Source organism: Lactuca virosa, chromosome 4 (genome assembly GCF_052849685.1).
Source record: "Lactuca virosa cultivar CGN04683 chromosome 4, Lactuca_virosa_CGN04683_v6, whole genome shotgun sequence".
In the NCBI taxonomy this organism is placed as follows: domain Eukaryota; kingdom Viridiplantae; phylum Streptophyta; class Magnoliopsida; order Asterales; family Asteraceae; genus Lactuca; species Lactuca virosa.
In genome coordinates this window covers 427,216,631-427,288,719 of record NC_136429.1, presented here as the reverse complement: position 1 = coordinate 427,288,719, position 72,089 = coordinate 427,216,631, and the positions used below count along the sequence as shown (strand labels likewise).

The 72,089-nt window shown below is 38.9% G+C and overlaps 3 protein-coding genes and 1 non-coding gene across 5 annotated transcripts; all 4 read right to left on the bottom strand.

The window, feature by feature from the left end:
* Positions 1-17,046: 17,046 nt before the first annotated feature.
* LOC145109019 (protease Do-like 7) lies at positions 17,047-23,405 on the bottom strand. Of its 2 annotated transcripts, none has more exons than XM_079046119.1 (22): positions 22,844-23,405; positions 22,493-22,563; positions 22,228-22,362; positions 22,037-22,095; positions 21,626-21,662; positions 21,397-21,522; positions 21,217-21,306; positions 21,030-21,095; positions 20,877-20,933; positions 20,723-20,788; positions 20,529-20,636; positions 20,300-20,430; positions 19,786-20,218; positions 19,523-19,705; positions 19,340-19,445; positions 19,099-19,269; positions 18,897-19,018; positions 18,575-18,814; positions 18,265-18,480; positions 18,017-18,174; positions 17,614-17,725; positions 17,047-17,427 (listed from the first exon to the last, which is right to left on the bottom strand). In XM_079046119.1, the coding sequence occupies exons 1-22, from the start codon at positions 23,115-23,117 to the stop codon at positions 17,230-17,232; spliced, it is 3,159 nt and encodes a 1,052-aa protein (XP_078902245.1). In that variant the 5' UTR covers positions 23,118-23,405; the 3' UTR covers positions 17,047-17,229. The 2 variants fall into 2 exon arrangements, with proteins under 2 accessions (XP_078902245.1, XP_078902246.1); XM_079046120.1 differs by having other exon boundaries at positions 18,939-19,018; positions 22,844-23,404.
* A 9,200-nt stretch (positions 23,406-32,605) lies between these two features.
* On the bottom strand, positions 32,606-32,689 carry TRNAL-CAA (transfer RNA leucine (anticodon CAA)). The gene has a single exon. It is a non-coding gene; the product is annotated as a tRNA-Leu (tRNA).
* Positions 32,690-35,056: 2,367 nt separating this feature from the next.
* On the bottom strand, positions 35,057-35,674 carry LOC145106603 (uncharacterized). Its single transcript, XM_079043564.1, has one exon. The coding sequence runs from the start codon at positions 35,672-35,674 to the stop codon at positions 35,057-35,059; it is 618 nt and encodes a 205-aa protein (XP_078899690.1).
* A 48-nt stretch (positions 35,675-35,722) lies between these two features.
* LOC145106602 (uncharacterized) lies at positions 35,723-36,906 on the bottom strand. Its single transcript, XM_079043563.1, has 4 exons — positions 36,481-36,906; positions 36,327-36,378; positions 35,934-36,194; positions 35,723-35,844 (listed from the first exon to the last, which is right to left on the bottom strand). The coding sequence occupies exons 1-4, from the start codon at positions 36,904-36,906 to the stop codon at positions 35,723-35,725; spliced, it is 861 nt and encodes a 286-aa protein (XP_078899689.1).
* Between the last annotated feature and the right edge of the window lie 35,183 nt (positions 36,907-72,089).

Sequence of the window (72,089 nt, the reverse complement as noted above, 5' to 3'; positions counted from 1 at the left end):
CTTACATACTGCATGTTTCCTTTCAAACTTTATTACAATTGGTTTCAAATAAAGGTTTCCTTATACTTAAAACTGTGCTTATCAATCAAACTGCCTTCAAATCGTTTTACAAACTGACATCAAGTCATCATTTTCTTAGTTATTAAACTCTTCAAAGGTTTTACAAAACTTCTTTTATACTTTTATATTGTCAATTGCATGCCTATATGTGTATAGTTATATAAGTAATGTTTAAAGGACTTAGGACGGCTAGCTCGCTTTATTTCCTTTTCCTCGTTGGGATGTGGCCTTAGGGCATCGGTTATTCGTCTGAATGTCGTCTAAATATTAGTTATATATCATGTATACATATATAGACATAAAAGTTCCATCAGTTAGTTCAGTACCTTTGGGTAGCAAAGGCATACTTCGGTTATACACGTACATTACTAGTAACTATTATAGGTATAGTTAGGAGATACTACTTACTATTCCAAGTACAAGGAATCACACAGGAGTCAGTTCTTTCATGAGTCTATACGAATACATTTACATAGATACGCTTACATGAATACATTTACATAGATACGCTTACATGAATATGCTTACATGAATACGTTTACATTAATACGTTTAATAGATACTATTACATAGAATCTGTTACAAACGTTTAGGGACTTACCATTCCACACCCAAGGCTGTTAGCTACAGTAGGGAAAATGCACATCGACGGGTGTCTACGGTTGTACTGTTCGGCGAGTTACCCCGCCGTGATTATCCTAGTACAAAAGGATACAATTTTTAGTTATTATATTATGTTCCTTCCTTTACTTTGTGACACATTCACATAAGCGACGAGGTAGGATATATTTGATATAGATAGACTATTTTCCTTACCACCTTTATATTGTGACTCTTACGCATAAACGATGAGGTAAACTATAGTTTTATAACAATAGTTAAACAGGGAAAAACCGTCACATTTACAGTGATGCTTACTTACAAAACAGTCGGGTCTTGGTAGAAGACTACTTTCAAAACAATCGGGTCTTGGTAGAAGACTACTTTCAAAACAGTCGAGTCTTGGTAGAAGACTACTTTTTATACTAGTAGGAAATATGGGATTTTCTAGGGTTTTCAAACATTTACAAGTCTTTCTTTACAGTTTTACAAATCAAAGACACATTAATACTTATGAATTCACCAGCATTATTGCTGATACTCGCTTTCAAAATAACTTGTATTCTCAGGTCACAAATAGACAGGTACGACGACTAGGTTTTGTGAAGACGGAGCAGTCAAGACTCGTCTTTTATTTTGAACATTCATTATGTTGTTTTATACTATGAAAGAGCACACATGTATTTAAAATTATACTATTAATGCAATGGATGATGTTGTTGCTTGTTTACTACTTTGCATTGTTGTGATACATTACATGACGTCCTCCGCCCCAGAACGTTTCCGCCGTTCTCGGTTTTGGGGTGTGACAGGTATCACCATACTTAACCATGGAATGAATAACATACGTAGGATAATCCTCCAGATACTGATCAAACGAATCCCAAAATAAACCTGAATTCCTGATGAAGACCTCTGAATTTTTCCAAATTACAACTAATTAATAAGCATAAGCAACTGCTGATTTCGATCCAAACATACCTTCCTTAGTTGCAATCCAACTACAACCTAATACCTAGATTCCCCACCTCACAAGGATGCAGGCCGTTGTTCGCATCGCTAATGTACCCATGCCACATCAATCCACATGCACACTCTGGCGCTGACATACTGTCGCTAACCACCGCGACCAACTCCTTAAATCCTTTAGGTTGGTGACTAAGACCATAACCCTTACCCTGAACTGGCGAATATTTACTCTAAATTCTCATCCTCAAATGAATCTCTGACCCCTACTGCCTATAGTCCCTTGTGATAATAAAATTTCCCCAACACTCTCAATGACCCAACGACCCTTGTGTAAGGCACATGAAGATTCACAATACATAGATCAGGCAATCCACGCCGATGATAACGTCGAAACTTTTTATTGAGACTGGCATAAGATTGACTTGAAAAGAATAGGTGTTTAGTGTGAGGGTGCAGTCTATGTATATGTCATTAGCGTTTTCCGTCTTTCCGTTTTCCATTTCGACGGTGAATGTTTCGTTTAATGATTTTGGTGTTTGTTTGAGTAAATGTTTAAACTTGTGGCTCACGAAACTCCTCTCCGCTCCACTATCAAACAATATGCATGCAAAAGAGTCATTGAGGAGAAACGTACCCGTGACCACAGTAGGATCTGCTATTGCCTCTTCCTGTCCCATTGCCATTACTCTTCCCACTCCCCCATCATTCCTTGATTTCGGGCAATCCCTCTTGATATGCCCTGTTTCTCCGCATCTGTAGCAAGTACGGCTCACTCCTATATTCGCGGTTGGGGCGGCTTGTTGAGCTGGTTCCTTGCAGAATCGGACAGTGTGTCCTTTCTTGTTGCACTTAGTGCAATACATTTCCCGACATGCACCAACATGGTGGTAGTTACACTTATTGCATTTCGGTAGATTCCCAGCATATTGTTTTGTTGGTGTTGGGATGGTCGGAATAGTGACAGTGTGAGTTGCCACTATTTGTTGTCTTTTGGGGGTTTCCTCTGTTGTTTTGCTCTTCCTCTTGTTCCAAGATCTTTTTCTGTTATCACTTTCCTTCGGTTGTTCAGGAACGGCTGTTATTATGACCTGGCGGACTCCATGATCAATGATTCGTTGTGCCAAGCGTTTTGCGCTGTTGGATCTGGGGTGACAATACCCATGTGTATCTTTCCACCTTCTTTGCTTCGAGGGTGACCATCCCGGGACACAATACAGATAGATCACTGAATCTGGCCGTGTAGGCAGCGAGGTCAGATCCAGTCATTTTAAGATTCCACAACTCATGTTCCAATTTTTCCACTTCGCCCCTTGGGAAATACTCCTCTAGCATTAAGATCTTCAGGTCTTCCCAGCTCATGGAATTTGCCACTGGGAGGGTTAATGCCTTGACATGGCCCTTCCACCAAGTAAGAGGTCTGTCAGAGAAGGTGCAAACTGCATATTTGACTTTACTTGTTTCCGGACACACACATATTTCGAAGACTAATTCAGTCTTCTCGAACCATTACATTAGTGCGATTACGCCTCCACTTCCGTTGAAGGTTTTAGGTTTTCCGTTGGTGAAGTCTTTGTATGAACACCCCCTGGGGTGTCCGTGACTTTCTCCATGGTTTGAGTGGTTAGTACCATTCCACTGGCGTCTCTTGCGTTTATCTGCGTTATGGCGGCTGCTACGGGAGCAGTTACCGCAGCTTGGAACATAGCGCCGTCACATTGTGGAGGGGGTGGCGGTGGTGGAGTTGGTGGTGCGTTGTTTTTGTTTCTGTTTGACTTCTTTGGCAGCATCTTTCTGCCATAGAGTTAAAAGTGAAAGGACGGTAAGTCTTCGAAATATGCACCATGTTCCGACTTGTAATTTGTTTTGTATTCAACTCATAATAGAAATTTATGTAAAAATAAACTTATGAATTTCCGATAGTAATACTCTAAATGAAATTTCGTGATTTGATCCATACCAGGTCTCTCTAAAATTTCAATAAGTAATCATAGATTACCATGAGTAAATAAATTGTAATGACGAAGTTATGAGATGGATGTTAACTCCCAATGAAGTAAAATGCTTGTCAATTTCTTTGATATATTGATACATAATGTTTTGGAAAATTTGACCTTGATACCGCTCTATAATACATCAAAGTTTAAACGACAATCTTGACAGCATTACGATTCCCTGAATAGTGTAAACACCTAGTCATAGGGTTACGTTTATATGTAGATGAGAGTAATATTTAACGCATATCCGCGGTCCTAGTCTATATAAAAAATGTGAGTAGTGTAAACACTACTCGTAGCGGGCATTGCCCTGAGTACTGGGCTCTGCCACATGGCGCTCTGTTTCCATCAAACGCCTTTCTAATGTAACCTGATGCTCCCGAAGTGCTCTTATTTCGGCACGATCAGCAATCATCTCTTCTTGAAGAGCCTCGGTGTGGTTCTTGGTCTGATCATGGTCTTCGTCCAGGCGACGAAAGTTAACTGCGGTGATCTAGGCGGTAGCGGTAACTTTCATGATTTGGTTGACCGATGCTCGTGCTTGTTCCCCGTTACGAGCGATGAAGCATACTATGACAGGAAGAGCCCTGTCTGCTGAACCTCCTGTGGAGAGGTTATAGTAGCATCTTTCCATTATGTAAGGAGGACGTTGGCCTTGCTCTTGGCTCCATCTTCGTAAGTCTACGACCCATCTTGGTATCGGTCCTTGAAAATTTTGTCTGGCTGCGGGGTATCGGACCGCTTGCGGTGGATTGTAGACCTTAGGATCCGAGTCGATGCTTTCTGAATCCTCTTCATCTTCTACTTCCATTGGTTCTTCCTCTTCTGATTCCTCTTCGGAATTTTCTTCTGGTTCCTCTCCCATTATTTCTTCAGGATCCTCCTCCGGATCCTCTTCAATCCAACCACCGTTGCCTTGATTTGGGAAATAGGGGTCTCCATGTGGGTGAAATCCTGCCATGGCGTCTGTGCGAGAATAGGGATATGAGAAATATATGAAAAACTTAAGTGTATAAATGTCAAAGCCTTAATATTGTAGTTACGGTTCTTATAGTATCATAAAATACTCATATAGTATTTTAAATTTTATGTTTGGTTCTAGAGTTTATGGGGTTGGTAAGTTTTTAGATTTGCTGCTCGCTACGACTATTCCCAAGCGTATGCTAGTCACCTCTAGAATAAATATAGTTGATCAGACTATATTCATTCCAGACTTGATTACATACTCCAAGGTGTACTCGTAGTGCTCAACGTATCTTTAATACTTTTGTTTTGTTTTTATTACGACACTGTTCTAGTACATATGTATGCATGTATACTTTTTATAAAAATATTATTATATTTTAAAAAGTATAACTCTTGGTCAGAGTGTTTTAGTCCCATTGTATTTATAGTTGTATATCATATGGTCTGATATACTTAGTTCACTATAAACAATGCTCTGATACCAATCTGTCACACCCCCAAACCTGAACGGCGGAAACGTTAGGGGGTGGAGGACATCATGTGCGGTATCATAACAATTGAATAGTAAAGAAAGCAAACCCAACCATCATATACATAATTGAAAAAGTTACATCATTGTAAGCGTTACATGTTTTCAAAAGTCAATTACGATATGATGTCAAAAGTTTTGTTTAACACCTTAGCGTCAAATCTTCAAAAGCTGTTGATAACCTGTTTTACTAGTTTCCTGAGAATACAAGTTATTTGAAAAAGTGTCAACATTTAAGTTGGTGAGTTAATAAGCAGTTGTATGAATAATAGTATGCCATTCATTGAGATGAAATCACGTTTGTTTCCAGAAAATCCGATATTTTCTATAAAACTGAACTGTAGTCTTAAATGTTCCAAGACCGAAAAGTACAAGTATATATGCCATACTTATGTTAGTAATATGTACTTTTATTCATAAATAAAACCATTTGAAGAGGTATGTTTTTACGGAAAATAAGTGTCTTGTCGATTTCAAGTAAGGTAATGTATTGTCGTTTATCATGTGAGTTTTCATAACCGTGCTGTAATGAATTGCCTGTCTCGACGTTCTTCAGGAGTCGAAATGTTATGACATTTGTCACCCATAACCTGCCGGTCTGACTATAGCTTGTAGTCAGGGTGTAGGATCATCAGTCCCATATAGATCTGTACACAAGTATCATGCTCTCCGAGAGGAGACTCTGGTTATAAAACAGGACTTCCATGTATACCTTTGGTAGGTACGATGAAGATGAATGACTCACAAATTTCCAATGAGATACGTGTTTTGTAATGAAAATGTTCGTACATGAAGTTTTTACTCCTTTCGTTATGTTTATAATATATATAAAAATACTCGTATTTTTATATAATCGTTTCATTGCCCCGAAAGGGTAAAATAATGTGAATGTTTCCTAAACTATACCTATTATAGTTTAAAATGCATGTTTCGTCGAAAATGATAACCGTTTCATTTTAACATGTTTTGCATGTAAATGTTTGCCAATTTGATAATAACGTTGTTTCGCATAATTGATGTTTTCACGTAATAGATACATAAAATATAGAAAACATAAACAATGATTTGTACAAAAACTCACCTGGAGTGTGATAGCGGTTTAGATAACGGGATAGAAACGATGACTTCGAGCTAGAATACGGGAAGGAAGTCGTGATCATAATGGTTTTAAACACATCATAATATGTGATTAAAATGATACTATTAATATAAGTGTTGTATAACACTAGTTTTATGAGTAAAACTTACCAAAGTTTATAACTAATTTGAAGTGAAGATCTCCTGGAGGTTGCTTGCTCTTAATTATGAAGGAATTGGGTTTGATATTTGAGAGAGAAATGAGAGTGATTTTCGTTTACTGGAAGTGGAAATGAAGAATGATCTCAAGTGTGACTTATATATGAAGTAATTTATGAGGAGGCGATGTGATCTTTACGTTGGTAAATGGGATTATCACATTAGGAAAATAAATAAGGATAAGATAACAAGATATTTAAGGAGTTTACTGCCTAATTGAAAGGGGTTTGCAGCCAAAAGAAAGTGTTTACTGCCAAGTATGGCCGAAATCTCACATATGTACTCTCAAAAGAGAGTTTTCGGCCATAATGTCTAAGAGTAAAGGGTTTTCGGCCAATATATCCCAAGAGTAAAGGGTCTTCGGCCATAAGGTTCAAAGAGTAAAGTGATTTCGGCCATGGCATCCCAAAAGCAAGAGTTTTCGGTCCTAGGTGGTGGGGTACATTCCATGCTTTTGATTTAATTCTTTGACTTGCATTGACTTATAATCATTAAATCTAACATGGTTTTCACACATATACTTATATATATAACCCATATAAGTATAGTTTTCAAAATGTAAGTATGTATAATTTATATAAGTATGGTTTTCAAAGTATGTTCATACAATAACTTATATAAACATGCCCTTATGGCATTCCAAGTTCTTATTGTATAACTGTTATGATGTGAATTTACTTGCAAATGGTTGCAATTTAAACTTTTTATTTGAACATGTTTGACTTACATTGATTTGAAATAACAGGTTGTTACACAACTGGCCGACTCACCCGCACAGCTCACCCTACCTCTAACTGCCACACGAACCTCCATTGGTGCCAGATAACTATTGCATGAATACAATCACATGCCGCACCGCTTAAATAATCTTACACTAAAAGATTTAACCCTACAACGGTTGGACTCAGACAAGAGCTGCGCAGCAGGACCAAATCCCTTATCCCAAGATCATTTAACCCATGTAGCATGTGACTTAGCGTATTCACGCAATAGTCAGTTCACACACGAAAGAGTCATACAACAATCAATCAAGCGCTCTACAAGTGATAAGGCATCACATAATCAGGCCATTCTATCATGTAATTCCTGAAGATCCCTAGCCCATCACTAACATACTGTTCTAAAATATCCCAATATCAAATAATAAATGCATGGTATTTTGGGGTCTACTTACTGGCTCCGGCTGATCGTACACTTCACATCCTCCTTTTTCTATTTTGAAAACCGTTTGAAAATCATTTTGAAAATCCTTTTTCCTTAGTTTGAGATTGGATTCACACGAATGTTCCTCCAATTCACTCAAACCAAGGCTCTGATACCAACTTGTAACATCCATGAAAATTCACAAAAAAAAAAAATTAAAACTTTTTCCAACATCCAAAACCACCATGTAATAGAAAATTATTTTCAAAATAGTTAAAACATCAGAGTATCCCAAAAATCAAAATCATAACATGTGAGGAAGTGTATGGTCACGCCTTTGCCTTCCCGTGATCATCTGAGGTACCTGAAACAATATTCCATAAATGTAAGCTCGAAGGCTTAGCGAGTTACCCCCAAAGTACCAACACCATACAAACCAGAACAAGATTATATAAATAGTATGCATACAGAGTCTTCAGTATGACTGGACCGCCCGCACCGCGCCTTCAGTCTATCTGGCCCTCTCTCAGAACCTTCAGCATGTCTGGTCCGCCCTTACCGGGCCTACAGCCTGTCTGGACCGTTCTCTGGGCCTTCGGCCTGACTGGACTGCCCGCACCGGGCCTTCAGTCTATTCGGGCCGTCTTGGCTCTGTTGGCCTTCAGCACAAAGCAGGACCTCCTCAACTCACCCGCAATAACACAATCACATATAAATATCAAACACAAGCTAGCATGCATAGACAGTCATACAGATCTAACAGATCACTAATCATAGTATCATCCTATCTACCAGGATGCAGATCTAACAGATCACTAATCATATCATCATGCGATAACCAGGATACAAATCCAAAAAGGGTCGGCCTTGGTGTCGTAGACCCTGTCAATGTAGTGAGAGGAACTCACATCGCAAGTAGAACCGGATGATAATGTCAATCTCCCAGAACACAGCTCCAAACTCAAACACCTACAACCACCATAGGACCAGTTCTATCAAGACCCAAATTACCAAAATACCCCCAGAAGTCAAACTTGGTCAACCCTGGTCAAAGTCAGAGTCAACAGTCAAGGTCGACAGTCCATGTTGACCCAACTCGTCGAGTGCATCTAGCAACCCGTCGAGTTCCTTCAGAACTAAGAAAAATCGTGAAAACTCGAGTTAACTCGCCGAGTTGCCAAAACAACTTGTCGAGTCCATACAATGTCCAGAAGATTGGGATAAGCCCTAACAACTCGTCGAGTTATCTCACCAACTCGCCGAGTTCACTCAGAATCTAGAAAGCGGGAAAACCCTTATCCAACTCGATGATTTGGCTAAGCAACTCGTCGAGTTCCTTCAACCCTTTTCTCATTCAGACGCTTTTAAGCGAAACCAAGGCTCCAAACTGTAGATCTAGCCCCCTAGATGTAGTTACAACGTAAAGTTGCCAACTTTATGTGCATGCAAGGCCTCAAGAGGTTAAAATGATAAAAACTAAGCTTAATAAGATGTTTAGGGCATGGAGAAGGGCCAAGACTAGATAAAGTCGATAACTTTATGTCCATGGAGACCTAGAGGAGTCCAGATTTGAAGCCATGTCCTCATGACAAGCTCAAATCCGAGAATGACTCTCATATACACCAAAATGACCATATTCTTTCATAAAGGGGAGATCTAAGCAATGAGAGGTCAAGGTAACAACTTTGTACCTCAAGATAGCTGCTACAACAATGCAAAAGCCGGATCTACAAACCCTTCCTTCAGTTATGCACTCACCACTTCAACTTCTTCAATAAATGCATCAAACACACACTCTTTAGCCTTACACACACTCAAAATGGAAGTTTAGCTCAATTAGGGTTTGTTTCTGGACGTTAAGGTGGTAAATTAAATGAGGCTGGAGAGAGGACTTAAGGTCCTTTAAATAGGGTGCAAAACCCTGAAAATTAGGGTTTCACTTTCAGCCACCAACTTGTCGAGTTGGTTTCTTCCAACTCGTCGAGTAGGTCCAAAAAGATTCGCGGCCTTCTTGACTTCTACACGACGAGTTGAAGCCATCAAATCGCCGAGTAGAACTTATAAAATGCATGAATTTCCTAGAATTTCCATACCTGGGAATCGGGATGTTACAATTTTCGTTCAAGTTAATGAAATGTAAGTTCTTATTAAAATAAATTGTTTATATTGAAACCCTTTCAAATATGAAAACCGGAAGGTGGTCACATATACACCACTTCATCCAAGTCCCCGTGTAGAAAAGCGTTATGAACATCCATTTGGGGAAGCTCCCATGACCGAGCTACAACGACTGCTAGAAAGGTTTGAACAGTAGCTATCTTTGCAACATGAGCGAAGGTTTCGTTGTAGTCGATCCCTTCAGTTTGACGATTGCCTAATATAACCAAACGAGCCTTGTAGCGTTCAATAGTTCCATCAGAGTTGTACTTGATGCGAAATACCCATTTGCACCCTATAGGTTTGACATGTGAAGGCAATGGTTCCAATGTCCAAGTACGATTAGCTTCAAGTGCATTTAACTCGAGACGCATAGCAGCTCGCCAACAAACATGTTTAACAGCTTTAGAGTAACTTTGTGGTTCAATATGTGAAGCAATGGATCCAATAAAGTTCATGTGTTTTAAGGAAAAACGACTTGAACTAACATGATTAGTAATAGGGTAAGGTTTACCTGAGGCATGCGTTGTTGAAGGGGTTGAATCGAGAACGGGACTTGTCTCTGTAACTTTATTGACCACAAAGTCACGTAAAAGAACTGATGGTTGTTTAGTGTGTTGTCCGCGGCCCATGCACTCTTGTTGTGATTCAGTGGTGTCCACGTTAGATAATGGTGGAGATGTATCTAATACCTCAGGAGATGTTGTTTTAGGTGGTGATATATGTGAGGATGGAGTATCATCAACGACAGTTAGATTTTCTTGTGTATGAGATACATTAGTTTGCATAGGTGAAGGTGAAGGTGGGGTGTTTTCAAAAACACCCCCTAGCTGGAATAGTGGGCGATTCAGGTGTTTCTACCACATAGGTATTATCGGGTTCATGTAGTGGTGTGGAGCCGAATAACGGTGATGATACGGAAGTAGGGAGTGATGATATTTGAAGAGGAAACACACTTTCAGAAAATATGACATCTCTAGAAACAAAGAAAGAATTTTGTTCTAGGTCATATAAATACCATCCCTTTTTGCCAAGAGGATAACCAACAAACAAGCACCGACAAGATCGAGGAGCAAACTTGTCCCCTTTGCGTTGTTGGTTATGCGCATAACACAAACATCCAAATGTACGCAGGTGGTCATAAGTTGGAGGTTTACCATATAAAATTTCATATGGCGTTTTCCCTTTCAAGACAGGAGTGGGCGTGAGATTAATCAAATAACAGGTAGTGAGGACACTCTCTCCCCAGAACATGATTGGTAAATTTCCTTGAAATAGCAAAGCCCTAGCTACATTCAATATATGTTGGTGTTTGCGTTCTACACGACCATTTTGTTGTGGAGAATTCCCTACGAATGAGGTTTCAAACACAATACCATTTGCTGAAAAATAAGGTTTGAGAGCATTGAATTCTGTCCCGTTATCACTATGCACAACCTTAACATTCTTGTCAAATTGTCGTTTGACAAAGGCAAAAAAATTGATCATAGTTTGCGAAACAGTAGCTTTATCTTTGAGCAAAAATACCCATACGGCTCTTGAACAATCATCCACAATTGTTAGAAAACAAGTAGCTTTATTAGAAGAAGGAGTTCGGTACTGGCCCCATAAATCACGGTGCAAAAGTTCAAAAATCTGAGTTGCATTATTGTTATTTGGTGAAAAACTAGATCTAGATTGTTTTTCTCTTACACAAACATCACAAATACTAGAAGATAAAGAACACGAAAATGAAACACCAACGTTTGATAGAAGTTACATCCGAGCATGCCATAAATCAAAACCATCTACTTTCTTGTCTTTAAGAGCGTTCACCGTAGGAAAGTTACAGAGATAATAAAGTCCGTCTCGATACTTACCTGATCCAATCTGCATCCTCGAGGTGCGGCCCTGTATTACACAAAGCATGTCGTTAAATAGCAGAACACACTTATTTTGGCGAGCTAATTGTGAAACAGAGATAAGATTGCAGGTAAGATTTGGAACACATAGAACATCTTGGAGAGTTAGGAATGAGTTAAGACAAACGATCCTTTTATTTGTAACTAAAACTTGTTTTCCATCAGGTAATTTAACTGGAAAACATATGTGTAACTAAAACTTGTTTCGAGTCTACGATCAAATGCCTTTGCAAGATCACAAGTACATCGACCACAATGACAAGAAGGAGGCGTGTCATAATCAGCCAAATCTTCCCATAACTTCTTCATCCTGCCATAGTAATCAGCAATAGAAGAATTACCTTGTTTACAGTCAGCAATTTCACTCTTAATCAGATGAACACGAGGACCATTTGTAACGTGAAACCTTTCAGTAATATCTTGCCACAGTACATAGGGACTGTCTTTGTATGAGATTGTTGATCGCAGAGCAGGATCGATGGTGTTGAAGATCCAAGAAACCAACATAGAATTAACAGTGTACCAATCATCCAGCTCATCAGAGTCGTCATTGGGACGATGTATTTTACCATCCAAGAACCCAAATTTCTTTTTGGAACGAAGGGCACATCAGACTGCTTTTGCCCATTCATCATATTTTGTGCCTGTGAGTTTGACATGTGTAATAAGATTTCCGAGGTTATCATTTGGATTTAGGTCATAAGGTGAGGTAGATTTCTTAATAGAAGAGGAGGAACCATCATTTTTTGGGTTGTCTCCTGCCATGGAGCTATCAGAATGATGAGAAAAGTAGAAAAGAGGAAAAACAAAAACAAAAAGAGAGTCAATGCTCTGATACCATGACAACTTAGAGAAACGGTGGAATCAATTTTTCTGTCCTTGTGTGATGGCTTAAACCATCAATTTATAATGATACAGAGAAGAAGCCCTATCAATAAGGGATATACATGGAAATTACAATATATCCTAATAATAAAAGATAAAATTACAGGAGTAAATATATATTGACAGCTAACAAAGTGAAATTGAAAAAACTTTATTCTCTAATTTATAGAGGATGATATTGTTATGTAGAATTTCTGATAAATTCAAACTAGTGTGAGGATAACCAAAAATTTAAACAAAATCAAGCTTTTGGTTGGAACCAATTGTAAAGGCTAGGAATTGACATATCCGTAGGATTGGTTCATACAACAACATGTGGAAGGGAATAATATGGAAGGTAGTAACTTTATACTATATCTTTCGAGTTTTTCTTTATGTGGAAGAGATGATGTTTCTAGTTTGTATTTTGAAGAATGGGATGTTTATAAAATATGGAACAGTGAACACAATGTTTTTCAATATATTCATCACACGAGAATATTAATTTGATCTAATCAAATGTTGAATCTTAAAAAAAAAAAAAACCTCAAAATATAATGATAGCAATGAACAGATTGTTGCAAATCATAACTATCAACAATGTTACTAAACATTGCTATCAACATAAAGTTCATGTCTCAAATATTCTAATAACGAATCATTAAATTTAAAATATTATCAATTTTGGTCATAAATTAATGACAAAACTTCATAAATGGTTCCTGTGGTATCCCGAAATCTAAAGTTTAGACTCTAAGTTTAAAAACCCTCACAGATGGTCTATGTTGTTTCAAAACGTTTATTGTTTACTCTTTATTACTCACTCCGTTAGTATTTGTTTGTTAACTGAATGACATTTTTGTCATTTCACTATCACATATACCATTTATGAAATTTTGCTTTATTTAAAAAAAAAGAAAAAAATATATAATTATTTAATATAAAAGGGTCATACTCTCTCTCTCTCTCTATATATATATATATATATATATATATATATATATATATATATATATATATATATATATATATATATATAGAGAGAGAGAGAGAGAGAGAGGTAGGTTCAAATGTTTCTTATATCTATTGTGTGCTAGAATGCACCAATAGGAATTTAGTATTAATTATATGTATATTAAATGTTATCGATACTTATAACTCATTTTTATGGAAACTAATTAAATTCGTTATTAATGTCGACAATAATATTCTTTCAGAATGAATTCATATCTAGAAGAATGAGAGTGTATTCCAACAGAATGAGAGTGTATTCTAGTAGAATACACTATCGTTCTTTATATTTCATGCAACTTTATTGTATTTTAAGTGAGTGAGTCATTAAACAAAATACGAACTCATATAAAAACCTAGATGCGAATCCATTCTAAAAGAATGTTATTGTTAACATTGATGACGAATTTAATTAGTTTCCATAAAAAAAGAATTATAATTATGGATATCATTTAATATTTATATTTATTTAATTAAATAATTATTTAATTTTACTAAATTCCTATTGGTGCATTCTAGCACACAATAAATGTAAGAAACAAAATAACCTAGCCATATATATATATATATATATATATATATATATATATATATATATATATATATATATATATATATATATATATATATATTGTGTTCTTCCTAAACACACACACACTAAAATTACTCCTGGGGGTTTGATGTTTTCTTGGTTGAACAATGAACTCATTCCAGTTTCCTTCACTTTTCTTGTTTGTTACGTGTTTTATATTTCGAAAGTATTTCATTTCCAGAACCTCGGTGAATGTACTTTTTTTCATATATTGCAATATATTAAGGTACTTTTCTTGTTTAATACGTGCATTGTTCACCTCCTTTATTTTCTGATTTATTTATTCAGAATTATCACCATTGGAAGCATACGATTCAAATTTTCTTTCCAAGACATCCAATTCAACAAATAGACGAAGATGTATAGAGATAGGCAATGTTCTAAAAGACGTGAGGCGTGGTGTGGCGTCAAAGTCAAGCCTCAAGCTTAACGAGCAATGGCGAACCATGACGTTTTTCAAGGCATAATGTATGACGGCGATTTTGTATTAATTTATAATTATAATACCACGTAAATATAGATTTATATCAAATATAACTAGTTTTTTGAAGTGTTATATCAACAACTAATAACAAAAAGTTAACAAAAAACACAATTTTTATATGTACGATTAGAAAAGACATTAAAAAAGAGCAAAAAAACGTGTCTCAAACGAAAAACACGTGTCATAACACGTTATGGCACGCCATATTACGTCTTGCCACACGTCACAACTAACAACAACTTTATGAGGTCTTTCGTAACGACGAAATCGCGCCTCATGCCATGGCACGCCTTTTAGAACACTGGAGATAGGAATACAAAATTAAGGAGTTGAAACTAAAATAAGGGAAAATTGTAAGAGAATTGGATCCATCAATTGCGATCCTAGCAATTTAGATGCAGCAGCTCCTCGATCTCTTGTGGAGCTTTGGGCTTAGCTGAATGCTCTTAGGGTAAGGGAGAGAGGGTGATCGGGTCTAGCCACTATGAATGTCTTAAAAAATGAGGCTGGTGGAGAAGCGGCCACAAGTTTCATCCCATCCTTGAGACATTGGAATATGTTTTTTTTGCTACCCTTAATCTTAGCTGGAATATGTTTTGTGATATCAGGTTGGGCACGGTGGTTGTAGGATAAGAGGTGGCTTTATTGGTGCCAACGGCAACATGAACATGGTTCACCGGAGCTGTAACCACTGCGTCTGTCTTAGATGTCGTGGGCTTTGGCTCCACGCTTCCAAAAAGGTAGTCGAGTGAAAAATAATGGAGGATTCTTCAAATCCAAATTATTCAAAACCAACAGCAATAAGTTTTGATTATGAGTATTTTTTTTGTTTTTTTGTTTCAGATTCTTCTTGAGATAGGTTCTTTTTGGAGAGAGAGAACAAAACTTCACAAATAATCCCTGTGGTATTGAAATGACGAAAATGTCATTTAGTTAACGGACAGAGTGAGTTAAAAAATAAAAGTTTTGAAATCACAAGGAACTTATGGACTAAACTTTAGATTGCAAGATACCTTAGGAACATTTATGAAGTTTTGTCTAAATTAATTTTGTTGTATGGCGAATTTACACATGATGTTGTATGAAATCTCTACGCAAGTCCTTAATTGAACAAAACTTATGAAATATGAGGGGCTAATTAATACTTATTTATATCTTCCATTCTTCCTCACCCAATCTCTCACAAACAGATGTGATATTCTCACACATCCTTCCCCCTATTTTGGCTCCTCCTCCAACTCCGGCCAACGAATCCGTAAAATCCCCCGAGTTTTCCGATCAATTGTCGGTAGAAGATCAATGAAGCGCAAGAAGTGGTCGGAGCTCGAAGAACAAACGCTTCTGACCAAGTACTCCGACCTCCACACCTCCGGCGCCTTAGCGAAGCTAAAAACCAGAGAAAAGAAATTCAAGCCAATCGCCGAACATGTCAACTCCGTCCACCACCTCCGTGACCCGAGCAGCTTCCCGTTCAAGTGGTCATGGCGTGACGTATCAATAAAAGTCCAAAACATGCGTCATCAGTACTTAGGAGTGAAGCAAAAAATTAGGGTTTCGGATAGCGAATACAACTGGAAAGACGGGGAGAATCACTGGGAGAATTTCATGAAGTATAAGGAAGTTTTCGGCGACATCGAGCTCGAATCTAGAGACAACAAGCGGTTTAGCGACGTCGGCGGCGATCTATTTGCCGATTCCGGTTTTGCGTATTCACGTAACGGTGGAGATGAGTTTTTCGGATTAGGTTTTGACGAATTGCAGAACGATGAAGATGACGATAACGATGGCGATGGTGATAGTGAGAAAGAGGAAACCGATGATTCTGGTTCAGTTCACGTGAAGAAGCTTCGGAAAGGAGTAGGTGGGAGGATGTTAGGGTTAGTCGGAGCTCAAATGTTGGAGCTGAGAGATGTTGTGTTGAGGAGAGAAGAGAAGAGGAGGAGGAGAGAGGAAATTGGTTTAGAGAGAGAAGAAAGGAAGAACATGAACATCAATGGAAAAGAAAAGGATGACGATGAAGAAGAAGAAGAAGAAGAAGAAGAAGAGTTGTTAATGGTGATGGGGAGAAGGGAAGTGGAGAGCAGGGTGAAGTTAGAAATGGAATTTGAGGAGGAGAGGAGGCGACGGATGGCAGTGGAGGAGCGGTGGGAGGAGGAGGAAATGAAATGGAGGGAGAAGATGGTGAGTATGCAAATGGAACATGAGAAACAGATGATGCAATTGCATGCTAATGCTTGCCAGAATCAAATGCAGATTCTTGGAGTGATGGCTAGGGTTTTTTGTCAGTTTTTTGGATCTGGTAATGATGGATTGGGGAATTTGGGTCCACAGGTTTTGCAGAATTTGCAGCATCCAGGTGTTTTGGATGACAATGGAAAGCCAGATGCAAATTCACCTTCAGAATTTTTGTAATGTAATTCATAACCTTTTTCTTATATATATAATCTTTTTAAATCTGATATGTATATAACCAAAGAGGCTAAGAAACAAAAACCATGATTCCAAAATGCAAATTAAATTACACTGTTATAATTATTTGACATGAAATGTACATGAAGTAATGTATATAAGTTATAATATGTATATCTGGAAGTTGAATTAAGACAACTCCAGAAACAAATATATAAGATAGGACTTAGGATTTAGGAGTATGTACACGGTTTTCAAAGGCTATTGTTATTTTTATTATTATCTCCAGTTGCTAATGACTTAATAGTCTTTCTTTGCCACATTGAAGTTTCTGGATCAAATCTTAGCTCCCATGTAGGCCAGTAGTGTAGATCTTGTTTCAGTGTCAACACTCGTGGCTTCCCATTTAAGTGGATTGTTCTTACACGAACAAATTCTCCATCTTCAATTTCCTGTAATAAGATAGAATTCAATAAATACTTTCATTTTACCAGTTTCTTGGTATAGTAGAATGACTTAATGTGTTAAGCCAAAAAAACCAACTCCTCTCACGTTAAGTAAGATGAATATTTAAAAAAAAAAAAAAATCTTTGGAATGTAAGGGTAAAATGGTCATTACTTATTCAGATGGTTTGTACCTTTGTGACATTAACAAAAGCATCCAAGTCAGGAGTTGGTTTCCCATTAACTTCCACTATCCATTGAAGAGCATATAAACCATATCTATGCACAGGACTCCCATGAGACCACCTGCAAATTTTATTTAGTACAAATTAAATTCTTTTTTAAAACATAAAACTGATGAAACACATGCTGTTGAAAATTTTTTAAGTAAATTACATCTTTGGTCCCTGAGTATAGCTGATTTTTTCAGTTTTGGTCCCAAAAGTTTCCTCTTGTAGTTTTGTTCTTATTTGAGGTTTTTGTAACATTTCTGGTTCCCAAGAAAAATGACTATATTTGGGGACTGAAATTGCAAAAACCAACTATACTCAGGGACTAAAAATGTAATTTTGTTAAAAGATATGAGAAAAATGATACCTGGTGACATATACACCATGGCCTTCTTCAGGAAGAAAGCCAAGGGCACGCACTGCTGGGTGAGGTTCCTGTACAAAGCATCCACACCAATTTATAACACGTTTTGTACCATTTCCATCTCTTATATCTGTTCCCACAACAACTTCAATTTCACATCCCTGAGAAAATCCACAAATAAGAATCATCAATTTCAACAGAATTAAAATAATCTAAAAAAATAAGAACCATATATATTTGATTAAACGAACCTGACGAAATATGGTCAATTCAAGTTTCTGTTCAATGTTATCAGAAAGATCCAATACATGACATGCATCCTCAACATCTTGAAAACATGTAACTGGCTTTTTATTAATAGCCAACACCATATCCCCTTGTTCTAATAAATTCTCAGCTTTAGATCCTGCCAAACAGCCTTTCACCCGTAAAACTTGACGTCTCACAGGATCCTTTTTCGCAAGAGCCTGACAACAAATTTATAAAAAAATAAATATAAATTTATACATATCATTTGACGATAAGAAAAAAAAAAAAAAAAAAAAAGAAAACGAAACATACTTGGATCCAATTATTGTTGAGGCCAAAACTTCTAGCCTTAGAAAGCAAAGTAGGATAAAGCTCAACTTCCAAAATCCTAACTAAAGGCATGGGTCTTGTTATACCATTTATAAGAAGGGAGGGACCTTTTGCTTTTGCTTTTGCGCCTGATATGATTTTATCAAGGACTTGGCTTATGGAATGTATAGGAATGCCTCTAACAAATTGATGATCTTCAGATGAATTCACCCCGTATTTTATCTGAAATTAGGATTTAAATATTAGAGCATTAGTTTGACCTATTAGTGATTCGAATAAAACTAAAGAAAACCAACCAACCAACCTTCCTTTTCTTTTTGTTTTTTGATCGATGATTAGTACAAACCTGAGTTGAGAAGCTTCCCCATATAGCTTTAACCCTTCCTTCCTCATCCGTAAGCACCCCCGAAAAACTGCTACCAAAATCTGCATAAATTTTATAAAACAATAAAAGATCCATCTCTTTAAAATTATTGAATGCGTATATAGATTAGTAAAGTAAGTACCTGTGTCAAGCTCAATCACTTCCATGTTGGTTGCTCTATAACGTGGAGAATCAGCTGAGCTTATGTTTAAAGCTGCACATGGGTTTGTCACAACAGATTTTCTAGATGTTGTTTGTAAGCTTCTACTTAACCCCACAAGGTATACACTCTCTCCACGACGCAACCCAGGTTCTATTTTTTTAAAATTAAAAAAAAAATCAGTATCAACTAAAATGGATAAAAATAACAAAAATTTGCCTACCAGGAAGAAGTTGAGCAGCTCGTACTAATGAAGCACCAGTAGCTCCAAGGGCAGAAGGGTCATATGCAATAATAGCATAATTATGCACAGGGTGAAGAAATACCACCTGAAAAAGTACGTAAGATTTAGTATTAACAGTTAAAAAGTTAAAAGTTAATTACTCTGTTTCATAATTGTATTTACCTCTCCTGGGATTTCTATAGGAAAAGCAGCAAAAGAAAGCATGACATCAGATGCTGATATGGCAACAGTATTCTTGTCAACTGCAACCAATCCCATGTCTTGAGAATGATATATAATCACACCAGTTCCAACAAAATGCTGTGAGTGGACCCCATCAAGCATACATGATGATGGCACATAAACCTGCCATGTCATCTCACATCATACATCAACATCAATCCAATCAAATGTAAAAAAATTTCAGACTCAATGTTGTAATTTACCTCAAACATGACAAGAGTGGGTTCTATAACACGTTCAGCAACAGAAGCATTTCCATTACCATTATCAGATGATGAATCTTCCATATTTGTAACATTATTACCATTAGCCACTTGTTCACCAACATCAACATCAACACCTTTAATAACTTCGAAAGTGGGACCCACAACCAGAGCTTGTTTTCCTACCCAAATACCAGAATTATCATCACGAGTGTAGATCTGAGGTGGAGCATACCACTCATGGCGATCAACTGTAACAAGAACAGACTTCCTCCTATGGCGATCTGTATAACTTATGTATTCTAAAGGAACCCTAGCTCCTTTACTTAAATTAGAAAGAACATTGATCAAGTCTTGAAGATTTGAAATGTCTTTACTTGCTAATTTCTTGATAATTGCATGTCGTGGGACCCCTGCTCTATACAACATGTAACTGCATATATAGATATGACAAAAGTTAAGTTATCATATCATAGTAAAGAAATTTTAAACAACTTAACTTAAATTAACTTACCCAGGTTCTGATACGTATACAAGACCACAGTGAAAACGAAAATTCCTAGCCTGTTGATAGGAGAGAGGGTGTATAACAGCACCACTAACTTCAAGAAAATGATTTGGAGTTATGGAGTGTAAATCTTCCACCTGAAGATAACAATCAATAACATATGGAGAATTTTTAGTATCGTTGACTAGTATTTTGACTTTTACAAATTACAAAATCTTGGCATATAGTTACTTACATTTAACTGAACTGTTAAAGGTGTGCCACCTCTTTCAAACTGTAACTCAACATTTTGGCCAACACTATCATCAAGTAAAGTCTCCATTTTCAGAAACTGAGTAGTCACCTGTACACACAATTGTTTAATTCATAATAATTCATAAATTGGTATTTGTTATATTTTATATTTTATATTTTATATTTTATACATACCTCACCATTCATGCGAACAAGTACATCACCTGGCTCTAAATGGTTATAAGCTGGGCCACCTGGCACCTACATCATATGTCCACGTAGGCATCACCCATAAAACATACTGCTAAAATTATAGATATCAAGTAATGGAAGGAGACTTATCACTTACCACAGAATCAACAACAAGCATTCCTGTTTCAGTTAGTGGAGATGCGTGGCGTACAAGCTAACAAAATAATCCACAAATAAAATTCAAGTTTTTTTTTTTTTTTTAATAAAAAGAAAAAAGAATAAAGATGAATAAAAGTATAAAACCACATACCTGCTCTGTTTCGGTTTGCAGGCCTAGCCTACGGGTTTCATCAAATCCTTTGTGGACAAAAGTTGTCTGAATAAAAGCAGTGGCATAAATGTAAATACGAATCATTTTGAAAAAGGGTAATCAAAATCAAAATCAAGATTGAAGAACTCTCATTTAATGATTTAATTAAAAGTTAAATCAAACAAACCTGGAGGGTACCACGAGGTATTGAGACAGCCTCCCACTTATCTTGACCAGAATCTCTCCCCTTTTGTAAGAAATTTAACGCCCTCACCACCTGCAACGATATTATTTATATAAGTTGTCACTTTTTTTTTTCTTTATAAATATAAATAATAAGAATAAAGTTTGATAATTGTTAACTAACGCGTTCTAGAGGGAAGAAAAATGCTGAAGCACTAGAAGTCTTGCTACCAGCATTCAGTGCAATTGCCCTTCCTTGCCAATCAATCACTGGGGAACCACTTGAACCACCTTTAGTACCTGAAGCAGCCTAGTGTGTGTGTGTGTGTGGAAAAATACAAATACAAAATTAAAAATTAAAAAGATTGGAAGAAAATCATAAAATTTAAGCTTAATAATTACAGGAAGCTCACCTGCATGTAGAAAGTATTGAAATCGTTGTATCCATCCCTGCAGTAAGGAAAGAAATATCTTTTTAGTTAAAACATGAATTTTAAGCTAATATTGCATACATAATCATAAATTTCTTACCTTTTTGCCCTTGCTTATTTCTATGACTACATCCAGATATCTAGTTGTCTACAGACTACACATTATTACTACATTAAGTCAAGTTTGAAAATTTCTTACCATTTTGCCCTTGCTTATTTTTCTGACTACATCCAGATATCTAGTTGTCTATACATTACCACATTAAGTCAAGTTTGAAATTTTCTTTACCTTTTTGCCCTTCCTTATTTTTGATTTTAACATTAGTTAGGTTTGGGATCGAGTGATATAAATAAAGGTAAAAAAGTATTAAAAAAAATAGTGAAGTAGCATACTTTTTATAATGTGGAGCATCCCTATCCAGACGAGCAAGGGTACCAGCCAAAATAGAGATCTGTCAGTTTCACCCAAAGATATAATCAAGAAAATTGACAAAAAGTATGTGTAGTGTTCAATTTTATACCCCTGTGTGACCAAAAATCATGTACACAATTACACATTACACCCACAAAAGTAAATTTATTACCTTCTCTCCACTATCATTACCAACAACCCTAATTTCCAGTCCAACACAAGCAGCTTCAGGGGCAAGAGGGATCTCTTCATAGCTCAGGAACTGAATTGCAGCAGGATCATAACGAAAGAATCCAAAATCATGAACCTAAAATTGCAAAAACATAATATTGTTATCATTCACAAAATGCCTCTTTGAATTAGTAAATTCAACATTTGAAAACCAAGGTACTGAAGTAAGTCTCTTAAGATATCTATGATCCATTAAAATGACTCACAGGGTCTCTGTATATGGGATAGACTGGAGTCTCTTCACGATTTACAAATGTAGCTTCTGCTACTACAGGACCTACAAAAGATATAACCAAATCAGCCATAAATAACACCTTAATGAAGCTGATCATTATATATTATATATCCAGAAACATTGAAGAGGTAACTTTTTTGCTTCCGTATTAAGATCATGATTACTAATTTCTACAATTCTACTCCCTTGTTGCACAATCACAGTCTTTTCAGAACTGATCCAATGTTCTTAAGTTTCTCAATCTGAGATCATGTATGTCGTTAAGATTTTCCCTAAATTTGAAAAGTGGTGGCTAATGATGAAAAGAAGTAACTCAGCTTACCTGGTTTAACCACATGGCGATTAGTTAGTATAATTCCCCGACGTTTGTCGACAACAAACCCGGTAGCATAGCTAGCACCCGCAGATTCGGTGTCAAAAGCTCGGCAAGCAGTCGTACGAAGCACCACCACCGCCGGAACCACGTTATGCAGCGCTTTCCTCCAATCCTCAGCGGTCGCATGGTTCTCTTTGAACGGAGGATCGATTTCCATTGACAGCTCATCCTTCATTTCCGATGACTCCGATTCTAATAACTTCTCCGATGAATCCTCCATCTCCTCAAAACCTAAAGCCCAGTAGCTGTTCTTTGTCTTGTTATCTGAAACCGTAGCAACTGGTGATTAGGGTTTAAACGCTAGATGTGAAATGCGATCTCTGCGAGTGTGTTTATGAATTATGAGTATTGAGTATGCGCCTGTATGAGCCGGAGCACGGCGGCTGGTACTGAAACTCCGGCGACGGCGACGGGAACTGCAACCGCGAAGTGAGTGCGGTTGTTTTTGCGTTCAAGAGAGAGATGTTAAAATTACACTCAACCAAGTCGCTAATTCGTCCATTTCAGTTCGTGCTGCAGCCTTTTCAACCCTTGATATTAAATTACCAAAATACCCTTCATCTGCCATCATAGTCAACCGTTGGTTGGTATTATGGTCAACGAACCAAAAACATTGGATTTGTATCAAACTTTTCTCTTTTACTATAACAATAAAAATTAGGAATTATTGTTTCATGTAGATATTTTAAATAAAATATTGCTAGAATAGGCCTATAAAGATATATTTAAAATCTATAACTCTAATTGGACAATAAAAAAATCATATATATGTATGTGTTTGTTTGTTATATATGAGATGTGGTTTGTTCCATGCTTGATTGTTTAAATTATAATGATATAAATTAATGCCAATGGGTTAGCATAGCCACCGATTGTCTAGTATTTTATTATAGTATTTTGTGAAGGTTGGTAACATAAGATCTAAGGAATTAGAATCTTGCATTTTATTATGAGTATTAGTTCTTAAACTAATAGAATTGTAATATGATGTGTTAATAGGATGGATGCTTCTAATCAAATTCCATGGTCCATTTTTTTTATGAAAAGATAAAAATGTTTTAAAAAAATTGTTAAATAAAATACATATTGTTATTATTTTCATCGTTTTTAATAATGTGAAGGAACTATGTTTCATTTTCTAATAACAAAAAAATATGACATGTGATAATTATTTTAAAAGTAATATTTTTCAGATTAGTACCACAAATATTCTGCAAAACCAAACTTCTTTGTTTATCTAGTTGTATAACTTTTGAAAAAAAAAAAGATTTTGTAACATTATAGGTATCTCTATGTAATTAGATAAGATATCAATCATATGGTTAAAGTCGCTGGAATTTGCAATTTTGTTTATATTTTTTTGATCATTTTTTTATATATATGGATGTTATCGGAACCAACGGTAGCTGAACCTAGCCTGGAATGGGTCACATCGGTTCTTAATATTTTAAAACTACTCTCAGAATCATTGGTATTGGTTTCGGTTCCGGTTATCTGAATTCTATTTCTTTTGTTACGAAATATATTGAATGACTATTAAACAACAAAATAAATAATTAACCATATAAATTATTGATAATATATTGTAAAAATAAAAAATTACATATTATAATGGTTGACAAATACAAAAAATAAAAAATAAGCCATTGAATTTTTTTTAATAATGGGGCGAGTAAAATTGGTACCGAACTAAAATGACACCATATAGGGTAAATCGGTTTGGTTATCGATTCCTCCATATCGCAAAAATCAATGCTCGGTAGTTTCGGTTCTGGTACCACCGGATTAGGGGAAATTTGATACCAAATATCGATACAAGTTCCAATCTTCATAACTTTTTTTACGAGCTTCAAATGTGTTAATTCTTTTAACACATTATTCTCAGTCTTTAGTACACGTTAAGCCCAAGAATCAAATTAACTGTATAAGTATTTGTTTTAGTGCATGGCCTCAAACATGGGTGTTGGGGCTGTTTCAACCTTTTTTTATTTTTTTTTATCATATCCTGACCTTCATAATTTTTTTCGTATGAGATCGATATGAGCTGCTTTTTTTCTTGCATATTCATTGATGTCTTAGTTACGAGGTAGGCTTAAAAACAATCTAATTAGATATGTATTAGCTAAACTAAAAAGCCTCAAACATATATATTTGGACTATTTTAGCTTTTGTAATTGTTATGACCATATTATGTTCCTCATAATTTATTCCTACGTAGGGGCGGAGGGAGTAAGGGGACTAGCGGGTGCACTTCCTCCCTAACGTTCTCTTATTTGGATTATTTTCTCATATAGTATTAGTAATAAATCTCATTTAATTGTTTTAAGCTCAAAATAAAAAATCATCCTAATCCCACCAGCCCCCTCTATTGCCCAATTTCTTTAACTTTGTATCGGATAATAAAGAATTACCTGCACATAATAAAAAACAAAGTTACATACCTACCGTAAGTCGGCTATTGCAAAATCGGCAATTACAAATCATCGGCAAAGAGCTAATGCAATTACATTCATCGGCACCGTCTTTTACCAACATCAGTTTCAAGAAAAGGTAATTTTCAATTCTTATTAGTTAAATGCCCTAATCTAATAAATAAAACCTTATTTGCCACATGGCAATTGATAAGCCCCTCCCAGACTAATTTTCCCGCTCAAAGTTTCCAAGTTAAATTTTGATAATGCCATTTGTGCCTCTTAGTACCCCAACTGTCTTCATTCTCGCTATTGCATTGGAAACAATTAAGTGTTTCCAACTTCTTTGCAATAAATCAGCTCCCAAATCCCTTAGATTGTTGAAGATAATCGTTTCCAAAATTATTTATCAATCTCTTTATTTATACGAGTACAGTTCTATACCCATTCATTTGAACCCTATTTTTGTGTTAGAAATTGAGCAGAGACGCGAATCAATATCTTAATTGATTACAAACTAGAGATCTCATTCAATCCGAAATCGCATTGTCGTCGCTCCCATACCCTGAGAGATTTAACAGGTGCAATTTTTTTTATTTGCAGTGGGGGTTGTGGTTCAAGGCATCTCATCTACATCTTTACTACAAAGATTCCATTCACATAGATGTAGTGTGTATCTCTTTGCTGGAAATTTAAAAAAAAAGGGTAAGAGAAACGTTCGATTCGGCTTAAATAGATGTGATACTGTGTAAACTTAGGTCATGATGGTACCAATGGTTTTCCAGTGATCCAGCATCTGCAAAGGGGATGTAGATCTATATGGGTTTGGGCTTCAAAAAACTTGCACTAGGTCAGATATGGTGCTTCATAACAGCCTGTTGAATTTTTTTCTTCAGCTATATATCAATTATAAGCAATCATTTGTGTTATTCTACATATAATCACACTTTCTTTTATTTTTCAGCCGGAGCTATTGCAAAATGTGAAAGTTTATAAGGGGAAAAAGGCTTCAGTATTCCCTAAAAATTTAGATTTGAGGTTTGAATTCTAATTGTCTGAGTGGGTAGACCAGAATGATGGGGGAGTATGAGGAAATGCACTTTATATGAGGTAACCATTATATTATGCTCCCTGTTTTTACTAATTTCAAATGGAGTATGAAAGGAGATTTGGTGTTCTTATGCTTTTGTGTATGTATCTAATTTTTGATGAAGCTCCCTGTTTTTCTTCAATTATGGTCCACCAATAAGCTAAATCAAATGCTACTATGAAGAAAACTGGTAGGTGTTATGGTTTTATTTATTTATTCCATATATTTGGTAGAGGTTTCACATGGTTAGATGTATTGGACTTTTCTCCAGTAATTATGGTTTTATGTTCTTGGTTTCACATAAATAGCCTTTGTTTCAAATTTAGTTTTTTTTCATTATTATTTCAATGTCAAAATGAAACCATATATTTTGATCCGTTCATATGTTTATATCATATTTGCAAAATTCTTGTGACTAAATGTGTATATACAGTGTAATTTGCTTGGATTAGGTGATAGAATTAAACTGTAATTGTAAGGAGGAAATGGGTTCATAAGGTTGAGAGATAATAATTGTTGATTTTGTTTGTATCTGATATAGTTGTAAGCCTATTTTCACCCCCCTTACACTCTCAATGCTCTATCTTACTAACTCTTTCAATGTTTTAAGAATCTACCAATTGCATCATTCTACACCAAAGACTCCATTACCTAGGGTACATCTTATTTCTCTTATCTTCCCTCTTTGACTCCACCATGAATATCTACTTGCCACTGCCAAGGAAGAAACATATAGGATTGCAACCTAAATGTTGGTCTAATTACTAAACTAAGTTATCAACTCGATGCCTAAGTCGTAGTTTTTTATAACAAATTTAATCAGCCCTTCAAAAACTTTAAGCTAAAGTTTAGGTCATTTGCTACAAACACCCCCTCATTTTGGTCATTTGATGAATTTTCTCTTTATTAAACGGTGAAAAAAAGCATAATATTTTAATCACTAAAAGAAATAGCAAAGTGACTAAATCAATAAAATGGAGAAAATATATTGTGCTTTCTCTATATTTTTCCTTTTTCAAAACCTAGAAAAGTTGTTTTCTTAAACCATAAAAAAGAGTATAATAATTTAATTAGTTGACACTTTTAATAATAAGACATCCAAATATTAAAACATAGAAAATATATTCTGCTTTCTCTATATAATATAACCTATTATTATATACAAAGGTATATCATATGTACTAGGTTTTAATATTTTGGATGTCCTGTTTTTCTTTTGTGTTTAGTTTGAATTGCTAATTTTATTCCTTTATATTTCAATGTCGAGGTCATAGATTGAAGAAAAACATACGAAAGAAAAAAGAAAGCAACAGGGAAAGAAGGTAATTTGATAATTTTTGGGCTAAGAATCTCGGAGTGTATTTTCTTTTGTTTTGCTAACAGTTTGCGCTTTTGATAGGTTAAAGCAGTTAGAAGAAGGTTCAAGTGGAGTTTGTGGTAGCTTTTCATGGTTGTGATTTATAAACTATTTTAATTTTTTCTGTTTTAGTATTGCACTTTCAGTTCTATCTTATTCGAACATTATATTTTGAAGATTCCTCGTAATTATAGTTTTGAACATTTGCTTTGTATTTGGATGACACTTATATTATTTTTTAGTAAAGTTGTATTAGTCGGAAGAAATGAAAGAACTGAAATTACATTGCTATTTATTGTATTTAATCCAAAAAAATTTGTAGTACATTTTTTAATTCTTGTATTGAAAAGAATATATTTTATCATTATGAAATCACTAGATAACCTTCCGTTAGATAGTAATATGGAGAAAAAAGTTAACGATTTCAATAATATTTAATATTTCCTGTAACTGACTCGTGTATCTAACCTAGATCATGTAGTGTACAGATGGATTTTAAAACAAATGGTCATGAACTCCTGGTGAGAAACGCTCATGGTAATTTATTAATCCAATCACAAATATTTCATGCATTGTAGATGTTTCATGTGAATTTGGAAATGTTTTTTACATAATTCTAAAACTCGTAGTAATATTACTTTTTTATTCCAATTATAAAAATATTGACACATTGTTTATCTTCTTGTGGTCAAAACTATATAATTTTCACGCTCATCTCCAAATGTCACTACTTTAGGGAAATACCATTTTAGAAATCCTTATTGTTTACTTATTTATGTGCAATTTTTTTTAATCAACCGTGTGGTACACGTGTTTAAACCTAGTAATACATATTTAACTGTTGTGTAATTTGTGGTAAAATATTTTGTTTGAACAATATAATTTGTAAAGGATGATAATATTATGATTGAGTTTTTAATTCTTATAATCATAAGGTAAACACGAGCAAGAAAAGAACTATCGATTTTTTTTCCAACGAAAAAAAATATTCACGACTTACAACCACATCTTGTTAGTGATAATATTATGGTAGATATTCATAATATATGCCCACAATCTGAAAGGAATAGTAATATGAAAAAGCTAATTAATGTTGATTTTGAAAAAAAAATGATATTTCAAATTTAAGAGAGGTTAACTTAGATTCTTTGATTCGTGATCACGAGTACCACTTTCGATCTAAAGCTATCCAAGTCACCAATGTGATGATATTAGATGATTATATATTGAATTTGGACCATGCCAACTTCAAAAATCAAAGTATACTTCTAGTCCTAGTGTAAAGATTTAATTTTAATATATACAAGCCCCACTTATCCTAAAATTTTGGCTTCTTCCTGTTTGTACGAGCTCGGAATGCGCTAAATTATTTTTCGTGCATACTTTTGTTGTCTTGGATACAAGTTACGTAAATAATCAATTTAATCGGATAAATATTGATTGAGTTATAGAGCCTCAAACATGGCTAGTCAGGACTTTTCAAAAGTTTGATATTGAAGGGTACTAGGATCGACGTATCGATGCATCATATTCGGTTAAAAATTCAGTACCATCATCTTGATCATTTTGGTTCTCGATACTATTGATTCGGTACTGCGCTCACCTCTAAGAGCTTAAGCTTTTCGAAATTTTTGTAATTAATTTTGACCAAATTAATGATAATTATAAAACCCAATGCGATTTTCAAAATTGTTATCATTATATAACCCTTATTGGTATGATATGTTGCAAAAGCAACATTAAAACCATGTATGTTTTACAATTAAACATCATCCATAATATGCTTTTAAGTTCTTAATCCATTATGTATTATGTTATCTGATTTTGCACTATTAATAGTAAAATTTAAATGAGTAATATATATATATATATATATATATATATATATATATATATATATATAATTTCTACAACTTCAAAAAAAACTATATAATATGTTGTTCATACATAGATGTGAAGTTGTGTTTCATTGTTACATGAATTAAAAGTAATATAATAGTATTAGTATCTAGCTAATATATCAAACTAATAAGAACACAAAAGAATTTAACCCATAATGTAACGCCCCGATTCTAGGTATGGATTTAAATAAAAGGTTAATTAGTTTAATGTCCTACTCGACGAGTTGGTTGCCCTACTCATCGAGTAGCAGCGGGGTTGGAACGCATGTTTAGTGACCTACTCGACGAGTCCATTAAGGGACTCGGTGAGTAGGAGCTGGCAGGTGAAACCCTAAATCTCGGAGTTTTGCACCCTATTTAAGGAATGATAAGCCTCCTATGGCCTCTTTGCAGTCTTTGAGAGCCCCTTAAAACCCTAATACGTGTGTGTGTGTGCCCATTGTGTGTTTGAAGCTTGAAGAGAGGATCCTTGGAGGGGGAAGGCTTAGAGGAGAAGGAGATTGGAGCAAGTAGAGTGTGGGAATCAACTCTTATCTCAGTTATCATCTTCTAGAGGTAACCAAATCGCCTTTTCTTTGTGAATCTCTTCTATTGGTTGAGTTTTAGGGTTTTTGGTGAGATATTAAGTTGGAAAGATGAGCTATGGGCTAGATCTGAGGTTGTAACTTCAGATCTGGACCCTCCTTAGATTCTATAAGCATAAAGTTTCAGTTTTGGTCATGATTAAGGTCCCTCTTGAGCATGAAGTTCCATTAAGAACTTAAAATAGGCATTTAGAGTCCTTATAGCCATGCATGCATGTAAAGCTTGCAACTTTACGTGATAAGCATGCCTTAGAAGCTTGGATCTGTGATTTGGAGCCGCTGCATAGCTCAAAACAAGTCTGTATGGAAAAGGACTGAATTGACTAGGCGAGTCGCAAGGTTGACTCGGCGAGTCACATGAAGATGGCCGTGGACTCGACGAGTTGGATGAACAACTCGGCGAGTCCGATGAAGATCACCATAAGACTCGGCGAGTTGAAGAACAACTCGGCGAGTCGGATGAGTTTTCCCCAAGTTATGAATGTGTGTGTGTGTTCGTCGTGTGCAAAAAGGAAAACTCGACGGGTGGCCTTAGGGTTTGGTCGAGAATCGGAGAAACTCGACGAGTCACCTCGATGACTCGACGAGTGGGATAGTGTTTCAAGGAACTCGACGAGTAGCCGAGGGTACTCGGCGAGTAAGGTCAACATGGACTGTTGACCTTGACTGAGGACTTTGACCTTGACCAGGGGTTGACTAGTGAGTTATGGAGTACCTTATAAGGTTAAGGACTTATGAGTATATTGTGCTATGGTATTAGGTGGTGGAGCCTGTGCCAAGTGATTCGAGAGTTGGGTTTTATCTTCCGGGTCGACATTTGCGAGGTGAGTTATCCTCACTATACTCAAGGGTCTAAGGCACCAAGGCCGACCCTTTTGAATTGTTATATGGTTACGTTAGGTAGTATGATCTGTAGATCGGTATCCTAGAGGGTAGAATGACATTATATGGTATGATCTGTTAGATCGGTATCCTGGTAGATATGATAGTATTATGTGCTATGTGGTATAATCTGTTAGATCAGTTTCTGTCTATAGACTGTTGTGTGATTATCTGTTGTATGTGCACATGTTGTTGGCGGTCGAGGTTTACCTGCTTTGTGCGGATGCCAATGAACCGGGGCATTCCAACCTGTTGGTTGAGGGCCTGGGGTATTCCATCCCGAGGATGATTGGACCCATAGTGTGTTGACATTTCAACCTGTTGGTTGAGGGCCTGGGGTATTCCAACCCGATGGTTGACTGGACCCATAGTATGCTGTTATGATTATATGTGTATTGTTGTGGGTATGGGTATTTTGGGGGAACTCACTAAGCTCTCGGGCTTACAGTTTCAGTTTATTGTTTCAGGTACATCAGGGGATCGCGGCAAGGCGAAGGCGTGATCGTACAGCTCCTCATGTTTTGTCTATGTTTTTGGGGAAAAACTCTGATATTATACATTTTGAAACAAAATTGTAATGATTTTAATGGTTGGAAAGGCTTTTAAAAAGTTTAAATTGGTTGTAAAATTTTGGGTATTACACATAACCACAAGAGTGGCGCTGAGTTGGTAGCTTACTCCAAATATGATCAAATGCTTGGAGGTCAAGTTCTAATCTAAGGATGAGCAAAATCTATTTGTGACCACGGAGGTTCACCCGCGATGACTTTGGGTTACTCGCGAAGCGGGTAGTCTCCTGAGGATTAGTCTGCTCGCAATGGGTGTCGGAAACCTCGACTCGTAGGAGGCCTAAAATAAAAAGAAGCTATGACAGTGTTCCATCATTTCTACATGTGAAGTATTTTGTTATATAATAGTAATAATACATCTCATTGGAAAATGAATAAGTTAAATTAAAGCATATACTAAACGATATAAATGTATAAATTGAAAGAAAGAAAAAGAGCTTTATCTATTATCTAGTATATATATAAAACTTGACCCATTAGTAAAACCTTGGTATAAATACCACAAAGGACTAGCGAGGTGTGAATTTGTAAACCTTATCTTCTCCAACGAGGGTTTGGTTTACTAAATTTGATTTTTCATTTTAGCGAGCAAAGTTAAGAGAGCCTAGAGTGTGGCTCAATTAGAGCAATGCATCTAAAAAATGAGAGATGAATGATAAGGAAGATGTATGACCTATATGAGTCACAACCAATATTGAGAAAAGAATTCAGTTGAGATATGGGTGAGTTAGAGACCATGGAGGGACATTGTAGCTTCTTCGCACAAAACAAATAGATTATAACGAAAGGTAAAGGGGGTGAATAGAAGATAACCATAATACAATAAGGTCAGTAGGCCACAAGTAAATCTTGAGGGCACCTAATCTAACAAATAAAAAGTAGTTTAAAAGTGAAAATGCATTAAAAAAGTTGAATGTCAGAAGTGGGATTTGAACCCACGCCCTCTCTCGAAGACCAGAACTTGAGTCTGGCGCCTTAGACCACTCGGCCATCCTGACTTGATATACAATTCTTTCGATTTGATTGTAATAATATACTTTCATATGAGCTATAATATTGTTGTTTTTAAATAGTATTTAACTTTATAATCAATACATTCTTGCTAATTTAATGAAGAACTCTCAGGATTAAAGATCTTTAAACGTTAAGGTATTCTAGTTATTTTTTTTTTCCGCCAACACACATTTATAAAGCTCTAAATATTAATATATTCTTTTTAATTGGCAAGGGTAATACACAAACACAAATCTTTGAATAACGATGCATTCTTGTTAATATACGTGGCAATAAACAACCACAGAGCATAAGTCATCAATCTAATTTTGTTACTTTGTTAAGTAGTAAAAGTATAGAGCACTAAATGTCGGTTGTTAATTTGTTGAAGAATATATACGTTCATATAAAACCTTTTACGTTATCATTATTATTAGTAGACGAAAATCGTGCCTTATGTTAGAATAAAACTATATATAGCTAAAATTTTTGCATATCGAAAATAATAAGAGATTAACTATAAAATATTAACTATTACATTAATTACACTAAGTTGATATCTAAATTTGTAATAAAATTAAACAATATTACAAAATATACATATATCAGAATAATATCATTTGATAACATCTACACATGGTTTGCGTTTAAATAAAACTAAACATTTTTTTCGATTTACTATTATAATTTAACGTTATAATTGATTAATTTAGAATTATTTATCTATTAAATTTTTTTTAAAAATTTCGATCATGCTGATTAATTGATTTATGAACCATTGTTTATAAGTTAACGCAACTAACCGTTATCTGTTATTTAATTAAAAACCATTTATTTGGAAAAAAATGATATATAATAAAATTAATTTTTTTTATATTTTTTTATTTAATTTGACTTGTGGTTATATATTTATAATATTTAATCTTGAGTAAATTACACAAATGGTCCCTATGGTTTGGGGTAATTTACGTGCTTCGTCCCTAACTCATTTTTTTAACTCGGAAGGTCCCTATTGTTTGTTTTTGTTACACGTCTGGTCCTTCTATTTGTTTTTGTTACACATTTGTTCCATGTCTTACCTAAATAAACTATTATTTAAATAGGGAAAATGATGAGGTAGGTAAGGTAAGGTGAGGGGTGGGATAGGGTTGTGGTGTGTTTATTTAAATAAATTAAAAAATCAAGTGCAAAATAGTATTTTTAGGTAAAACAGAGACCAAGCGTGGACCTTTCGAGTTAAAAAAATAAGTTAGAGACCAAACGTGCAAATTACCCTAAACCATAGGGACCATTCGTGTAATTTACTCTTTAATGTTTTTAATTATTTTGAAAAATATTATTTGAATATATATATATATATATATATATATATATATATATATATATATATATATATATATATATATAAGTTTCTTTTATATTTTGATTTATGGTTTTTATTTAATATAAAATTTTAAATTAACAAATAAATATATAAGAATTATAATTTTTAAAGTCTACCAATAATAAAATAATATTTTATATTTAATAATATATTTTAAATTAATAGATTAATTATATAAAATTGAAAATTGAAATATTATAAAGATTTCTAATTCGTGATAGAAAAAATATTTTCATTATAATATAATATGATTTGTTAATTTATAGAGGGACATACAAAGTCTTTATACACTCGATATATATTACTCTAAGTTTTATAGTTTGTATGTGGAAGTTGTTACTAGAGATCCTAAAGTACAATACGTAAAAAAGCAATGGAAAAAAATTTGAATCAAAATCAAACAATTATATATTCTCATATATCTCATATTCCATTAATTCACTATAAATATACAAAATACAATGGGCCAAAGGAAAATAAAAACAAACTGGACCTGAATGGGCCGGTTATATCATATATATAAAATTAATATTCCTTCATAATTTGATCGGGTGTCTAGACCGAACATTTAAATTGGTCCTAAATTCATAGAATAATGTTTGATGGAAGCCCTTAATTGAAGATATCAACGATTGTGATGAGATGACACATCGAAAACCTGGATGCAACCCACAACGAGTGGATGTCAATATCAATGTGTTTTGGTATGTTTGTATTGCACCGAGCTAGAAGACATATAGATCACATTGATATAATCATATTAGATAATGATAATGATTGCCTTGGGTGGGGATGAGAGTAGTTCTCGTAACATATTGTGAAGCCAACATACCTTGACTATGGCGGGAGCCAGGGTCAAAAGTAAAGAGGTATTTTATTATTATTATTATTATTATTATTATTATTTTTTTTTTATAATATACAATAAGAAAAAAAAAACCTCAATTTCAATAGATATAATGTTCAACTTCTATAACAAAGTTACGTTTTAAAGTTCACATCTTCGCTCTTTCATTTTACAAAAGCAAATAATTACATTTTCAGTCTTAACATTCTCTAGTGTTTCCTTTTCTACACTACAAATAAAAGCACCATTTATAAAATCATCACCTATTCTATTACACAAATCGGTCTTCAAGAACTTCATTGCAGAAAAACACCGTTCAACGGTTGCGGTTGCGACGGGCAAAACCAAAATTAGTTTTAATAATCTATAAACCAAAGGAAAAGAGAGGTGTTTCCCGGTTTCCACCAACAAACGAGAGATGTCTGCAATTCCCTTTAATTTGAAAAATATCTCATCGTGGAGCAAATAGTGATAATAGATATCAAGTTGCCCATTAAGTTGCGTCTTTTCTGAATCGTCAAAATCGTTTTTGTATATCTCGCTTAGCTTTAACAACTTTGCTTTATCAAAACTAGAAAATAAGTCACAAGGACTCAAAACCGCCATGTTCTCCATCAACTCTGTGCCAAATTCACTAAATCTATCCCCAAATTCTTGAATTTGCATATCTAAAATCGTGTTAAAAATCACAACTTCAAAATGATGTTGATTAGTCTTATTGGTCCTACGCTTGCGTGGGGTAACATAATATTCCGACATGTCCACAATTCCAATACTATTCTTTTCACAAAAAGCACCTACCTTCTTTCAAATTTGTGGAAACTCATCTTTTCTAAAAACTAGCAATGCTTTTTTTTTTGTCCCTTTTACTAACGAAGCCGCTTCCAAAATATTTTGATCTTTTTTTTGAAGATGCTTTGACAATGTATCTGTGAGGCATAGAATTTCCAACATCAAGTGTAAAATAAACACAAAATCAAGTGTCTTGAAATATGACAAAATACTTTTGCTTGATTACGGTTAGATAAAGTAGACCCCTCCTCTTTGACATATTTAACTACCGCAACAACTTCTGCAAACAAATTCACCAAACTTACAATTGTTCTAAAATGTGAACCCCATCTAGTATCTCCAGCTCGGACAAGAGAAATCTCTTGATTCAACCTTCTTCCTGGTTCAGTTTCACCAATACCAATTTCAACTGCCACTCTTTCTTTTTGCATCTCTCGTATCATATCTTTTCTCTTACAAGACCCACAAACGACAGTAACCACCAAAGCTAGTTGTTAAAAGAATTTTTCAATATCATCATGTTTCTTTGCAACCGCCACAATCACTAATTGAAGTTGGTGTGCAAAACAATGTATATAATGAGTAGAACTGTTTTCATTTAAAATCAAAAATTTCAAACCGTTGAATGCACCACTCATATTACTTGGTCCATCATAACCTTGTCCCCTCACCTATATATTTAAAAAAATTAATACAAAAAACTATAAGAAATAAAAATAAAACTAATATCGTATTTTAAAATTTAAAGGAATAAATATTTTATGATTTCTCACTTGAGCCATACTCAAGTTATTGTTGGAAAATACGGTATCAACGGCGGCTTTAAGAGTCAAAGAAGATGTATCCAATACGTAAACAACTCCAATAAATCTTTCCTTTACAATCTCAAGTCTATCAACATATCTCAAAACTATAGCCATTTGTTCTTTTTTGGAAACATCACTAGACTCATAAACTAAAATAGCAAACACATCTTTACCATTTCCATCACAAATAAACTTGATTATCTCTTTTGAAAAGCAATGAACAATATCTTTTTGAATCGTGGGAGAAGTCAACTTTTCATTTTTTGGAGCATCTTCTAAAGTAACTTTAAAATTCTTCTCATTATCTTGACTACTCAAAGATAAGATTTCAATGAAAAGTCCTTTATTATTAGACTTTTCCGTCTCATCATATCCACAAAATGGTAAATGCATTTTTCAATAAAAATCTACGACTACGGATTGTAGCTCGTAATCGAATTTCATAATTACTTTTCTCAAGTTCTGTTTGCCTATGAAAGACTTCACCAATAGATTGGTTTTTTCTCAATAGGAAATCACACTTTTCTTGGGCCTTATGGTGATAACTTTGAATATTACCTATATGTTTCCGGAATGAGCATTTTTTACTCCAATTATCAAAGCCTTCGGTTATAAATGCATCTCTTCCACCTTGTTCCCCTACCATATCTCCAAACAAGTAGCAACAAAAAGAATATGCCTTCTTATTTTTATGCTATACTCTAACTATGGAAAATCAGTAAACCATTGCACAACAAAACGTCTTGGCTTATTACTAAATAATGTATATTCAAAACTATGACCCTTTTGTTGACAAGGCCCTTTAATCAAATATGCCCTCCTTATTTCATCCCTTTGATTAGGATTATAAGATGTAATCTTTGGCCTATCCCCCGAGTCCGGAGGAAGATCATTCAAATAAAAAGATTGTGTCACTTTTGGTTTTGGCATTGGTTGATTAGTTTGTGGAACTTGAGTAGGTTCATTAGATTGTGTTTCTTGTGGTTTTGGCATTGGTTGATTAGTTTGTGGAACTTGATTACTTTCATTAACCCTATTTTTTTGGAAGTTCCTTCACCATTGTTGTCTCCAACATCTAAATGTCTTTTGAAAAAACTTTTAATATCAACCTACTATCAAAATATATGAACTATAAACTTGATTTCAAGTTTCAACAATAGTCAACAAATAACAACCTACAGTCAACTTATCAATTATCAAGATATATCAACTATAATCTTGATTCCAAGTTTCAACAACAAATGAACAAATAGCAATCTACAATAAAAATATATCAACTATAACTTGATTTCAAGTTTCAACAACAAATAATCATTAAGTATTAACCCTAAGTCCCTAATTTAATAATCATTAAGTATTAACCCTAAGTCCCTAATTTAACAAAGGTAATTGTTAATTTCTAATTTTTCAAACATAATGACAAAAAATTAGAATTTGAATTAACCTAAATACATAATAGGGATGAGTATTTTGGTTATACTAACTTGTTTCATTGTGATGGAAGAGTCGAGGAGGAGCCGAGGAGGTGGCTGGAATTATGCAATTGAGAAGGGTTGATGTCCGATGTCGACGATCGTAGCAAGGGAAGTAGGCAGAAGACGACTTCGAGTCTTCGACAATTGAGAAGTTGACTGACGAAGTGACGATCCAATTCAGATACCGATTACGTCCTTTTTTCATTAGACTATTGGGCTTAATACCTCTTTGTTTCAATAAATTAATTGGTGTGGGCTTAAAATTTTTGGACCATTTGGGCTAGTTTGTATTTTTGGTCCATTTAAAAATAACCTGCAATTTTTTAGGGTAGCCCAATTTTTTTCCGATATAAAACTGCAACATAAACGAATTTTTCCGAAAAAATGAACACTGCTAAATTTTTTTTGAGGGGATCCATAATGGATCCACCTATGGTTGGTGGCACCCCGATATCCGACCTCAGAACTAAAGGAGGATAGAAGGCATGGTTTTTGGATGACCGTGAGTTGAGGTTACCCCTTAAAAATATGCAATAACTAGAAATAGATAGGTGTACGGTAAGGCACCTGCCCCAATTAACATCACAATAAGCAATAAGATTTGAGGAAGGAGATGTATGAATATGGTGTCTATACGAGAGGGTGTCACGAACATATCAAAGTATGCACGTAATCGCCATAATATGAGCCTCTTCGGGATCATGCATGGAGATGCGGACCTGTGGGACAACATATATGAGATCGGGTCGGGTAAATGCCAGATATTAAAGAATATCATCAAGGATATGATACTCGGTGGGATCACTAACTGACGGTCCTAACGTGTCCAATTTGGAGTTTTTGAAAACCGGTGTGCAACAAGGCTTGCAATTTAGCATCCTAACATGCTATAATATCTTAATGGCATAATGAGTCTAAAAGAAAATATATGGAGACAAATATGGTGGCTGATATCCTATGAAAGTAGTTGCGATTTTTCCAAGTATGTAAAGGAAAACTCGATGCTAAGGGAAGAAATGATCTAGTCGAGTAAAGTCGTGGACGAGGCTGTTAAAACAATGTCATCAACATACAATGATAAGTATTTAGTATTGTTCCACTGAAGATACATAAGTAGTGATGAATCTGAGAGTCTCTAGGAAAAAGCAAGACGTATAACATAAGCAATAAAGTTTCAGAACCATGGTAGTGGGGGATGTTAGAGTTCATATAAAGACCGACGTAGTTGGCACACGTTGTATAGAAAACGACCGTCTTGAAATCTTGGTTGTGGGTGCATATTCACGGTTTCCTACAATTGGTCATGCAAGAGGCATTTTTAACATCAAACTGATGTATAAGCTAGTTACGAGATACCACAAGAGTTAGGCAGGGCCGGTCCTAGATAATTTAGGGCCCGGGGCAAAAAAAAATTGGGCCCCTTATAATTTATTTATTTCTTATTTTTTTTTGTAACGGAGGGCGGCACCTTCGGAAATTTTTATTAATTAAAAAAAATTTACAATTGAAGGCTGGGGACTCCCCACCTATGGAAAAAAAGGGCTTCAGGTCCCGGAAACCCAACAACTTAGCAACTATTAATACACAAAAAAAATAATTTAAAATGCCAGAACATGCTATGAACCCTAATACATAAACATAACAAAAAAAAACTAAAGAAATTTACATTTACGAGCTTTTTTAGATGCAAAGTCATCAATTATAGAATCAAGTTCAATATTATCCAACAAATATTTTTCGATGCATAACATAGCCAAACCATTTAATCTTTATTGTGACATTTACGATCTCAAATAAATTTTTAATAATTTTAGTTTTGAAAAACTTCTTTCTGCTGATGCTACAGTAACACATACGGTTAATAGGATTCTATATGCAATACAAACATTTGGATAACAATCTTTACCTTTAGCAAACTCTAAAATTTCAATCGATGACATAACAACATTTGACAAAGTCTTTTGTAATACTTTAAGCTCCGTAAAAAAATTTAAATCCACATCACATAAGTCATTATGAGTAAACTTATTTACAAAAATAGTACAACTTTTTTTAAGTTTAATATCATCCAATGACTTTAACCTTTTGAATCATATAAAAATCCAAAAATATTTTCAAAGTTTGTTAATTTCTCAAATCTACTCTCTAATGACGCAATTGCCACATCAACAATATATAAAATATTCGTTTCTAAATGATTCTTCGGGTGATAGTAATTCTTCGGGTGATAGTAATTTATTTTGACAATTAGTTCCATCAAATTGTTTTGTTCTAATAATTTGGCATTTTTTTTGGGAATATAGGTTCAACATCCATATCCGATGCAATGGCCTTAACATTATCTATACTAAGGGCATAACCTTAATTTCTATAATTTTTTTAAAAAATGTCATCATAGTTTTTAATAGATCAATTGTGGCATCAATAGACATAGTTTTGGTTTGTATTATTTTACTAACTTTATTTATAGCAAATAAAATATCATACCAAATTACCATACCAAGTAAAAATTCATAACTTCTGTGAGAATAAGGATCTAATTGCGCAGGGACAAGACTTGAAAACTCAAACCTTGAGTTAATGGTTAAGATCAATGTCTGCTTCAGATTAATAGTTCCAGTCAAGTCTGGTAAGACCAGTCAATACTGAATATGAGAATCAACAAAGTACTTCAAGTATTAAATATAAGACTATGAATATGATCAAGTAAATACAATAAATGAGCACAAGGAATGTTTGAAAGAATGATTTGAAAGAAAGGTGCAAATGAAGTAAATGTGAAAATATCTATCTTTGGTGGAACAATCCGTCATTTGATATTGTCATTCAATGTTCCTTATATAGGAGAATAAGTTGCATCGTACTAACCATAAACATACATAGCACCGGATATAAGAGTTACTCCTGACACTCTGATTATCTAAGTTGACAAAAGAGACTAAGTCCTATGATACATTACATCAAACAAAATGAAAAAAGTAATAAATGTAGACGGACAAACTGGTTTCTGAATATCTTCACCATCTCGGAACATCATCATTTAAACACCATCTTCACTCCGGACATCAATATGACTCCGGATCACAAGTTGACTCCAGAACACCATTCACTTCGGAACTAAGACTGATCTCGGAACATGTTGGGTGATTGCTAGAAGTTCATTTTCAGGTACTAACAGTCTCCCCCTAAGTGAACGTAGCAATCATATCAGCTCAGTTTGCTTCTTCCACGATAAATACATATGCTCGATACAACCATTCCATGACTTCAATGTAGCATTGTAACTGACTCACAAACTCTGCCTTGATATGTTCAGGAGCTTCGGACTGGGATGTACGACTAATGAATTTTTGAAGGATTTTTGTTGGAACTAGGTGTTTGTCGAGGACCCGGAAGAAGTCCTTTTTGTTTGACTTTTGTTGCTTGTAAAGATACCCTAGTATTGGTTCATCGATGGGTCCTTCAGCCAACAACTCAGCTTCTGGCAGAACAAAGTCGATTTTGGTTAAGTATTTTTCAGTTCCAAGCAGGTATGCCAATTCATAGTCGCATCGGCAAATGTGACAACCCGAAATTTCTATCTGGTAAAGCCAACCAATCCAAATCAAATGTCAGACTTGTTTCTGCTATCTTTTAGCATGGTTAGGGGTCTGTTTGAGTGTTCTAAGCCTAGTACACTTAAGGATTGTGTATTGGGGTGTGTTAGCTTAAGTTCATTGAGTTGCAATCGAGCCGGAAACTCCATCACAAGGAGTTCACGGCCCCAAACAATATTTTACGGCCGTAAACTCCATGTTGGCCGTGAACCCCTTCCCTTTAAGTATCATATTCCTTAATTTCTTCATCATTCTTCACATCTTCAAGGCTGAAACTCATTTCTCTCTCAAGTATCATCAAGAACACTTCAATTTCTCTTCATTTTTGTAAGTGATTCTTCCATTTGTTTCTTAATATCCTTCTTGACCTTGTGAAACCCTTTGATAACATCCTTGAATTCATCACTTTTCCTTCAAGATCTTCAAATCTTCATCATTTCACCAAGAACACTTACTTGTTCTTGGGCCGTGAACACCTTAAAGTCTTCCAATGTGTGAGTATTTCTTCTGTCATCTTGTCATCCATTAGAAGCTCTTGTATCCTCATAAGACCAAAACCTTATAAGCATGAATCAAGATCCAAAATGCATCATTTTGGAGTGTTTACGGCCGTAAACATCTTCTTGTGGCCGTAAACTCTCCCTTGGCCGTAAACTCAAGTGTGGCCGTGAACACACCTTCTTTTGGCCGTAAACTCCCTTTAGTCAATCAGATGTGATTGTAACACTTCATTTCAAGTGTTTCCTAGTCCCTAAGGGTGTATCCATTCATATTAGTGGTGCTAAACACTAATAATATACATATAGGTATCAATATATGTCAGTTAGGACTCATTTATGCCTCGGGACTTCATTTGTGGAACTTCTCATCCTTACGGGAATCTTCAATTGAATCACCCACATAAGGTGAGTTCATACCCCTATAATCAATCTTTTAAATGTTTTAAATGCTTTTAAGGGGGGGGGGGATACAAGTTGAACACAATGATAATTGTGTAAATGTTTATCTGTGTTAAACACCATTTTAAAGGATTTATTATGCTTTAATAAGTGATCAAATCATTTCAAAAACTCTTTTAAAGTTATGTTACTTAGTTGTTTATAAAACTTTATTTTTAAAGTACAATCATAATATAGTAGATAATCGAGTCCTTTCTACAAATCAAAGACAGTTCAAAACAAACATACTAGTAAAATATAATAGGTATAGTTTAGGGGTTCAAAACATACTATACACTAGAACAAAAGGAACATGCTACACTAATACAAAAAAAACTATAACATTAATGTGAGCCACTACTTCGTGTCACGGCAATATACTGTTGTGTCACGTTTTGGAACCAGAGTCTCCTGGAGGGAGAGCGTGAGTTTGTGTATAGATCTATACGGGATTGACCATCCTACACCTTGCTGCTAGCTACAGTGGGACCTGCAGGTCTACGGGTGACGAATGTCATACCATTTCGACGTCTTGAACGTCATGTTTTACTAGTCAATCAAGTATGGTTATAACCTCATCACATTTTAACCTTAATTAACAAACTGGTTTTAAGGTAGTTAGTGCTTCAGTAGTCACTTTATACAACATTACTGAATACTTTCATTTTCCCATTACGTTCATATAGTGATCTTCTCACATAAAAGGTAATGCAAACTATTTTCTAGTAAAGATAGTCTTAAACTTGGGAAAACTTACATCATTGCAAAAGACAAACAGAACAGTCGAGTCTTAGTACATTCAGTTAGAAGGGGGCCTATAATGCTAACTTTATGATTTCTCGGTAGATACATCAGGGATATATATTAATCGGGTCCAGCAGACAGTAGGATGTGTGCTTTCCACTTCATTTCCTGTTCCTTGTTTGGTTGTGGGCTTAAAGCAGATGCACCCAGTCTACTATCTATTCGATCTTAGTTATATATATATATATATATATATATATATATATATATATATATATATATATATATATATATATATTCCGTATACACCAAGTAATCATAAGGAGTACCAGGTATGGGTCAGGTCATAGTATACAAATTCATTATACCGCTTTCTAGTACAAAAACATACTTTTCAGATAGAACATTTAGTAGGCTAAACTAGAAACTTATCAGTAAAAGGGTTTAATTCATTTTATTAAATCAGTATAACTTAAAGGACCTTTAGTGGTTAATTCTATAATACCTTAGTTTATACATCATGGTTCTATATAATTAATATCCGATAGGCAGTTGGAGGTGTGCTTTCCGCCTTACTTCCTGTTCCTTGTTTGGTTGTGGGCTTAGGGCAGATTCACACAAGTAGCTATCCGTTCGATATTAGAGTATATATAGCTAGTATAAATTAAGTGATTATAGAAGGAATTATTGTGGTTACCATTTTTACTAAAGGAAATATATGATTTTCTTAAAGAATGTTTTCATCAAATAAAGGAACTATTACAGTTAACTCCATAAGTACCAAATGAATACGCCGGGGTTATATACAATGAAGATCTAACAAACAATGGGATGCGTGACTTCCGCCTCTTTTCCTGTTCCTTGTTTGGTTGTGGGCTTAGGGCAGATTCATGCAACCGATTGTCTGTTTGATTTGGATTCTATATAACTTGTATCCATTTAGTACTCATAGAAGGAATTGTAGAGTCATATTTACTTTCATTCATCTTATCAGAAGATATAGGATCTTCTGGAGGAACATGCGAACTATTCTAAAAGAACTTACAACTTACTTTACATCACTTAAATACTTACGAACTCACCATCTTAAATGCTGATCTACTCTTTCAAAATAACTTGTATTCTCAGGAGACTAGTAGACAGGTACGCGGACTGGGATTCAGAAGATGGAGCATAGTAGCTTCATGTCTTGTTTTGTTGTTTACTTTTGGAGTCTAACTTTTGTGAATCATATACTTTGTAAACACTTTCATATTAATGCAATGGTTGTTTGTTACTTTGATTACTATGATGCATGTGTTGTGATACTAAACATGACGTCCTCCGCCCCCGAACGTTTCCGCCGTTCCGGTTTGGGGGTGTGATAGATTGGTATCAGAGCATTGTTTATAGTGAACTAAGTATATCAACCTATAAAAGATATACAACTATAAATGCAGTGGGGCCGAAGTGCTCTGACTAAAAGTATATTTTAAAAATATAACAATATTCTTATAAAAATATACATACATGCTTATACATATATACATACTAGAACAAGTATCACTGTAACACCCGTAAAATTCAAGCCAGTTTAAAACTTTTTAAAACATTTAAAACCATTAAGTTATCACAATTTGTTTTCAAAATAGTTTAAGCATCAGAGTATCCCCAGAATCAATCATGAAAATATGAGGAGGTGCACGATCACGCCTTCGCCTTCCCGCGATCATCAGAAATACCTGAAAATAAAATCAACAACTGTAAGCCCGAAGCTTAGTAAGTTTCCCCAAAATACCAACGCCATACAAATATAACCATATCATATAACAAATACAGAACGGCATGCATAATGAGCCTTCAGCCTGACTTGACCGCCTCGCAGGGCCTACAGCCTATCTGGACCGCTCCCGAGCCTTCGGCATGACTGGACCGCCTCGCAGGGCCGCCTCTACCCAACCCCCAATCAAACAAACATGTGCACATAAATATCATACGCTAGCACATATCATATAACAGTCAAACCGATCTAACAGATCACTAATCATTGCAACATCCCAATAACTGGGATACAAAACTAACCGGTCACTAACATAGCATCATCCTATAACCAGGACAATCATGTGCACACATATATCATATAATACTAGCATGTATATATATATATATATATATATATATATATATATATATATATATATATAATAGTCAAACCGATCTAACATATCACAAAGCATAGCAACAATCCATTACCAGGATATCGACCTAACAGGTTACTAACATAGCCTCATTCTATATACCAGGATACCGACCCAACCGGGTCACTAAAGCATAGCATATCACCATCCTAACTACCAGGATGTAAATCAGTAAGCATAATGTGCAATAATCCGAATACAATCCATAAAGGGCCGGCCTTGGTGCCCTAGACCCTGTTGATATAGTGAGGATAACTCACCTGGCACTGCTGAAGTCCCACGAATAAAACTCCAGCTGCTGGTTGACAGATTCCCGAACTGTCAACATCAAACAATACCCAGTTAATAATTGGGTTCCAAGCCCAAGGTCCAACTCACACACCAAAAGTCCAAAAGTCAAGTAATGGGCCAAAGCCCAACACATGGCCCAATTTTTCAAATTGGGCCCAGACCTCTACATGGTCTTTCCTTAAGGCCCATTCAATTATTCTAGTCAAGACTCTTGGTATTTCCCATGGCCCAATATCACATTATCATTAAGGCCCAGACTATGGCCTATTTACGACCCAATTTTCCAAATTGGGCCCACACCCTCATATGGGCCTTACCCTAAACCCATCAACATATTCTAGTCCATATGATTATTCTTGGATGGCCCATTAATATTCCAATTACCAAAGCCCAATGGAAAAAGCCCAACTCAAGGCCCAAGTGAAATTAGGGTTTTCACATGAAATGACAATTAGGGTTAAGTGTTCCTACTTAACCCATTAAGGACTTAATCCATTAAGTCCATTATTGCCTTAGGTTAATTTGCCAATGATTGTTAATTAATATTTTAAGTTTAAATAAATAATTCTCGTGCAGTCCCGATAAATCCCAAAATTAGGGTTTCATGGCATTAGGGTTTTCTAAGCCCTAATTAGGGTTTTCAGCCCAATACTAGCCCATTAGTCAAATGGTTGGGCTTTTAGGTCCATTAGGGCTTCATTGGGCCCATTAAGGTCTCATTGGGCCCACTAGGGTTTCTTTGTCCAACCATCCAAACGAGTCACAAACCAAACAAGGCACATCGCCAGCCAACACGACGACTGGTGGCGGCAGGAGGCGGCAGCCACCACCTCACGGTAGTGGTGACGGATTTTCTTTTCATTATTCCATTTTGTTACAATTTTACAATACCATCCAATTAACACACACACACACACAAACACTAATAACACACACACACTCACTAATAAACACACACACAACCACCTCGTGGTGGCCGGTGGTGGTATATGGTGGCAGCCACCATCCTACGGTGGTGGCGGTGGTGGTTCTTCTTCGGATCTCCGGCCAAGGGACACTCCGACGACCTTATCCCATCATGGACACAACACCACAACACGCATACATAACCTTTTTGCCCGGAAAAATAAACCCATACCCCACTGAGGTGGGTGGCGAAGGCGGCAGCACAAGAAAACGGGTATCAGCGGCAGTCATGGTGGCGAATGGCGTCGAACGAAACAGTCGGCAGCAGCATCATCTAATGGTGGCCATGGCCAGACCCTCCACACACTCGACGTCCCACCGTCAATCTTCTTCTTCAGCTGCAACAAAATCAGCGACGACAGATGGCAACGGCGGTGACGGTTACAGTTGGCAGGAAGAAGGAGGAGAATGAGAACGATCGGTCAGCAGCAACGACAGCCACACATCCCGATATGGCTCCGCCTTCCACAGAATTGACGCGGCGGCAATGGAAGATGGGAACCCGGCTCCGTCGCCAGCGGCGGCAGCGGGAGTAACGGCGGCAGTAGGCGGATGCGAGTTAACGGCTGCGAGACGGTAGCTTCATCAGCAACAATGGTCCCGGCAGCCTTTTGTTGATCAGAACAGGAAGGGAGTCAGGTGGGGAGGATGGTGGCGGCCGGACGATGGATGAGGGAGAGGGTGGCGGCTGGTGTGAAGGGGTTAGGGTTAGGGTTTGCATGAGGGTCATGATGATTATATATGGGGGTTAATCGGGGGGTGACGGGTTCACCCGTTCCATCCTCAACATTTGTATAATTCACACGTTTAGTCCCTCTCCATAAGAAGTCTTTTCAACTTAAGTCCCCAAATTACCTTTTCTACCCTGACTTCTTAAATTCCTTTCAAATCCAGTCCGTAATTTACCAAACAGCCCCTCCCTCTACAAATCCTTTTCAACATAGGTCTAGAATTTACTATTTCAGCCCCCAGCTTCCAAAAATCTTTTCAATCTAAGCCCAACATTTACTAAACAACCCCTGTCTTCAAAAATCCCTTGCAAAATAAATCCCAAAATTACACTTTAACCCCCGGAGATTCAAATCTTGTCATTTGGCTTCCCGAAATCAACACCCGCTAATTATTATTTGATTTTGGGCTATAATAATATATATTAATAATAATAATCACTTCTCGGGGTTCCAGGTTTATTATTTAATTATTCTATTTTAAAACTGGATGTTACAACTCTCCCCCACTTAAATTTGATTTCGTTCTCGAAATCGTTTCTTATCATTCCTTACACGCCAGACAACTTTGAGCAACACGGCCACACAACGAGCATAACCCCAGCCTTTCCAAGGCAACTGTAACCAACCCTCGCAGGGTTCTAAAACCTGAAAAATATACGAATCCCTTGTAATATGATCACATTTACTCGATCGGAAACCTGAAGTTTCGAAATGGTCTGGCTCCCTGACATGCCTCTCATACCAAATCATTATTGTTGAGCCCAATCCGCTTATCTCTCATCTAACTATTCAACTTCTGATATCTGGGGGGGGGGGGTTCCATCATCTAGATACTTTTCATACACCTGAAGACCCAATTTGCCAATACTGCCCTAAACACGGAAACTGTCTGAACATTGATCTGCCTGAAGCAGTATGCTGCCACATGGCTGCTTTCTAAAATCTATCGAGACCTCCTTGGTCTCATTCCGTTCACCAGTCATCTAACATACCGGGTTCCGGCCTGGTCGCGGAGCTAAAGGACTCCCACATAGTTGCCTCACACGACTTCCGAACGAAATCCTTCCCTGGAACTAGTTGCCACTAGTTATCATGCCATTGCGACTCTAACAACCTCCTGATCCAACCGATCGAATCCATGCATCGAATTCCGTCGTTACCAAATCCACGGCTAAAAATGATTGCTACATGTCTAATGGTAGCCTTACATCACAAGCAATCTTAAGCAATCCACTGCTTCCTTGATCTCATAATTGTAGTGACGTTCCTACAGTCTTATCACTGGCTTAACCAGGTCTAATCCCTCTGGGGAAACCCATAAACCCATCTGTGGATTTCCATATCCTCACTGCTACACCCGAACTGGTGTTTACTATTGTACCTTCCGCGTCCTAGCAACACGCTCATGTTATCTACCAATCTAGTGGATGTTGCGGCTACACCCATAGGCTTACAACACTTCCCATACTAACTGATCGCTAGTGAATGCTACGGCTACCCCCGCAGTCTTACAACACTTTCCATACTGGTCGAACACGCACTCGACCTAACACACAACTGAACTTAATTCATGACTAGAATCCCAACCTGATTTCCCCAAGTTAGGCTATCAAGCACCGAGAAGACGCGATTCACATGCTGGGGAGTTTTACCGAACTCCCAACTCACACAACACTCAAACCAAGCACCCACTAGGGTTGTCTTCCTTCCTGAAAACGATGCGAAACTTATCCCAGTTTCAAAACCGATCCTGCTTCTACGTTCCGGGACGATTATCCCCCACTTAGATTCAACTAAGTCTTCACAATACATGAAAATTTGAGAATTCCCAATCCTTCTTACTTTCCAACGATCGATCTGATACAACCAGACCTTTCCAAATAGTACTCCTTTACTAGCCAACCCCAAATGATCACATGCTTTTAATAACTAGATGAACACTTCCTGAATCCAAGTAAAACCGAAAGTCCCTAATGTTTGAATGATCTCACACTCAAATCTTGAAGACCAAAAGACAGATACTCCCACTAATACCTCAGCAACGAGCTACTTCCTTTGGCGCTTTCATCCGCCAATCAATAACGGTTACTAAAACCACTAAATTCTGACAATGCTGAATAACCATCCTGTGGGACCCTGTCCGCAGACCTCCCATATAATACCCTTCTTTCCAAAGTGCTCCAACAAATCTCCCGCTCTCGGCTCTAGAAATCACATCATTTAGGGTCTCGCACCCTGACTCACTCACCAACTCGATTATCCACTGCTGAACTGCAGTAGCTGAAACAACCTCTGCCCTAAACTGGGCTACAACTGCTCCCAAGACATAGTCTCCAATCCCGAAAGTGCAATGAATCGCACAATCAATCCTTACCGTCCGATGCAAGAGATCCAAGGTGAATCGGATCTCACAAGATACTTATGCCACATCAACACACCCGCGCTCACCAGCGCTGAAATACTGTTGCCAACCCCTACGACTAGCTGACCCCAAGCTGGAATACAACCTGCTCCTGGGGTCACAAGCCTGCTCAAACCTTCGAGCTCGTAAACTAAAAGGGCATAATCCTTACCCTATAAAACGATATTCCAATCCACCAATTAACCATTCTACTTCCAGCTGCGAAACCCCAACTGAACATAATCATCACTCCTTTCCGGAGTCCTTGCGACTCACTTCCGGCCTTGAGCAAAACCCCCGAAGCCTCAACTCTAGAAACTCATGTACTAGACCCTCCCGCTCAACCCGTAGAATGTAATGAGTACAGAATATCTCCCTGGTCCCAAGTAACTGCAGCCCTCTGCTCACCAGAATATATCCCAGTAACGAGTCTCGGTACTGGAAAGCTCGACCAGCTCCTCTCCCTGCCGTCGTTACAGCAGCTAAAGTTGTTGCGGCAGCCGTCTCAGCAATGACTGCGTAGCGCTCGTCGAAATACTCAACCATGGAGGTCTAAATAGACCCAAACATCTCCGGTAATTGTCCCTGGACAAACTCGATCACCTCCTCCCGGATGATCTCACTGACACGGTCCTCTGAAAATGTTGGCCTATCCTGGCTGCCAGCTCCCGATCCTAACCTGGATCCGGTCAAGACGTCTCGTAACCACCATTCTGGTAAGACACCAGAAAGATCTCTGATAACCCATATAATGACAAAGAACCAATTCCCAACCAAACCCTAGGGGTTGTGACTTCCTTGCTACGCGTATGGGTCCTGTGCTTTCAGTAGTACGGGCCCATACTACCTTCCACACCTACCCATATTTGTCTCAAGTATCATCACAACGACCTAACAATATACGTAATCATAGCGAGCGCTCAATCCTCACTCCTAGAGGAATGCTAAATATCACATAACTGGCCTCCCGGCCTCACACAACCCACCCATCCATGAAACTTCCACCAACCCTGCAGTACTAGTGTATGCTAGCCATACATAACGCTGGACCTTATAGACTTTCGAATATCCAATCCTACCCTAAGCTCCCAATCAAACAAGAACAGAACATAAGGCCAAATCGAACATTCTCAGGCTCTAAGATCTTAATTATGTATAACCGTGATGCATACACTAAGCAACTACAACAATGATGTCAATCTCATATAAAGGAAACCCTAGGCTAGCAGGCATCATGTAATCAGGCAATTCTATCATTCATTTCTTGAAGATCCTTAGCCTAGCACTAGCATGTTGTTCTAACATATCACATAATCAAATATTGTATGGTATTTTGGGGTCTACTTACTGGCTCCGGTTGATCGTACACCCACCATCCTCCTTTACTTATTTTGAAAACCATTTTGGAAGTCATTTGAAAACCTTTCCTTGATTTGAGACTGGATTCACACGAATGTTCCTCCAATTCACTCAAACCAAGGCTCTGATACCAACTTGTAACACCCGTAAAATTCAAGCCAGTTTAAAACTTTTTAAAACATTTAAAACCATTAAGTTATCACAATTTGTTTTCAAAATAGTTTAAGGATCAGAGTATTCCCAGAATCAATCATGAAAATATGAGGAGGTGCACGATCACGCCTTCGCCTTCCCGCGATCATCAGAAATACCTGAAAATAAAATCAACAACTGTAAGCCCGAAGCTTAGTGAGTTTCCCCAAAATACCAACGCCATACAAATATAACCATATCATATAACAAATACAGAACAACATGCATAATGAGCCTTCAGCCTGACTGGACCTCCTCGCAGGGCCTACAACCTATCTGGACCGCTCCCGAGCCTTCGGCATGACTGGACCGCCTCGCAGCGCCTACAGCCTATCCGGACCGCTCACCGGGTATGTTGGCCTACAGCACAAAGCAGGACCGCCTCAACCCAACCCCCAATCAAACAAACATGTGCACATAAATATCATATGCTAGCACATATCATATAACAATCAAACCGATCTAATAGATCACTAATCATTGCAACATCCCAATAACCGGGATACAGACCTAACCGGTCACTAACATAACATCATCCTATAACCAGGACAATCATGTGCATATAGATATCATATAACACTAGCATATATATATATATATATATATATATATATATATATATATATATATATATATATATATATATATATATATATAACAGTCAAACCGATCTAACAGATCACAAAGCATAGCAACAATCCATAACTAGGATATCGACCTAACAAGTTACTAACATAGCCTCATTCTATATACCAGGATACCGACCCAACCGGGTCACTAAAGCATAGCATATCACCATCCTAACTACCAGGATGTAAATCAGTAAGCATAACGTGCAATAATTCGAATACAATCCATAAAGGGTCGGCCTTGGTGCCTTAGACCCTGTTGATATAGTAAGGATAACTCACCTGGCACTGCTGAAGTCCCGCGAATAAAACTCCAGCTGCTGGTTGACAGATTTTCGAACTGTCAACATCAAACAATACCCAATTAATAATTGGGTTCCAAGCCCAAGGTCCAACTCACACACCAAAAGTCCAAAAGTCAAGTAATGGGCCAAAGCCCAACACATGGCCCAATTTTTAAAATTGGGCCCAGACCTCTACATGGTCTTTCCTTAAGGCCCATTCAATTATTCTAGTCAAAACTCTTGGTATTTCCCATGGCCCAATATCACATAATCATCAAGGCCCAGACTATGGCCCATTTACGGCCCAATTTTCCAAATTGGGCCCACACCCTCATATGGGCCTTACCCTAAACCCATCAACATATTCTAGTCCATATGATTATTCTTGGATGGCCCATTAATATTCCAATTACCAAAGCCCAATGGAAAAAGCCCAACTCAAGGCCCAAGTGAAATTAGGGTTTTCACATGAAATGACAATTAGGGTTAAGTGTTCCTACTTAACCCATTAAGGACTTAATCCATTAAGTCCATTCTTGCCTTAGGTTAATTTGCCAATGATTGTTAATTAATATTTTAAGTTTAAATAAATAATTCACGTGTAGTCCCGATAAATCCCAAAATTAGGGTTTCATGGCATTAGGGTTTTCTAAACCCTAATTAGGGTTTTCAGCCCAATACTAGCCCATTAGTAAAATAGTTGGGCTTTTAGGTCCATTAGGGCTTCATTGGGCCCATTAAGGTCTCATTGGGCCCACTAGGGTTTCTTTGTCCAACCATCCAAATGAGTCACAAACCAAACAAGGCACATCGCCACCCGACACGGCGACCGGTGGCGGCAGCCACCACCTCACAGTGGTGGTGACGGATTTTCTTTTCATTATTCCATTTTGTTACAATTTTACAATACCATCCAATTAACACACACACACACACAAACACTAATAACACACACACACTCACTAATAAACACACACACAACCACCTCGTGGTGGCCGGTGGTGGTATATGGTGGCAGCCACCACCCTACGGTGGTGGCGGTGGTGGTTCTTCTTCGGATCTCCGGCCAAGGGACACTCCGACGACCTTATCCCATCATGGACACAACACCACAACACGCATATATAACCTTTTTGCCCGGAAAAATAAACCCATACCCCACTGAGGTGGGTGGCGAAGGCGGCAGCACAAGAAAACGGGTATCAGCGGCAGTCATGGTGGCGAATGGTGTCGAACGAAACAGCCGGCAGCAACATCATCAAATGGCGGCCATGGCCAGACCCTCCACACACTCGACGTCCCACCGCCAATCTTCTTCTTCAGCCGCAACAAAAGCAGCGACGACAGATGGCAGCGGCAGTGACGGTTACAGTTGGCAGGAAGAAGGAGGAGAATGAGAACGATCGGTGAGCAGCAACGACATCCACACATCCCGATGTGGCTCTGCCTTCCACAGAATTGACGCGGCGGCAACGGAAGATGGGAACCCGGCTCCGTCGCCAGCGGCGGCAGCGTGAGTAACGGCGGCAGTAGGCGGATGCGAGTTAACGGCTGCGAGACGGTAGCTTCATCGGCAACAATGGTCTCGGCGGCCTTTGGTTGATCGGAACAGGAAGGGAGTCAGGTGGGGAGGATGGTGTTGGCCGGACGATGGATGAGGGAGAGGGTGGCGGCTGGTGTGAAGGGGTTAGGGTTAGGGTTTGCATGAGGGTTATGATGATTATATATGGGGGTTAATCGGGGGGTGACGGGTTCACCCGTTCCATCCTCAACATTTGTATACTTCACACGTTTAGTCCCTCTCCATAAGAAGTCTTTTCAACTTAAGTTCCCAAATTACCTTTTCTACCCTGACTTCTTAAATTCCTTTCAAATCCAGTCCGTAATTTACCAAACAGCCCCTCCCTCTACAAATCCTTTTCAACATAGGTCTAGAATTTACTATTTTAGCCCCCAGCTTTCAAAAATCTTTTCAATCTAAGCCCAACATTTACTAAACAACCCCTGTCTTCAAAAATCCCTTGCAAAATAAATCCCAAAATTACACTTTAACCCCCGGAGATTCAAATCTTGTCATTTGGCTTCCTGAAACCAACACCCCACTAGTTATTATTTGATTTTGGGCTATAATAATATATATTAATAATAATAATCACTTCTCGGGGTTCAAGGTTTATTATTTAATTATTGTATTTTAAAACGGGATGTTACAACTCTCCCCCACTTAAATTTGATTTCGTCCTCGAAATCGTTTCTTATCATTCCTTACACGCCAGACAACTTTGAGCAACACGGCCACACAACGAGCATAACCCCAGCCTTTCCAAGGCAACCGTAACCAACCCTCGCAGGGTTCTAAAACTTGAAAAATATACGAATCCCTTGTAAAAAACCCATCCGTGGATTTCCATATCCTCACTGCTACACCCGAACTGGTGTTTACTATTGTACCTTCCGCGTCCTAGCAACACGCTCATGTTATCTACCAATCTAGTGGATGTTGCGGCTACACCCACAAACTTACAACACTTCCCATACTAACTGATCGCTAGTGAATGCTACGGCTACCCCCGCAGTCTTACAACACTTTCCATACTGGTCGAACACGCACTCGACCTAACACACAACTGAACTTAATTCATGACTAGAATCCCAACCTGATTTCCCCAAGTTAGGCTATCAAGCACCGAGAAGACGCGATTCACATGCTGGGGAGTTTTACCGAACTCCCAACTCACACAACACTCAAACCAAGCAGCCACTAGGGTTGTCTTCCTTCCTGAAAACGATGCGAAACTTATCCCAGTTTCAAAACCGATCCTGCTTCTGCGTTCCGGGACGATTATCCCCCACTTAGATTCAACTAAGTCTTCACAATACATGAAAATTTGAGAATTCCCAATCCTTCTTACTTTCCAACGATTGATCTGATACAACCATACCTTTCCAAATAGTACTCCTTTACTAGCCAACCCCAAATGATCACATGCTTTTAATAACTAGATGAACACTTCCTGAATCCCAGTAAAACCGACAGTCCCTAATGTTTGAATGATCCCACACTCAAATCTTGAAGACCAAAAGACAGATACTGTAACATCCATAAATTTACAACCAATTTAAACTTTTCAAAAACAACCCATATTCATTAAGTTATTACAAAAGGTTTTCAATTCATTTATTATCAGAGTATCCCAGAACATCAACATAAAACTGAGGAGCGGTACGATCACGCCTTCGCCTTGCCACGATCTCCTGAAGTACCTGAAACAATACACTGAAACTGTAAGCCCGAAAAGTTAGTGAGTTACCCCCAAAATACCAACCACAATACCATACACATATCATATCATATCATAAACAGAACAGCCATGCATATCGAGTCTACAGTGTGACTGCTCCGCCTGCACCAGGCCTTCAGTCCACCCGGTCCACTCTCTCTCCGAGTCTACAGTATGACTGGTCCGCCCGCATCGGGCCTTCAGTCCACCTGGTCCACTCTCTGAGTCTACAGTATGACTGATCCGCCCGCACCAGGCCTTCAGTCTGTCTGGTCCACTCTCCGAGCCTCGGCACGTCTGGTCCGCCCTCTTGGGGCCTTCAGTCTATCCGGACCGCTCGCCGGGCCTTCGGCCTAACCGGTCCGCCCTGGGTATGTTGGCCTACAGCACAAAGCAGGACCCGCCTCAACCCAACCCTAGTCCAAAAACCATGTGCACATAAACATATAATCATAAAACATCTCACAACTAATCAAACCGATCCAGCATATCACATAACATAGCAACATCCTAACCAGGATACCGACCTAACCGGTCACTAGCATATCATCATCCTATATACCAGGATACCGACCTTAACTAGGTCTCTAACGCATACCATCCTAACTACCAGGATGCAAACATAGCAAAGCAATAACATGACAAACAATACCCGGATTTCCATCCGATAAAGGGCCGGCCTTGGTGCCGTAGACCCTGTCGATATAGTGAGGATAACTCACCTCGTAAATGCCGACTGAAAGGTTAAGATCAGCTGCTCCGATCACCGACACGAACTCCACCACCGAACACTACCAAAGAACCAAATCCATAAATACCAATAATTACCAAAATACCCTTGGAAGCCAAACTGGTCAACCGTTGGTCCTAGTCAAAGTCCTCAGTCAAAGTCAACCTTCCTGGTTGACCCTACTCGCCGAGTCAACCCGTTGACTCGTCGAGTTCCTATGCTCAGAAACTCTAATGCCACGACTCAACTCGCCGAGTCGCCCCAAGACTCGCCGAGTCCAACAAGTTCCGAGTCCCTTCTTGCTCAACCCACCGAGTCATCCCTTGACTCACCGATTCACAACTCAACCAGAAAAGGTTGGGGTTCCACGACCAGACTCGCCGAGTCCAAGCATAGACTCGCCGAGTCCCAGGCAATCTTCAACAGACACGCCGAGTTGTTCTTCCAACTCGTCGAGTCCATGCACAAATTCATACAACTCGTCGAGTGCACCCATGTGACTCGCCGAGTCCAAACGTGACATCTTCATTCAGACGATTTCAGGCCATTTCATTGCTTCCAATACATAGATCTGGACCCCTAGGGCCAGATTCACACGTAAAGTTTCCAACTTTACGTGCATGCAAGGCTCAACAAGCTCCAACCAAGCTACAAGAAGGTTTTTGGACAAAGGAACTCTCAATCAAGTCCCATGGCTGATGCTTTCTCCCATCATGGCTCCAATACAACCTAGATCTGAAGTTGCAACCTCAGATCTAGTCTCTATACCCAAAATGGATCTCAATCATGCTAAAGAATCCCCAAAACAACCACCATGGATGACAATAAGGAAAAGGCTTAAGGAGGTGACTTCTTACCCCAAAGATGAGTCTAAACTGATGTAGACTTCAGATCCACAAGCTCTCTTGATGCTATCCTCAACTTCCTCCAACTTTTCTTCACCAATTTCTTCTTCCAAGCTTCACTCTTCTCAACAATGGAGTCTCTCACGATTTAGGGTTTCTCTGGAACACTCAGGGAAGATAGAGGCTGAGATGAAGGCATATTTTTCTTTACATAGGGTGCAGACCCTGAAAATAGGGTTTCATATTTCAGCACGGACTCGCCGAGTCCATCCCCGACTCGCCGAGTCGGGTCACTTATTCACGCGGTCCACACGCGACTCGACTCGCCGAGTTACCCCTCCAACTCGCCGAGTCCAAACCTCCATTTGCACTTTACACCCCCAATCTCTTGCTCTGGAACTTGGGATGTTACAATTCTCCCCCACTTAAATTAGGCTTCGTCCTCGAAGCCTGCAGCAACACCCCAGACAATACTCCCACAATACAGCTCCTGGTCTCAACCGACCCCGGTTCCTCTAACACTACTATCAACCCTTATAAAGTCCAACTCTTTCTCACAGAGTCACGACAACCGCTTCAAGCCGGCCACCGAATTCTTTATCTGATAACAACACTTATCAACCAATGATCACCCGATGATACTTCCATCCTTCCAAATCACATAATCACTTGTCTCTTACAAGCTAGATATCACCCTGAACCACCGGGTCCTGACCCGGTACCAACTGCTATCCCTTTCCTCGCTTGGCATAACCTTTATCGAATTCACTTCTGGGACTCATCCCATTTCCTTTCCGAATCCAACTCTTTTCTTTTCGTGCTGACAGGATGACACATCCTTCAGCTCCTGAGCAACTCCCATGAGCACTCCTCCGCAATCACATACACATACTGAGCCTGCTCTACATCCTCGGGTTGGAAAAACCCGACACACTGACGATACCACCAGACATCCCCAGGATGACTTACCACTATATACATAACCCATGATCACTCCCATACTTGGATTCCAAGGCCCTACCCTTGCATCCCTTCCAGACTCCTCTGGTTCCATACCACCGGAATTCCTTCCGTGGCCTCAACGGACACCCAATCCGGATGTGCTTCCATACCGCTGGCACATTCACAGTGCTCAACAACCATAATTGAAATACTCTCAATCCTCCATTCTCACTACTGCTTTCACTTTCGTGAACCAACACTCCCTCCCGGAGTTACATACCTTTCCCTTTCCTTATCCAAGGAAATCTACTTGAACCCTTTGCCATAACAACAAGTGCCACTGTGCTCACACCCCACTCTACACTATCCCTTGTAGAGTAACCGCCATTCCATGCATCACATATACTCTGAATCTTATCACAAGGACTATCGTAGTCCATGCACCACTTTTTCACTAACATGGTCAATACCCGGGGCCAGACCTACTGTTTGCTACTGCATCGCAACATGCTCAATCCATCTCCTCATAAAGATCTATCAACACATACAGAGTCTTCAGCATGACTGGACCGCCTTCCAGGACCTTCAGCCTGTCTGGACCGTTCTCCGAGCCTTCGGCCTGACTGGTACGCCCACCGGCCTTCAGTCTATCCGGACCGCTCAAACTATCATACATCATCCCGATCTATCCTTCCTGGGAATCTCTCCTGTACATACTGTTCTAGCCCTCTGGGGGTTCCGAACTCTAACTCCATTCCATCTACTCAGATCCCGGCCTAATCCTAGGCCTCACAACAACCAATCACCTTTTCCGAAAACCTTGGTCTGTACCCCGCCCCATTTGTCTGCCACTTACTCATACCAGCCCACACTCTTGGCTGATTGAAACACTGCTGAAGCCCAAACAACTAATCAACCTCTAATGCCTGTCGATCCTCCTGAGAATTTTCCAATCTCCCCCACTTAGAGCACTGACTACCAACCACCGGTGACTCAACCGACATAAATCAATCTTCCCTACTCAACATACTCCTCTTATCCCTGAACTGATTTCCTCTGAAACGAGCAACCTCCACAAAATCACTTCCCGGCATCGCACATCACGAACTCTAAGGGAGTTCGACTCTCCGCTGAACACTTCTCAAATCGTAATTGCTATACCCGACAACAAGACCATACAACCAAATTCTGACAATCAATCCATTGGATGCTAACCACTTACAACTCTTGACTACTATGACTTTCAACCAAACCATGAAACACGCAGAACGGCGAATAAAATACAACACCACAAAATAACAAGATAACCAGACAACAACGAAACGAAAACATACCCGCAACTGCATCCGGCTCTGCCCTGACCTCCTCTGCTGTAAGCTGATAAGCGCGTCCCTGAGCCCTCGGAGGCTCCGCTCCACCCTGACCCCCGCCAGTGATCCTCAAAGTGGCCGGTGCTGGAGCCTGCACCGGTCTGGCAACCAGCTGTGGACAGTTGGCCCTCAAGTGACCAACCTGATGACAATGATTACAAATCCTCATATCCTGAGCCGGGGCTGACTGTCGACAATCCCTCGCATAATGCCCCTCTCTCCCACACTTGCGGCACGCACCACCGGACCTACAAACTCCGGTATGACCCTTCCCACACTTCTCACAAGTGTGGCTACCCTGACCTCCCAACCTGGAATCAACGGTCTTGGACCATTTTGGCGCCGGCTGCGACTGCACCGGGGCCTGCCTCTGCTCTCGCAACTGCAACTCAATCTCCAACTCAAGCCGCCGAGCGGCCTCCTGCAACTCCAGCAAAGTCTCGCACCTCTGCGTAGACACAAACTGCCTAATATCCCTCTTGAGTATACTCAGATATCGGGACATCTGAGCCTGCTCCGAAGCAAACTCAGGGCAAAACATCGCCCTCTCAGCGAACATCCTGGTGATCTCCGTCACCGTCTCTGAATCCTGCTTCAGTTCCAAGAACTCCTGAGCCAATCTCTCCCTCTCAACCCGTGGAACATAACGGGTACTGAACATCTCCCGGAACTGATCCCATGAAACCGCATCCCGCTGCGCATCCGAATAAGATCCCGTAGTCAACCTCCACCAATCCTTCGCCCCGAGCCTCAAAAGGTTCAGAGCACACCTCACCCTCTGATCCGCAGGGCATGAACACGTGAAGAAACAGCCCTCCACGTCTGACATCCATCTCATAGCAACGATCGGATCCTGAACTCCATCAAAAGTAGGGGGCTTCGTATTATCGAAGTCTCGATACTGAAAACCTCGACTGGCTCCTCCACCTGTCGCTGCTACAGCCGCTGCAGTTGCCGCGGCATCCGTCTCTGCAAGAGCCGCATAGCGCTCATCAAAATACTCAACCATGGCGGTCTTGATCGACCCAAACATCTCCGGCATCTCCGCCCTGAACATAGCAGCAATCTCATCATGCAGGATCTCATGAATCCTGGCATCCAACTCATCCGTACTCATCTGACCAATGACCTTGGGTGGCGCTGATCCACCCTGACCGCCCTCTCCTGATCCCGATCCTGACCCGGATCCACCCCCGGCATGCCTCGTAACCACCGTACTGAAAATACCCCACAAGGAAAATCAGATGCTTTCCCAATAACCCGGGAACCAACTCCCAACCCTACCCTAGGGGTTGTGACTTCCTTGATACGCGTATGGGTCCTTTGCTTTCAGTAGTACGGGCCCATACTACCTTCCACACCTATCCATATTTATATCAAGTATCACCACAACACCTTAGCGATAAACATATACATGGCAACACTCAATCCTCACCTCTAGAGGAACTGCTAACTACCTCACATAGTAGGGAACCCTAGGCTAGCAGGCATCATATAATCAGGCAATTCTATCATGCAATTCCTAAAGATCCCTAGCCTAGTAATAGCATGCTGTTCTAACACATCACATAATCAAATAACTTGTATGGTATTTTGGGGTCTACTTACTGGCTCTGGCTGATCGTACCTCCGCATCCTCCTCTACTTATTTTTGAAAACCATTTCAATTTCACTTTTTAAAACTCTCCTTGATTTGAGACTGGATTCACACGAATGTTCCTCCAATTCACTCAAACCAAGGCTCTGATACCAACTTGTAACATCCAGAAATTTACAACCAATTTAAACTTTTCAAAAACAACCCATATTCATTAAGTTATTACAAAAGGTTTTCAATTCATTTATTATCAGAGTATCCCAGAACATCAACATAAAACTGAGGAGCGGTACGATCATGCCTTCGCCTTGCCACGATCTCCTGAAGTACCTGAAACAATACACTGCAACTGTAAGCCCGAAAGCTTAGTGAGTTACCCCCAAAATACCAACCACAATACCATACACATATCATATCATATCATAAACAGAACAGCCATGCATATCGAGTCTACAGTGTGACTGGTCCGCCTGCACCAGGCCTTCAGTCCACCCGGTCCACTCTCTCTCCGAGTCTACAGTATGACTGGTCCGCCCGCATCGGGCCTTCAGTCCACCTGGTCCACTCTCTGAGTCTACAGTATGACTGATCCGCCCGCACCGGGCCTTCAGTCTGTCTGGTCCACTCTCCGAGCCTCGGCACGTCTGGTCCGCCCTCTTGGGACCTTCAGTCTATCCGGACCGCTCGCCGGGCCTTCGGCCTAACCGGTCCGCCCTGGGTATGTTGGCCTACAACACAAAGCAGGACCTGCCTCAACCCAACCCCAGTCCAACAACCATGTGCACATAAACATATAATCATAAAACATCTCACAACTAATCAAACCGATCCAACATATCACATAACATAGCAACATCCTAACCATGATACCGACCTAACCGGTCACTAGCATATCATCATCCTATATACCAGGATACCGACCTTAACCAGGTCTCTAACGCATACCATCCTAACTACCAGGATGTAAACATAGCAAAGCAATAACATGACAAACAATACCCGGATTTCCATCCGATAAAGGGCCGGCCTTGGTGCCGTAGACCCTGTCGATATAGTGAGGATAACTCACCTCGCAAATGCCGACTGAAAGGTTAAGATCAGCTGCTCCGATCACCGACACGAACTCCACCACCGAACACTACCAAAGAACCAAATCCATAAATACCAATAATTACCAAAATACCCTTGGAAGCCAAACTGGTCAACCCTTGGTCCTAGTCAAAGTCCTCAGTCAAAGTCAACCTTCCTGGTTGACCCTACTCGCGGAGTCAACCCGTTGACTCGTCGAGTTCCTATGCTCAGAAACTCTAATGCCACGACTCAACTCGCCGAGTCGCCCCAAGACTCGCCGAGTCCAACAAGTTCCGAGTCCCTTCTTGCTCAACCCACCGAGTCATCCCTTGACTCACCGATTCACAGCTCAACCAGAAAAGGTTGGGGTTCCACGACCAGACTCGCCGAGTCCAAGCATAGACTCGCCGAGTCCCAGGCAATCTTCAACAGACTCGCCGAGTTGTTCTTCCAACTCGTCGAGTCCATGCACAAATTCATACAACTCGTCGAGTGCACCCATGTGACTCGCCGAGTCCAAACGTGGCATCTTCATTCAGACGATTTCAGGCCATTTCATTGCTTCCAATACATAGATCTGGACCCCTAGGGCCAGATTCACACGTAAAGTTTCCAACTTTACGTGCATGCAAGGCTCAACAAGCTCCAACCAAGCTACAATAAGGTTTTTGGACAAAGGCACTCTCAATCAAGTCCCATGGCTGATGCTTTCTGCCCTCATGGCTCCAATACAACCTAGATCTGAAGTTGCAACCTCAGATCTAGTCTCTATACCCAAAATGGATCTCAATCATGCTAAAGAATCCCCAAAACAACCACCATGGATGACAATAAGGAAAAGGCTTAAGGAGGTGACTTCTTACCCCAAAGATGAGTCTAAACTGATGTAGACTTCAGATCCACAAGCTCTCTTGATGCTATCCTCAACTTCCTCCAACTTTTCTTCACCAATTTCTTCTTCCAAGCTTCACTCTTCTCAACAATGGAGTCTCTCACGATTTAGGGTTTCTCTGGAACACTCAGGGAAGATAGAGGTTGAGATGAAGGCATATTGTTCTTTAAATAGGGTGCAAACCTTGAAAATAGGGTTTCATATTTCAGCACGGACTCGCCGAGTCCATCCCCGACTCGCCTAGTCGGGTCACTTATTCACGCGGTCCACACGCGACTCGACTCGCCGAGTTACCCCTCCAACTCGCCGAGTCCAAACCTCCATTTGCACTTTACACCCCCAATCTCTTGCTCTGGAACTTGGGATGTTACAGATACTCCCACTAATACCTCAGCAACGAGCTACTTCCTTTGGCGCTTTCATCCGCCAATCAATAATGGTTACTAAAACCACTGAATTCTGACAATGCTGAATAACCATCCTGTGGGACCCTGTCCGCAGCCCTCCCATATAATACCCTTCTTTCCGAAGTGCTCCAACAAATCTCCCGCTCTCGGCTCTAGAAATCATATCATTTAAGGTCTCGCACCCTGACTCACTCACAAGCTCGATCATCCACTGCTGAACTGCAGTAGCTGAAACAACCTCTGCCCTAAACCGGGCTACAACTGCTCCCAAGACATAGTCTCCAATCCCGAAAGTGCAATGAATCGCACAATCAATCCTTACCGTCTGATGCAAGAGATCCAAGGTGAATCGGATATCACAAGATACTTATGCCACATCAACACACCCGCGCTCACCAGCGCTGAAATACTGTCGCCAACCCCTACGACTAGCTGACCCCAAACTGGAATACAACCTGCTCCTGGGGTCACAAGCCTGCTCAAACCTTCGAGCTCGTAAACTAAAAGGGCATAATCCTTACCCTATAAAACGATATTCCAATCCACCAATTAACCATTCTATTTCCACCTGCGAAACCCTAGCTGAACATAATCATCACTCCTTTCCGGAGTCCTTGCGACTCACTTTCGGCCTCGAGCAAATCCCCCGAAGCCTCAACTCTAGAAACTCATGTACTAGACCCTCCCGCTCAACCCGCGGAATGTAATGAGTACAGAATATCTCCCTGGTCCCAAGTAACTGCAGCCCTCTGCTCACCAGAATATATCCCAGTAACGAGTCTCGGTACTGGAAAGCTCGACCAGCTCCTCTCCCTGCCGTCGTTACAGCAGCTAAAGTTGTTGCGGCAGCCGTCTCAGCAATGGCTGCGTAGCGCTCGTCGAAATACACAACCATGGCGGTCTAAATAGACCCAAACATCTCCGGTAATTGTCCCTGGACAAACTCGATCACCTCCTCCCGGATGATCTCACTAACACGGTCCTCTGACAATGTTAGCCTATCCTGGCTGCCAGCTCCCGATCCTAACCTGGATCCGATCAAGACGTCTCGTAACCACCATTCTGGTAAGACACCAGAAAGATCTCTGATAACCCATATAATGACAAAGAACCAATTCCCAACCAAACCCTAGGGGTTGTGACTTCCTTGCTACGCGTATGGGTCCTGTGCTTTCAATAGTACGGGCCCATACTACCTTCCACACCTACCCATATTTGTCTCAAGTATCATCACAACGCCCTAACAATATACGTAATCATAGCGAGCGCTCAATCCTCACTCCTAGAGGAATGCTAAATATCACATAACTGGCCTCCCGGCCTCACACAACCCACCCATCCATGAAACTTCCACCAACCCTACAGCACTAGTGTATGCTAGCCATACATAACGCTGGACCCTATAGACTTTCGAATATCCAATCCTACCCTAAGCTCCCAATCAAACAAGAACATAACATAAGGCCAAATCGAACATTCTCAGGCTCTAAGATCTTAATTATGTATAACCATGATGCATACACTAAGCAACTACAACAATGATGTCAATCTCATATAAAGGAAACCCTAGGCTAGCAGGCATCATGTAATCAGGCAATTCTATCATTCATTTCTTGAAGATCCTTAGCCTAGCACTAGCATGTTGTTCTAACATATCATAAAATCAAATATTGTATGGTATTTTGGGGTCTACTTACTGGCTCCGGTTGATCGTACACCCACCATCCTCCTTTACTTATTTTGAAAACCATTTTGGAAGTCCTTTTGAAAACCTTTCCTTGATTTGAGATTGGATTCACACGAATGTTCCTCCAATTCACTCAAACCAAGGCTCTGATACCAACTTGTAACACCTGTAAAATTCAAGCCAGTTTAAAACTTTTTAAAACATTTAAAACCATTAAATTATCACAATTTGATTTCAAAATAGTTTAAGCATCAGAGTATCCCCAGAATCAATCATGAAAATATGAGGAGGTGCACGATCACGCCTTCGCCTTCCCGCGATCATCAGAAATACCTGAAAATAAAATCAACAGAACAACATGCAAATATAACCATATCATATAACAAATACAGAACAACATGCATAATGAGCCTTCAGCCTGACTGGACCGCCTCGCAGGGCCTACAACCTATCTGGACCGCTCCCGAGCCTTCGGCATGACTGGACCGCCTCGCAGGGCCTACAACCTATCCGGACCGCTTACCGGGTATGTTGGCCTACAGCACAAAGCAGGACCGCCTCAACCCAACCCCCAATCAAACAAACATGTGCACATAAATATCATACGCTAGCACATATCATATAACAGTCAAACCGATCTAACAGATCACTAATCATTGCAACATCCCAATAACCGGGATACAGACCTAACCGGTCACTAACATAGCATCATCCTATAACCAGGACAATCATGTGCACATAGATATCATATAACACTAGCATATATATATATATATATATATATATATATATATATATATATATATATATATATATATATATATATATATATATATATATATATATATATATATAACAGTCAAACCGATCTAACAGATCACAAAGCATAGCAACAATCCATAACCAGGATATCGACCTAACAGGTTACTAACATAGCCTCATTCTATATACTAGGATACCGACCCAACCGGGTCACTAAAGCATAGCATATCACCATCCTAACTACCAGGATGTAAATTAGTAAGCATAACGTGTAATAATCCGAATACAATCCATAAAGGGCCGGCCTTGGTGCCTTAGACCCTGTTGATATAGTGAGGATAACTCACCTGGCACTACTGAAGTCTCGTGAATAAAACTCTAGCTGCTGGTTGACAGATTCCTGAACTGTCAACATTAAACAATACCCAATTAATAATTGGGTTCCAAGCCCAAGGTCCAACTCACACACCAAAAGTCCAAAAGTCAAGTAATGGGCCAAAGCCCAACACATGGCCCAATTTTTCAAATTTAGCCCAGACCTCTACATGGTCTTTCCTTAAGGCCCATTCAATTATTCTAGTCAAAACTCTTGGTATTTCCCATGGCCGAATATCACATAATTATCAAGGCCCAGACTATGGCCCATTTACGGCCCAATTTTCCAAATTGGGCGCACACCCTCATATGGGCCTTACCCTAAACCCATCAACATATTCTAGTCCATATGATTATTCTTGGATGGCCCATTAATATTCCAATTACCAAAGCCCAATGGAAAAAGCCCAACTCAAGGCCCAAGTGAAATTAGGGTTTTCACATGAAATGACAATTAGGGTTAAGTGTTCCTACTTAACCCATTAATGACTTAATCCATTAAGTCCATTATTGCCTTAGGTTAATTTGCCAATGATTGTTAATTAATATTTTAAGTTTAAATAAATAATTCTCGTGCAGTCCCGATAAATCCCAAAATTAGGGTTTCATGGCATTAGGGTTTTCTAAACCCTAATTAGGGTTTTCAGCCCAATACTAGCCCATTAGTCAAATGGTTGGGCTTTTAGGTCCATTAGGGCTTCATTGGGCCCATTAAGGTCTCATTGGGCCCACTAGGGTTTCTTTGTCCAAACATCCAAATGAGTCACAAACCAAACAAGGCACATCGCCACCCGACACGGCGACCGGTGGCGGCAGCCACCACCTCACGGTGGTGGTGACGGATTTCTTTTCATTATTCCATTTTGTTACAATTTTACAATACCATCTAATTAACACACACACACACACACAAACACTAATAACACACACACACACACTCACTAATAAACACACACACGCAACCACCTCGTGGTGGCCGGTGGTGGTATATGGTGGCAGCCACCACCCTACGGTGGTGGCGGTGGTGGTTCTTCTTCGGATCTCCGGCCAAGGGACACTCCGACGACCTTATCCCATCATGGACACAACAGCACAACACGCACACATAACATTTTTGCCCGGAAAAATAAACCCAACACCCACTGAGGTGGGTGGCGAAGGCGGCAGCACAAGAAAACAGGTATCAGCGGCAGTCATGGTGGCGAATGGCGTCGAACGAAACAGCCGGCAGCAGCATCATCTAACGGCGACCATGGCCAGACCCTCCACACACTCGACATCCCACCGCCAATCTTCTTCAGCCGCAACAAAAGCAGCGACGACAGATGGCAACGGCGGTGACGGTTACAGTTGGCAGGAAGAAGGAGGAGAATGAGAACGATCGGTCAGCAGCAACGACAGCCACACATCCCGATATGGCTCCGCCTTCCACAGAATTGACGCGGCGGCAACGGAAGATGGGAACCCGGCTCCGTCGCCAGCGGCGGCAGTGGGAGTAACGGCGGCAGTAGGCGGATGCGAGTTAACGGCTGCGAGACGGTAGCTTCATCGGCAACAATGGTCCCGACGACCTTTGGTTGATCGGAACAGGAAGGGAGTCAGGTGGGGAGGATGGTGGCGGCCGGATGATGGATGAGGGAGAGGGTGGCGGCTGGTGTGAAGGGGTTAGGGTTAGGGTTTGCATGAGGGTCATGATGATTATATATGGGGGTTAATCGGGGGGTGACGGGTTCACCCGTTCCATCCTCAACATTTGTATACTTCACACGTTTAGTCCCTCTCCATAAGAAGTCTTTTCAACTTAAGTCCCCAAATTACCTTTTCTACCCTGACTTCGTAAATTCCTTTCAAATCCAGTCCGTAATTTACCAAACAGCCCCTCCCTCTACAAATCCTTTTCAACATAGGTCCATAATTTACTATTTCAGCCCCCAGTTTCCAAAAATCTTTTCAATCTAAGCCCAACATTTACTAAACATCCCCTGTCTTCAAAAATCCCTTGCAAAATAAATCCCAAAATTACACTTTAACCCCCGGAGATTCAAATCTTGTCATTTGGCTTCCTGAAACCAACACCCCGCTAATTATTATTTGAATTTGGGCTATAATAATATATATTAATAATAATAATCACTTCTCAAGGTTCCGGGTTTATTATTTAATTATTCTATTTTAAAACGGGATATTACAATCACAAGAAGAACATAACATAAGTATTTAAAGGTTGAACACTACGGTCAAACCTGGACTGTTATGTAATCATATCTGGGATCAATATAGCCTGATCAACTATATTCATTTGAGATATGACCAACATGTTTTTGAAAGTGATGTGGTGTTGCAACAGTCTTAAAATTTATCTAACTCTATACACAAGGGATTTCTAGATCAGAACATAAAGTTAAAATACTATAAGAGTATTTTATGATACTATAAGACAACAACAAGTTTAAAACATACCAAGTTCATTACATTAAAATACTATAAGAGTATTTTAGGCACCATAAATAACATATGTGAAAATTTAAAAGACCCTTCTGGTAGGTCTATAATTCCGAAGTGTATACTCCCAAGGTTTTATATAATTTAGATTTTATAGACTTAGAATTTGTGATCTATGCTTCACTTCCTGTTCCTTGTTTGGTTGTGGTTTTGGATTAGGATCACTTATTCGAAGGTCTATTTAATCTTAAATTATATAGAACTTGTATACATTGCGCAATTATAGGAGGACCCGATAAGGATCACCCCATAAAGTTACACTTAACCTCATAGGATTCTTTAGACACTTCCATTCTCGCAAGACAAACCCAGATAGGTGCAACCACTCCATCATAGTAGTCAGCAGAGGAGTCAAGGAGGAACAAACGGAGATTCAAGAAGAGTTTTCCAAGGAGGGATCAGCCCAAGAAACTAAAACGTCCTATGCGTCACACTAATAAATAATAACCTTGATTGACTTGGTGAGCTAGTGGATACACTGCTCACATTATGTGTTAGGATTATTTTTTTTCATGTAACTGGCAACAGTTATTCAATTCACAGAGATTCATTCGAGGATAGCCACCTCTGATTCATAAAGTTTATTTTAGATAGACTCCCTTTATGAATTGTTTCCAGAACCCTATAAAAGTCAGAACCAGATACATTCAGAACTAGGATAACTTATTCTTTCAGCTTTCGGCTTATATCCACTACTATAGACTTATTTCCATCTCATCTTTGTATTCTTTTTAGCAAGATGCCTCCTCGTAGATCAAACAGGCGCACTACTTCGATAACTCCAGATCAAGCACCACTACCTCCTCCACAATTCGATCCGACAGCTATTCAAGCGACAGTGGCTGCGGCTGTTACGGCAGCCCTAGCTCCATTCAACACGATCGGTACTAGCGAGAGTGGATCGGGTGTTAACTACACCCAAGGTGGTAGTCACGGGCACCATAGGGAGTGTTCGTATAAGGACTTCATGAACTGCAAACCCAAATCCTTTAATGGAAATGGGGGAGTCATTGCTCTGATGCTATGGTTCGAGAAAACAGATTCGGTCTTCGAAATCTGTCTGTGCCCAGAAGGGAGCAAAGTGAAGTTTGCTGCATGCACCTTCTCCGACAGAGCCCTGACATGGTGGAATAACCATGTTAAGTCACTGAACCTATCAGTGGCTAACTCAATAGGTTGGGAGAACCTAAATGTGATGATGTTGGAAGAATACTGCCCGAGGGGCGAAGTTCAAAAGCTGGAACAAGAACTATGGGAGCACACCATGGTCGGCTCAGACATAGTGACCTACACTGACAAGTTTAGCGACCTAGCAGCACTGTGCCCTGAGATGGTTACCCCGGAGAGTAAGAAGATAGAAAGGTACATCTGGGGTTTAACTACCCCGATTAAAGGGGACGTACTGTCTTCTAACCCAACTAAATTCGATAGTGCCAAACGCCTGGCCCAACGACTCATTGACCACGGAGTCCGCCATGGCGTGGTAGTCTCCGTTCCCGATCCATCAAAGGGAGGGGACAATAAACAAAAGTCGAGAAACAAGAGGAAGGAGCGAACAACACAGGAAAGCCCGCAAGAGCAACAAATGGGTACTATATACGCCGTCACAACACCTGCTACTCCAGCACTTGCCAATCGTTATGTTGGAACTCTCCCGAAGTGTGATGAGTGTAACTACCACCGCACCGGAGTATGTTAGGAAATGCAATGCCTAAATTCCATAGGAAGGGGCACACTGCCCGGTTCTGCAAGGCACCGGCACAACCGATCTCCCAAGTCCCCAGAGTAGAAGTAAACCAGGCCTGCTATGGATGTGGTGAGACAGGTCACTACAAGAGGGACTGCCCGATAACGAAGAACTCAGGCGCAGATGGACGAATTCTGATGATCACCGCAGGAGAATCTACCCCAGAATCACCAGCGAGCAACGGTACGTCTTCGAAGTAAAACAATTACTTTGAAATTTTACTTATGTTTAATATAAGATTAAAACTTGGGGAAAATTTAAAAAGTAATTATAATAAATCACTCGTCTGAACAAGTCACAACATTCATAAGAGAACTAAAGATCCGTACAGGTGCACTATGATGGCTTAGAATGTACATCAGGGTTGTGCATAGCTAAGATTTTGCAGACTCAGAGTGAGTGATTCCGCCTTAATTCCTGTTCCTTTTTTGGTTGTGGATTTGGGGCAGAGTCACTCAGTCGACCGTTTTATTCATCTTAATTATACATAACTTGTATATACCAGGTGATCATAGAGGTACCGAGGAGGATCATAATATAAAGTATCGACACTAGTTATCAAAGCACTTTCACTGTTAGTACTCGCTCATCGCGGTACGACATGGCAGTGGTAATATCAATGAGGAAATAGAAAGCACTAGAAAGTCTACACAAAGTACATTGTTGAGCACACTCGAAATACACCATCGTATAACGAACGCTTCTTTCAAATCGGTCTAACATTCGTTTCTATAAAGAGTCCTTCTTCATATTTAGACATGGATTGGCGTGGTCCTCACCATACTAAGTTCACGTGTTTCAAAATTCCATCGCCTTAACTGACAAATTAATGAAACCCTCGTCATTCGTAACGACATCCCGACCTAGACCCCAATATTGTCTCTCGTCTTCTAAACCCCGAAGTATTCATGCGAGGAGTACATTGCCTTCCGAAACCTTGCCACCGTATACTCAACAGATCTTCCCGAACCACCACTCGTCCAACAGATCAAGTTTAAGCACAGACGCTAAGGACGAATACAGCCCACCTATCACTACTAAGAGTATACGCGAGAGTGGTATATAATTATGATTATGCAGATTTAGTATGTGTGTTTCCACCCTATCTCCTGTTCCTTGTTTGGTTGTGGACCTGGGGCAGAGTCGCACATCCGACCGTCTCACTAATCTTAAATTATATACGACTTGTATACACGAGGTAATGATAGATGGACCAAGTATGAATCTTATTAAGAGCGTAAGGGCAAAGTTACCCAGGTCTACGAGTGGGTATTCTGCCATTCAGAGGGGCATGACCCCAGGAGTACTGCTCAGAAAGCTAATTTCGGGACGAAATTCCATCTAATGAGGGGATGATGTGACAACCCGAAATTTCTATCTGGTAAAGCCAACCAATCAAAATCAAATTTCAGACTTGTTTCTGCTATCTTTTAGCATGGTTAGGGGTTTGTTTGAGTGTTCTAAGCCTAGTACACTTAAGGATTGTGTGTTGGGGTGTGTCAGCTTAAGTTCATTGAGTTGCAATCGAGCCGGAAACTCCATCACAAGGAGTTCATGGCCCCAAACAAGAGTTTACGACCGTAAA

What these genes read in the sequence shown, in the direction of transcription:
- LOC145106603 (XM_079043564.1), bottom strand. Translation starts at nt 35,674, where the DNA reads ATGTCGGAATATTATGTTACCCCACGCAAGCGTAGGACCAATAAGACT.
- LOC145106602 (XM_079043563.1), bottom strand. Translation starts at nt 36,906, where the DNA reads ATGCATTTACCATTTTGTGGATATGATGAGACGGAAAAGTCTAATAAT. An exon ending in ATAACTTGAGTATGGCTCAA is followed by an intron (nt 36,379 to 36,480) that starts GTGAGAAATCAT and finishes TTAAATATATAG; the next exon opens with GTGAGGGGACAAGGTTATGA. An exon ending in TATGAGTGGTGCATTCAACG is followed by an intron (nt 36,195 to 36,326) that starts GTTTGAAATTTT and finishes TTTAACAACTAG; the next exon opens with CTTTGGTGGTTACTGTCGTT.
- LOC145109019 (XM_079046119.1), bottom strand. Translation starts at nt 23,117, where the DNA reads ATGGAGGATTCATCGGAGAAGTTATTAGAATCGGAGTCATCGGAAATG. An exon ending in TCGCCATGTGGTTAAACCAG is followed by an intron (nt 22,564 to 22,843) that starts GTAAGCTGAGTT and finishes TATCTTTTGTAG; the next exon opens with GTCCTGTAGTAGCAGAAGCT. An exon ending in TACCTCGTGGTACCCTCCAG is followed by an intron (nt 21,096 to 21,216) that starts GTTTGTTTGATT and finishes GCTTTTATTCAG; the next exon opens with ACAACTTTTGTCCACAAAGG.